The 63545-nt window shown below is 37.3% G+C and overlaps 3 protein-coding genes across 7 annotated transcripts; 1 reads left to right on the top strand and 2 right to left on the bottom strand.

Annotated features, from left to right (window-relative positions):
- Positions 1-5729: 5729 nt before the first annotated feature.
- LOC306856515 (uncharacterized protein) lies at positions 5730-18211 on the bottom strand. 4 transcript variants are annotated; one of them, XR_013783024.1, is made up of 10 exons: positions 18003-18211; positions 17846-17892; positions 17690-17752; positions 17532-17600; positions 16361-16523; positions 16102-16178; positions 9260-9300; positions 8168-8239; positions 6636-6845; positions 5730-6354 (listed from the first exon to the last, which is right to left on the bottom strand). XR_013783024.1 is itself a non-coding variant. In XM_079395855.1 (9 exons), the coding sequence occupies exons 5-9, from the start codon at positions 16452-16454 to the stop codon at positions 6737-6739; spliced, it is 393 nt and encodes a 130-aa protein (XP_079251981.1). In that variant the 5' UTR covers positions 16455-16523; positions 17532-17600; positions 17690-17752; positions 17846-17892; positions 18003-18201; the 3' UTR covers positions 5783-6736. The 4 variants fall into 4 exon arrangements, 2 of the variants coding, with proteins under 2 accessions (XP_079251982.1, XP_079251981.1); XR_013783025.1 differs by having other exon boundaries at positions 5782-6354; positions 17846-18189; XM_079395855.1 differs by having other exon boundaries at positions 5783-6845; positions 18003-18201.
- Positions 10018-11971, top strand: LOC306856514 (interleukin-10-like; the record flags this gene model as incomplete). The annotated part of the gene is made up of 5 exons (XM_079395854.1): positions 10018-10185; positions 10330-10386; positions 10627-10782; positions 11230-11292; positions 11416-11971. The coding sequence occupies 5 exons, from the start codon at positions 10018-10020 to the stop codon at positions 11509-11511; spliced, it is 540 nt and encodes a 179-aa protein (XP_079251980.1). The 3' UTR covers positions 11512-11971.
- An 8919-nt stretch (positions 18212-27130) lies between the features above and the next one.
- On the bottom strand, positions 27131-62857 carry LOC306857267 (MAP kinase-activated protein kinase 2). Of its 2 annotated transcripts, none has more exons than XM_079397119.1 (10): positions 62198-62857; positions 35091-35230; positions 30661-30725; positions 30448-30527; positions 30242-30368; positions 30079-30154; positions 29819-29943; positions 29597-29682; positions 29421-29501; positions 27131-29293 (listed from the first exon to the last, which is right to left on the bottom strand). In XM_079397119.1, the coding sequence occupies exons 1-10, from the start codon at positions 62414-62416 to the stop codon at positions 29144-29146; spliced, it is 1149 nt and encodes a 382-aa protein (XP_079253245.1). In that variant the 5' UTR covers positions 62417-62857; the 3' UTR covers positions 27131-29143. The 2 variants fall into 2 exon arrangements, with proteins under 2 accessions (XP_079253245.1, XP_079253246.1); XM_079397120.1 differs by having other exon boundaries at positions 29151-29289; positions 62198-62851.
- Between the last annotated feature and the right edge of the window lie 688 nt (positions 62858-63545).

Genomic DNA, 63545 nt, shown 5'->3' with positions numbered 1-63545 from the left:
AATTGTTACAGTCTTGTAGCCCATTCCAGCCTTGTGTAGGTCTACAATCTTGTCCCTGACATCCTTGGACAGCTCTTTGGTCTTGGCCACGGTGGAGAGTTTGGAATCTGATCGATTGCTTCTGTGGACAGGTGACTTTTATACAGGAAACAAACTGAGATTAAGAGCACCCCCTTTAAGAGAGTGCACCTAATCTCAGCTCCTTGCCTGTATAAAAGACACCTGGGAGCCATAAATCTTGCTGATTGATAGGGGTTCAAATACTTATTTTGGCTCATTAAAATGCAAATCAATTTATAACTTTTTAAATGCATTTTTCTGTTTTTTTTTTTTGTTGTTATTCTGTCTCTCACTGTTCAAATAAACCTACCATTAAAATTATAGACTGATCATTTCTTGTCTGTGGCCAAACGTACAAAATCAGCAGGGGATCAAATTATTTTTCCCCCACTGTATATGACATACAATTGTTTTTGTTGCTATAACACTGACATATCTGTGCTGTACTATAATTTTATAGATTTACCTTTCATTGAACAACATTAAAAATAAATAACCCATAGGCCAGAGTAAGATTGTCAGTCCTGTCTTCCTGTGTCTTGTGTTTCCCTTCCTCTCATGCCCATATTTGGTTTTCCTGTTCCCATTTAGTTTCCATGATTAGTTTCCAGCTGAGTGTGATTAATTATCTAGTTTTCTCCCTGTTTATAAGCCCTGTTTCCCTGTCTTCTCGTCCGCTGTTAAATGTCTTCCTTCGTTGGTGTCACGTATCCGGTTCGTGATCTTTTGTCCAACTGCCACAAATGGTCGCCTCTCCATCATATTGGCTCTCACACCACACAGACTGTCATATATTACCCAGGACTGCATTTCCCAGCATTCATTGCACACAAGTACACACAGCTGTCTCAATCACATGCTCACACCTGAGAACCATTTCACAATCGCACACTCTTTATAAACCATTGATGTCTTTTCACAGGTCGCTGTATATTGTTCTGCGTATAGCACTCCCCAAGTGTTAGCTGCCTTACTGGGCAATTCTGTGTAGAGCCCTGCGCGGAACTGTTTTCTTCATCCCGCCCGCGCCCGCCGAATTTCTGACCATTACCGCCCGCTCCCGCAACGTGTGTGTTACACTCCCACCCGCTCCCGCAATATGTATGTCCACTCCCGCCCGCACCCGCAAAACTCTGAGAATTTATTCCCGCACGATAATAGAGATGCATTGATTTTGTGTCTTCTCCCGTCCCGCAGGAAAAAAAAAAACGTATTGTATTGCTATTATTAAAGAGATTCATGTTTGTTTCTTTCCCTGACCTGCATGTATTCTGACGCACTGGTAGGGAAGATGAATATAGCCTGGGCTATCGGGGACATCTAAAACGCTTAGGCTACCGCGAGTTTCTTTAGACTTCAAGTACTTTGATTTTGTTGACAATGACATCATGTCACTAGGCTACCTCCCGATCCCGCAGTGTTTTTTTTTAGCCGCCCATTCCCGCCCGCAGCAAAGTTCACACCGCCCGCTCCCGCGAGATTTGCGTTGGGTCCCGCGGGACCCGGCGGGTCCCAATCCCAATGCAGCCCTCTAATTCTGTGTTTATGTGTAGCTCCGAGTCTTGTTCTGCATTTAGCACTCTCCAAGTGTTATCTGCCTTACCGAGCCATTCTGTGTTCTAAGTCTAAGTTTAGTTTATTAGTTTTCAGTCTCGTTTCCTGTTTCCCGCCCTTGTATCATGGATTTACCCTTGTCTCACCGTTTCGGAGTCTGTGTTTACCTCGTTTGGATTATTGCTCAGGTTATCGGACTACCCCTCTTCTCAAGCCCTCTGGATATTGTTCACCAATCGAGGACCCACGCATGCCCTAGGATTACTCGTGTCTTGACCATGCCATACCCGTTTGCTGGTGTTTTGACCCTGTCTGTTATTTGACTGTTTATTAATAAAAGCTTGCAAATGGATCCGCATGTCTCACGTCTCGTTCACAGCATTACAGAATACACGGCCACACAAGGATCCAGCAGCTGTTCAGAGGAACATTGGCCAGGTACGGACACAACAAGTATATTATTTGCTATTAAGCAAGACACACGATCGTTGGAAAGCCATATTTGAGAATTTTTAGCCATTGCTCACATTATTTTGATAGAGATTTTCTGTGATGGCATAAATCAACCACTTTGGTCTAAGCTTAGACGCGAGGGTCCGCGTTCATCACTCTGTCAGTTTATGGACTATGCTTTGTTGTGCGTTGGCTCTCCATTCACTATAGGTGTCGCGGAGGAGGAACGCGACACCGCATCTTTGACTGAAATGGTGGCTGCACCAGAGTGCGCTCACAAAATGGCGGCAACAGCGGAACCTGATCACAAAATGGTGGACACAACAACACCCTGTCATGTCATTGTTGCCAGTCATGAGCCAAGTCAAGTCACCATTGATCGTCGTGAGTCTCTTCACGTCTCAGCTGATCGGCACGAGTCTCTTCACGTCTCCGCTGACCTTCCAGAGTCTCTTCACGTCACCGCTGACCATCCAGAGTCTCATCACGTCTCAGTGGATCTTCCAGAGTCACTTCACGTCACCGGTGATCATCCAGAACCATGTCACAGCTGATCAACCAGAGTCTTGTCACGTCCTGTCTGCCACACCTAGATATTCAAGGTCAGTCCTTCAGTATCCTAGTCTAGTATCCAGTGTGAGGGATGCACCACTGGTGTCTGCACGTGCAGCTGGTATCCCCAAACCAGCTCACTTTAACCCTCCTGTTATCAATGCATCCCATGTCTTTCGTGTTGGCTCTGTCAATGCCATAGAGACTATTTATGAACTGTCATCAAGTTCAATTTCTGTCAATGAGCCTGATTGTGAACTGTCAGCCCGGGAAACTATTGATTAACTTTGTTATTTGACTGTTTATTAATAAAAACTTGCAAATGGATCCTCACGTCTCGTTCACCCCGTTACAGTTGGATACCCTGTCAATATTATCATTAAAGATCAGTTTGTTTAAGAACTCCATGTCTCTTCGTTCCACAGGATGTGACAAAGATACAGTTTTGTGCCAAATTAAAAGATGTGAAAGTGCAATAATTTATTTTACGCTGTAGGAGATCTTAACGTCATGGAGCTATATAATATAACATTCAAATATTTAAAATCTTTCCAGTGACGGTGAATTATTCCATTCGAAATAGCTGATAACGGTACTAAAAAAATGTGCACTGCATCGCTGACTCGGCTTGAATTTTCATGAATCACTTTCATAACAGCTTCAAAAAAAAAAAAAAAAAAAAAAAAAAAAAAAAAAAAAACCTTTAGTGAATTCACTGAAACCAGCTCAGCATAACAGGAAATTTCCTGTGTTTTAGATCTTGCTGATCAATTGACACACAAAATTACACCAAAAATAACAGCAAGCAAAGCACACTAAGCAAAGCACTACATTGAACAGCATGCTATTTACAGTATTAAGAATACTGCCAGGCAATTGCAGAGGTCAGGACCCCCCTCATTAGCTTATTAATTTGTAAAAAAAATTTTGATTAACTGACATTTTTCTACGAGTCCTTTATGCTAGCAATTATAACGTTAGCTTGTTTGGTAGCTGGTTTAATACCGCTGTGGGCGATATGACCAAAATGTTATATCACGATATGAGTCATTTTAATTCATGACAACAAAAAAACTAATACAAGGCTAAGAAATAGAAAAACTCAAGCTCACTGAAGATAAAAACAGTCAGCGATGAAATAAGAATAATAAACTAATTACAAGCAATATAGGACAAAAAGTCTTAACTGTGTAAATTACATATATATTTCTTATTAAAGTTACAAAAGTGATTTAGTCAACAGCAGTGAGCGATTTTCTCTCATTATTGTAGTGACAGACAGGAGGAATATTAGACTGCTTCTTTAAGACCGAACATCCGGATCCGATATATTGTTTTAAACATGCATTTTTACGACGATACTTGCAGAGACGTGCATTAAGAAACAAGCATTTGTATTTAACTGTTCAATTATCACTTTGCATTGTTGGCCTGAGAGAAGAACATACGATAACTTTTCAGTGCACCAAAACGCCAAGTACAAAAAAGTCCCCATATTAAGGTAATTTGGCCTTAAAGCAAAACATCTTTGTGCTCCCTTCAAAAATTGCTCTTGAGAAATCTTTTGTTTATTGTCCCCCTCAACTGTTAAATGAAACTGACGCCCATGCTGCCAAGGTTACCCAAAACACACAATCTAACAAAAATATGCAACATGGTTTAAAATTTCTAGTTTCAAAACATGTTTTGCATGGTCAAAACCAAATGTACAATGCAGTGGGTCACTCTTAACCAAATGGGAAAGAACCTGCACAGCACACTTAATACACTTCCTCTGAAACTTCCCAGGACTATGAGCAAAGTTGCATGCTAAGCACCTGAGGTGGCTCACGACTGCATTGCAGCACTGAATCGAATGACCTTTCAAACCCAGAATAGTACCTGTGCTCTACTATAATATTTGTCAAGACAAAATGACATGACATTATACTGGCATCCATAACTGTCCACATGATATGGCACCTGTCTCTTGAGACCACGTCCTCAAATCAAACCTATTATGGGTAGCTGTCACGAAAAAGATTTTGTTAAATTAAACTAGTGTTCATTAACACAAACTCAGCTGTTTAGTCATTACATATTAATTTATACATATTTAAATATTAAAATGTACAGGTTGCACAATTGTGTTGTTGAAGGCCAAATAATGGTGATTTCGCTACAAGGACTGTTTTAGCACCAGTTCCAGATTTTACACTAGACTTCAAACTGCACTCAACAGTGCCAAAACAAAAATATAATTGAAACAAGGCATTGAATCAATACTACCATGAACCACAGTAACTGCACAATATGCAAAAATGAGTTTATTTTTTAAATGTCTCTATTTTGATGGTTTCATGCTTTCAGTAACCAATAACTGACGTCACAAAACACATTGTGGTTGAACAAACCATATTTATCCACACTGGGAGTTTTAATTTAATGTAGTCTAGGTCACATATTATCACGATGACCAAGCAACAGATGAATTTGTGCCAAAATATCAGATTTTGAGTGGATTTTTTTTTTTTAAAGAAATTAAATACTTAAAAAAAAATCTGAAAGATTTCATTAAATTAATCTAAAGTAACAGAAAATACATTTATAATGTAAAAAAAAAATATTTAAAAAACATGTTCTATTGAATTTTTTTTTTTTTATTCAAAAACTTACTGATCCTAAACGTTTGAATATAATGTTTATGGCTAGATGCATTTTAACATGCTTTTTTTTATTATTATTTTTAAATCAGAACAAACATGCATCATTTCTTGATGTTGGCCCTTGAAAAAAAAAGTCATGTACATTGTGTTCCAGAGACAGGAAGGGAGGATCTTTTATGTAGCAAAACATCCATATATACGCTTCAGCAGACGCATGCTGTTTTGTTTTGGAAGGCAACCTGTCATGTGGGTACCGGTGCCCGCAAAGGCACGAGCCATAGCTTCTTCCTACGTGCCGGTCGACAAGCTGCCTTGTAGCAAGCGCTCTCAAATGCGTCACTACGAAACGCTCATGAGAACAGTGGCTTTGACACCTTAAACAGTTAAACTAAAGAAAAAAATTGTCAAACTGAAACTGCTGCAGAATGATGTGCTGATCGATTTCCTTTAAAGACAGACAGTCTTAGTGAAACAAGGGTCTGGCAGTGACCCTCATGAACAAAAAGCAATTTTATTTGCATCAAAAAGTTTTATTTGCAACAATTCAGATCTGTTTCAAAAATTGATTAAAACTTGGTCTAAAGTAGATATGTACATTATGTAGTAATAAAAATCCCCAGAAACAGAAATTATGAATGTTTTCATGGCGCAAGATGACTGATTAATAAGGCAGTATAATCAGTTCATCAACATAATCTTATGATCAATAAAATAATTTGGATAAAAATAAAAATTGACAGCTTTTGTAACTTCCCAATATTACAAGGTAATGACATAGTCAGACTTAATGTGGTTTGGCATGATTTTGGCCGAAACTGCCTATTGCTTCACAGAAACTATAACAGAAAATCTCTTAGCCATGAAATGTGTGACATCACATCAAACAGAAATGCTACATTTAACTTGTAAAACTTATGCAACTATATACAGAAGTATATAGTATATACATAACTAAATATATACAGAAGTGAAAGTAAAGGTTTAAAATATCATGGTACTTATATACATTAAAAACCATCAGATTTCAGAAAAACTAAGTATAATGATTCCTGTTAGTAGGCCTGTTGTTGAGATCAGACTATAAATCGATCTGTAAAACAATTCAGTAAATCAGAAATACTGTATATTGAGAATAACAGTTGTTAAAATTTAGCTCAGAACTCTAGATACTACATTAGAAAGATTTATAACTAAGAAGCTGATATTCATTAGACAGTTTCATATCTTAATGCAGCGCAGTTTCATATTTAATGTCTCAGAAAACAAATCTTTCAATATGTAAATACATTCAAATGTCATAAAGGAAAAGGAAGAAAAGACACCTGTATGAATAACATATGTTTTCAATGTGGGGCGTTTCAGTATATTTACCTCATAAATCCCTTTTTAGCTTTCCCCTCAAAGCTCCTAACCTCTGCCCCCAATGCATCATCAATTCAAACTTCGTCATGGAGCGATGGTAATCCGTATACTCACGGCATGTAAGTGCCGGTTTTCTCATGGGAAAGCAAGAATGAATGTGACCAGATCTCAGCCAGACATCCCAATGACTTCTTCAGCTCATTGATTCTCTTGAGTTTTCTATAAAAAGGAGAAAAAAGCCAGTGGGACTTCTACTTTGACACATAAATAACAAAAACATTATCAACTGTAATTGTTATCAGTCTACTACAAGAGGATTCATTAAGCTGTTAATATGCATATAGTAATTGTAATGGTTCACCCAAAAATGAAAACACTGTCATCATTTGCTCACTCTCCAAACCTGTATGAGAAAACAGTTGACAGTAGCCATTGACTTCCTTAGTATGGGGAAAAAAGAAGTCTATGGCTACCGTCAACAGTTTGGTTACACAAAGTTATCCAGGTTTGGAACAGCTTGAGGGTGAGTAAATAAGGACATTTTTGGGTGAACTATCTCTTTACAAAATTTTTAAGCAAAAATTTAAAAAATTCAAATACATTTCCTCAAAGTATTTTACATTCCACAGATGAAAGAGTTTTGGAACAACATGGGTAAATAACTAATGACAAAATTGTCATTTTGGAGCAAACTTTTCCCTCCCCAAAATGAACATTTTGACATTAATCACTTGCCTCTATGTCGAAATTAAATTTATGACGCGACGAGAATAATTTTTGTACTTTTAAGTATTCTCGTCGCTTCATAAAATTCAGATTGAACCACTGATGGCAGATGGACTATTTTGACAATGTTTTTAATACTTTTATGGAGTGCAATTTACTATGCAGTCAATGGGATAGTCACAAGCCTCCCGGTTTTCATCCAAAATATCTTAAATTGTGTTCCGAGGATAAACAAAGCTTTTACAGGTTTGGAACGACATGGGGGTAAGTGAACATTGACAAAATGTTCATTTTGGGGAGGAGCATCCCTTTAATAATGTGTCTTCCTATATGTATGTGAAGCATTGTAGCACCATTTTTCACACTCTGTTTTCTTTTTTTCCTTTATGCATTTGACCTGTATTTAGCCAGATTTGAAAAAGCGAATTTAGCTGAAACATAAACCAGTTAGACAATAAAAACAGGCCAGATGTACAGCTACTGATCATCTGAATAAGTCATAATATGCGTTCTCAGAGCTGTGGTATTCTAGAGTGGTACAGGAATGAATCACTATAGGCAAAAAGTATATTTGTAAATGGTCAGTTGACTTACAATACCCTTATTAGTTCAAATCTCACACACAATCAATAATGATAGGAGAAGGATGAGCAAATCTCTTTCAGTTTCAGGCTTTCCACAGGATGAATGTTTTGCTGCTCAAATGCGTTCAGGGAGCACACTGTAAATTCCTTTGTGTTTCTATCCAAAGGCCCTCCATTACGTGCTAACCGTCAGTAATCTGTGCCTGTCAGTTAGTCTCGTGTAGATCTTACCTCAGCCACTCTGGAGAGAAGAAAACCACCAGTTTTGCATCATGGGTTGGGCTTACCCCGCTAGTCTTCACACTAAAAGTAGCCAGAAATGCTTACATACATAGTGTAATAGTAAGTAATGGAAAAGGTTAGCTTAATCATGCTTACATTACTCAGTTAATGACAGCTAATGAAATTCCATAACACTCGCTTATTTCTTGTAATAACCTGCACCAAAATAAAATTCAGGGAATTCAAGGGATGTAAAAAAAAACAAGAAACGGTAAAATAAGAAACTGCTGAGACTGATAATTGGCCTTGAGATTTTATATAGTCTATCTGGGTTGAAATAAATATATATGTATCTCTATTTTGGTTGATTTTCAAGCCATTGTATAACACTTCTCAATGGCAATTCATTCACTAAATGTAGTTTCGTTGGTTGTGCAGCATGTGCTGTAGTTTCACCGACTGTGGGTGTTTGCAACATTTTCAACTTAATATGACCAGCCTGTGGTGAACTGTAGAATATGCAGAAGCAGAAAAAGTGTGTTGTCGTTTGCTGACATAAGTCTACGTGCTTTAAGCGACACTTAAATTCAAGGTCAAGCATTTGCTTAGTCAGCTTGATATAGATTGAATACATACAAAACATACTGCTCTCTTTTGTTTCATACAAACACAAAAAACTGTAGTAAGAATGACATCAGAGGACTTCAGTATTAATATTACTATAAGATTGTTGTTGCAATGTTTGTGTTGTTGCTTGGCTAATTGTTTAGCACATTTTAATGGACTATTTTTTCTTAGTGGAAGCTTTTAGATAATATGCAAGTAAATTAACAATTTCGACTCGAGTCTAACCATATTTATTTAGTTGCGTAGCTGTGTAACAGGAATAATACTGTACCCAAGAGGAGTGTTTATTTTCACAGAAAATGTAAAATTTAAATCGAGTTTCAGCAGCAAGTATGGCGTGCATTATTTTAGAATCAATGGGCCAGGGTAATTGTGAAAGGTCTCTGTGGTTTAGAATACCTAGGAGTTTATTGTCACCCAGAAACCACACCGGACCCCTTACAGTCATCTATGTATGTGTGAGTTTACGCTCACCTGTGAGAGTTGGCTTGATGCACATACAGGGCTTCCACCATCTGCGTAAAAAGAAATGTCAGAGATGAGACGTCTATTCAGTTCACTGCTTCTGTCTGAGAAACTTACAGAAGATTCCCGCAACTTCTAAAAAAAAAAAAAAAAAAAAAAAAAAAAAAAAATATTATATTATCACATATAAGGACAATGAAATTATTTATTTTTAATTACTGTTTAAGTTCATTATTTCTTAATTTTCCAAAATTAATTTACACAGATGAACCACAAATTAATCTATTATCTATTTTGGCAGGTGGAAAGGTAGATAGAACCATATGATAGATGGATAGATGGATAGATAGATAGATAGATAGATAGATAGATAGATAGATAGATAGATAGATAGATAGATAGATAGATAGATAGATAGATAGATAGATAGATAGATAGATAGATAGATAGATAGATAGATAGATAGATAGATTTTTAAACCAATTTTTATTGATGACATCAACTTGAACTAACCATCCTAGTTAAATTTTCCTATACAACTTCTTTATTCCAAAAACAGAAGAAAAAAAAATGGTAACAAGGTTACAAGGTGATGACACAGTGTAGGACAGATTGCCAGTAAGTCAACACCCAACAACCCCCCCCCCCCCCCCCCCCCCCCCCCCCCAACCCAGCTTAAATAAAGGCACCCCAAAGCTCTTCTTTACATCTCCTCTTTTGAGGGCTGAATATCAAGAAAAAAATCAAGAAAGAAAGAGGATTCAAGAATGGTTTTCACTGGAGTCATCTTTTCTGCTCTGGTTATGCTTCTGCTTTCTGACAGTGCTCAGTGCAGAAAAGCCAACTGCAAGTCTGACTGTTGCTCATTTGTGGAGGGCTTTCCTGTGAGACTGAAGGAGCTCCGTTCTGCATACAGAGAAATACAGAGGTTTTATGTAAGTATGATTTCCAGCTCAGATACACTGAGTTAAGTCTTAGCCTTGCAGATCCCAATCTGCAAGGTATTTCTACTTTTTTCATGCTATATTGAGGTTTGAGGTTCTCTCTAACAGGATTTTGTTTACATTTGTTCTCCTCAGGAGTCCAATGATGACTTGGAACCATTACTGAACGAAAATGTGCAACAGAACATTAATGTAAGTACCTAACGCATTAATTTACTCCCACAGTAGTATAGCAGCAATTATTCAATATTAAAATTAGCAACAGGAGGAACAATCATACTGAAACCGAAGGTTTTGTGCAAGACGTGTACAAACCAAACTAAAATCTCACCTAACGTTTTGCATCTGCACATTGCTACAGTGGTGGCAAAGTGTGATAACGTGGGTGTTTGAAACTGCTCATAAAGGATAAATCGCATATATGATCCACAGAGTCCTCATGGATGTCATGTCATGAACGAGATCCTGCGCTTCTACTTGGACACCATTCTGCCAACAGCTGTCCGGAAGGACCACTTGCACTCCAAAACACCAATTGACTCCATTGGAAATATATTTCAGGATCTCAAGCGGGATATACTCAAATGTGTAAGTCTGTCTTTTAATCATTAACATATAAGTTTAAGGGATGATACATTACTTTCAAAATCAAAGTAAACTATTCTGTGCTGGTGTAAAACACATTCCACAATCCCTCTAAAACCAGCTGACTTACCTGCCCAACCAGGCTGGGAGAGCAGCAAACCAGTTTAGGCTGGTGGGGGTTTTTTTAAGCAGGGAACTGATTAAAATTATGTTGCTAAAGTTAGGATGTGTAATGTTATGATGGTGACCGTTATTTTTTGAAAAACGTAGTTCAGGCATCTTTAGGATGTCGAAACATATGTAGAAAGCCTATGTGGCTTTTTATTGGCAAGCGCTATTGCAAATCGACCAAAATACCTAGTGCTTGTTGTGCAATGATATGATGAGGCAAAGAAGGTGTCTTTAACATTGCAAACTACATGAAATAACACACATCTCTCTATGTTACAGAGGAATTACTTTTCTTGCCAGAATCCTTTTGAGTTCGCCAGCATAAAGAGCTCATATGAAAAGGTAAGTCTTATACAGCAACTTAATGCTAATAAGAGTAACATGTTACACCATCAAAACGTTCTTCTCTTATTAAATTATGTCTAAAGGTTATTCTAAAGGTTGACAACATCTTTTTCTCTTTAGATGAAGGAAAAGGGTGTTTATAAAGCCATGGGAGAACTTGATATGCTCTTTAAATACATCGAGCAGTATTTGGCATCAAAGAGAGTCAAGCACTAATAGGATGTCACTGTGGATTAGATGGTGGTCATGACCTGAGACAAGTCTGAATAATCTGAAAAGGAACAATGGACAGATCAAGCACATACTGTAGGATATGGACTTCATCCTTTAAATTATCGCTTGCACATCACCATTCCATCACACTACTTGATGCACTGGAATGCCTTCCCTTTCCCCTTCAGATTCTGGATGTCACAATGGCAATGGTTTAGGTTAAACTAAAACCATAAGATGTTGTTTAAGTCACATTGACTTAAATGAGGGTTATTTTAAAAATTTGTTGCATTTTGCCAACTCACTGAAACAACTTGAAACTATTGTGTAAATACTGCTATTTATGTATTTTGGACTTTATTTATTTTTGTTTCTTCATGTATTTGACTGTATTGTTCTGTTATTTCTGATGCTTGTATTTAATTTGTTACAGAAATGTGTCATCAATAAATTATTTCAACTCAATAATGCAACAGACATTTCCTTTTTGGGTTAATGTGGTTATTTGTCTACTGGTACTGGTCTTCTGTTTACTTCCTACACTATATGTCAAACCTTGAGCGTAAATGTAGCCAAATCTACATTCTAAAATGACAAATCATTAAAACAGTGCTACTGTGGCTTATCATTTAACACTATCATTTACAGGGTGTGTCAAAGTGAGCTAGTAAGGGTTAAAACATGACTGTGCTAACCTCAAAACTGACCTAAATAGAGCAGTTACCAGCAGCTTAGCAGTCAGCCCTTTACTGTAATTGCAGCAATGCATGTCTCAGCCTAATGAGATTGACTATGTAACAGCTAACATAGGCCACGGAACTTTAACGCTGCAGCCGTGACGTGAGCTACTGAGTAAGCAAAACAGTATGGGAACAAGACGGTAGTTTCAGTTGTGACAAAACTAAGCAAGGCCTGGGGTGGTTAACTGGTTGGGGTAGCAGTTGAAATCGAAAACTTTTGCAAAACAATAGAGCACAGAGTCATACACTTGTGCATCTATCAACAGCAAACAATCATAGGATGTGCGTGAAATCTTGCAAGGTTTCTCTATGAAGGTACCTCCTAATGAAACTAGTCGCATACAGGCTTCCAATGCATCAAAACATCAGGTCTTCTGATGCAGAACAGATTTAGATAAATATGTGGTGACTGCAATGCGTATTTCTTATATACAGGATTGTAAACTTTTTATTTTTTATTTTTTACATTAACTAAATGCACAAACATTTAGCTGCCTTCAAAATTAGATGAAAGCTGTCCTGCTCTCCATGCACAACATTGCTACAAACTAGGAGATGATGGAATGGGCAATATGGGCAATATGGGCAAAATCTCATATCACGATATGTGTAATTTTATTTCACGGTAACAATATATATCACAATATAGTTATAGTTATAGTTCTTCATGATATCAACATTTTTGATACCATAGAATTCCATAATTCTTGTCACCAGTGTCAACATCATAAAAAAAAAAAAACTACTCAAGAACACTGAAGACAAATACAGTCAGCGATTAAAAACCAACAAGAAACTAATTACAAGCAATAGGACAAAAAAAAAAACTACTACAGTAGAACAAATAAATAAGAAATGCTACATTGTATAAATAAATGTATAAAAACACAGCATATTGTTCTCTGTGTAAATTAAATATATATTTCCTCTTATTAAAGTTACAAAAGCGATTTAGTCAAGAGCAGTGAGAGATTTTCTCTCTTTTGTTGTTTGATTAACATGAATGACTGCTGTCACTTTAAGAGCTGCCCAGATCCGATACACTGTTATACATTTGTTTTCTTTCTAAGTTGTTTGTTTTCACTTAAGTCTTAAGACCTAAATTATTGTGTTTATGATTATATTTGCAAAGACGGAAACACAAGTATGTGTATTTAACCGTTAAAGGCCTATAAAGCGGCAAAAATTCTCTGTTCAATACTGAAAACTCTGTTCAATACTCCCGTGCGCTATGAGCACCATCTTCACGTGCATTTGCCTCTATGACAGCACTCAGAAACAGTCTCTCAGACAGCACGCGCATATAGCGAAATGGGTCCTTTTTCGCTGCTGATTGCGTTTCAACGGCTTAAAATCGCTTGTTTTTAAACCGGAATGCTTAAAAAAAAAACATACAAATGATAAGTTTTCATGACCATGTAGCACAGAAACGTCAAGTGCACGCAGCACGTGTATAGAGACGACAGCCCAAAATCACTACCGGCTGACAAATTACTGGCTAATCGTGTCTACCAGTATATCGCCAACCCCTAAAGATAAATGCAGTTTTTCCAGGAGACACTGTGCAAAGGCGAATACAACACTGTATTGATTGTCTACATCTACCAGACACAAAAGTAACAATTAAGAATTAAAGACAAATATTCTGTTGAATATGAACTACCAAAGTCATTTCAGTTTTAGAAAAAGCTGATATGTCAGAAATTGCTCACTGACATTGAACAGCCAATACATACACAGTAAATCTTTAGGATTTAGGATGTTAGGATTAAAACTTTAGGATGTAAAATGTTAACTGGATACTGCCAATGCACTTAAAGGGTCACTTCTTGTACCACCTTGCACTACTGTCATGGTCGGAGGCAGACAGGCGTGTGTCCAGGATGTGCAGTTAAGCATATCTGAGTTTTTCTCCACTCTTTCTATCCTCAAAGTGATACTTCTGAATTGTTTCCCAGAAACTAATGAAACTGGGTGAATGTGTGATTTAGCTTTTCATTCTGCACAAGGCTATGTTGGCAATCTGTAATATAGGAAAACCGAAGCTGCTTCATTTCGGCAACAAGCAGCCACCAAACCACAGTGTGATCTTACCAAGTTGTTGAGGATGGTCATGCCACCTTTTTCTGCCACTGATTCACGAAGGAGTGTGAGTCACAAAAGACTTCTTGTAAGCCCTGGCGCTTCCATATATGCAGTACACCCATATCTTCTTTGTGACAGTAAAAACATTTCAGTTTTGAAACATTAAACATTTCAAATTTTTAGAACTGCTACTTTAGCAAAGAGTGTTAAGTGCTCTCAAATCGTAGTTCAAACTCAGTATATTCAGAAAAATTGAGCGGTTTGATACTTAACAGAAAAGGAGAAGCAAGGCGAAATTCTTAGAAAATGCCACTTTATTGATCTAGACAATTTAGTGCAAGTTTTAGGGGTCCATGATAAATAAACAAATACTCTTACTGTGACTCTTACTGTGCCATGTTTTCCCCCCAAATTCTATATTCCATTGAAAATTAAATAACTGCCTAATTCACATAATTTAAAACCAAATAGAAATCAAATCAACCCCTTTCACTACACTTGTAAAATGCTGACTACTTTTAAACGTGTCCATAAAGGTTAAATATAATGGCAATCACCAACATCTCAGATTTAATTAGAGACTTAATTCTGAAACAGTAACATGCTCTTGCTCAAGTTTCTGTTAGGTAGTCTGGCAGTCATTTCGTCTCAATTGGCCATATGCCTATAAAAATGTTTGACATAAAAACACTTTGAGTCCATTTACCAACAATGAAACTACATTTAAGACAAAAAATGGTTTCAAATGCACTTTGCCCAGGCTGATAATGATCAACACCATCACCCACATCTTACACCATTCTACTGAAAGTTGAAAGGTGAACTGTTGAGAAGATATAACTCAGCTGGTAGAGTACTAACTGATAGTTGTGGGTTTAATTTGTAAGGAATGCACGTAATGTCACGGTGCACACAGCAGGGAGGAACAAGGAACACGTCGTAACTCAAAACACAGTCTTTACTTTAGACATCAGGACAAGGCAAGGCAAACACAGACATCAAACACCGGGGAGTAACGAGTAGACCAGACGCCATAACACTGAACAGACAGGACTATAAATACACAGGTAAATTAACGAATACGACTGGACAAGGATAAACTACTAATGACATGAAACGAGGACAGGAAACAAACCAATTATGGACACAAGAGGCAGGAACACATGGCACACACGACAGAGGACTGACACGTAATGTAATGCATGTAATTACTTTGAATGCACTGTAAGTTCTTTCGGACAAAAAAAGACAAATCCGCAAATTAAGATTTTACTCTATAGTGAATGTGATTTGACATTATAAACTGGGGCTGGTTGCATATAAGGTTTAGACTAGTCTTAAAAGTTACTCATCTAATTTATTTCTTTAAGACTGGTCAAATTTTTAAAAATCTGGTTACATAAAAACTGAATCCAAAAAATAAAACTGATCACCCCTTGCCTAATTGCTAAATGATCAGACTAGCTCTTAAGACACTGTCTTAACATAGAGGCTAAGTTAATGCAACTGGCCGTTCCTTAAATTTAATTTATAGTCTTGTTATAGTATTGTTTTGCAAGGATAACCATGTCCAAAGCCTCCCTTTCCCAGTGCTACTTACCTGAGATTTAAAATTCCCAATTTTTAAAGGTGTTTTTTTTTTTTGTAATGTTTGCTGTGGTCCACTTATAATGTTATCAAGATTTTTACATCAAAAAACACAATTTACAAGTAATATGCTATTTTCTGTCCTGTTTTTATTTACTGTAGTCAACTGTTCATGGCTCACCTCAACTTCAAACAGCAATAACGGGTCCTCCTTGAACAGAGCAGGCAAGAGCAGAATAGCTGCTTCCAACTGTAGGCCTTTAAACAAAATAACCTCATTAGATTAACATAACATGGTGGATGCTTTTGCCCTTTTTTTTTATCCATTACTGGTTGTAATACAGATAAATTCAGGAAAGAAGACAGGTATGATCTCAGGCAGAGAGGTAGGGTGTCAGTAAGTGGTACAATGAAAATCTAAGCAGTAATGATTTAATTACCTTTTTTCAGTCTGCCATCTTCACAGTCATCAAACATGCACTTGAACTTCTCCTTCAGGGGACTCCGTGAAACTTGAAGGACTCGGGATGTCATTACAGAGAGCTGTGTGAGAATTTGTTGGTCCACATCAACATTGGCGTGGTCTCACAGATCCAGAGGGAGCTTGTGTTAAGAGGAAGGCAAAGAAGGAAAGACATGTATTAAAATATAGTCATAACACATACAATTAAATAAGGAGGCAGTTAACACACTGCTGTACTGAACATTTTGGCCAGTATGAAACACAAGAACTCTGCTATATTTGGACACAAAATTTGTCCGATAGCATTTTATTTATTCTTTGATTAGCGGTAAATCTCCATCACCTGCTTTCAGATGGAGCGGCATTTAATACACGGAGCCGTAGTTCACTGACAAGCCGCACAAAATCGCGTTCATAATCAAATGCGATTTATCAGCGATAATGAACGTGATTTTGGACAAAACATTCTTTAAAAAAGCACCCACAAAAACTTGTTCAAAGTAAGTCATATGTCATATCTTGTGAGGTGACAAAATCACTTTAAAAAATTTTTTTTAACTCACTCAATATATAAAGTTTGAGTATACTGAAAAGAGTTATTTTAAATGAATATTCTAAAATAGCACTCAAACCCAGTAAATCGACACATCAAAATAACTCAATGTACAAGCTTCATGATATGATATTTGTTCACGAGACATGACTTAAGGAAGGGGAAGTGGTGTGTGGCCAAGTATGGTGACCCATACTCGGAATTTGTGCTCTGCATTTAACCCATCCAAGTGCACACACAGCAGTGAACATACACCCGGAGCAGTGGGCAGCCAATGCTGCGGCGCCCGGGGAGCAGTTGGGGGTTCGGTGCCTTGCTCAAGGGTCTCACCTCAGTCGTGGTATTGAGGGTGGAGAGAGTGTTGGTTATTCACTCCCCTCACCTACAATCCCTGCCAGACCTGAGACTCGAACCCATGACCTTCGGGTTACAAGTCCAACTCTCTATCCATTAGGTCACAACTGCCCTCCTATATTTAATATTTACCATTTTAATACAACTTTAATATTACCATTTTAAATTTGGGGAGTTTACAATGGTTTGATTTGTCAATATGATGTTATAAAAAGCATTGTAAATGAGGTATAACACTTACTTTAGGTGTCTTGTTGTTAATTGTAACCTCTTTGCCTGCTCCACATCTTGAATCAAAGCAAATGTCTCTCTGAGAAAAGTTTAAGAGCTAATATCACAAAAATGTCGTTGTAAAACAATATGATGTCATAAATATTGTGAATGAGGTAAATCACTTACTTTTGGTGTTTTCCAAAAAGCAAAATCTTTGTCTTCTCAGTATCAGGAGTCAAAGAAAATTGTCTATGAGAAAAGTTTAGGAGCGCACAACACAAAATATGGTTATAAAATAATATAATGTCATAAAATACATATGTAAATGAGACTAAACCTTACTTTGTCTTCTCTGGGTTAAAACCTCCGCAAGTCAGAGGAAATGTCGTCTGAGGGAAAAGTTTAGGACCGTTTAAACGCGCACAGCATATAAATATCAATATAAATCAATATGTTATAAAACACATATTGTAAATGAGATAAAACACTTAACAGTTACTTTCAGTGTTTTCCTGTTAAAAAGCAACCTCCTAGTCAGCTCCGCACCGCGAGCTGCACACACAGCACATAAATATCGTTCTAAAACAATGTGATGTTATAAAATTAATACTGTGTGAATAACATAAACACTTAAACACGAAATCTCTGTATTTTCCTCGTTTGCTCCGCATCGAGATTCACGGGTCAAAGAAAATGGCGACGGCAACTAAAGTTTCAGCCCATTTAGGCGCGCAAAGTAGTAACTGTCCCGGATGTAACATCTTCTTCTTGTTTAATGACGAGTAACTCCTTAAGAGCATTATCGCCACCTATTGTACTAGAAGTCAAATTAAACTTACATAGGTGATGGGTCTGAAATTTGAGGGGGAAAAAAACTAAAACGTGTGGATAATTCAACACCAGAGCTTTAACTCTTTACTGATTTTACTTTTAGATTTTACAGAGACATTTTTTTTGTGTGTGTGTTCATTAAATTGTTCATTAAATAAAAAAAGATTGTGCGTGTGTGTGTGTGTGTATGTATGTGTGTGTATATATTATAAATTATAATCTGATGTACAATTAGTAAATTAAGTTTAATTTACTGCAATAACAAAATTTAGAGTATAATGAAGAAAAAAAAGTGAAGTGGCATGTGGCAACCCATACTCGGAATTTGTGCTCTCCATTTAACCCAAGTGCACACACACAGCAGTGAACACACACACTCACACACCGTGAACACACAACCAGAGCAGTGGGGAGCCATTTATGCTGTGGCGCCCGGGTAGCAGTTGGGGGTTTGGTGCCTTGCTCAAGGGCCTCACCTCAGTCGTGGTATTGAAGGTGGAGAGAGCGCTGGACATTCACTCCCCCCACCTACAATTACTGCTGGGCCTGAGACTCAAACTCACGACCTTCGGGTTGCAAGTCCGACCCTCTATCCATTAGGCCAGTTGTTCTCAATTCCAGTCCTGGGGACCCCCTGCTCTACACATTTAACACACCTGATTGAGATCATCAGCTTGTTAGTTCAGTTCATGGCTCTCTCCCCTAACAAGCTGATGATCTCAATCAGGTGTGTTAAATAAGGGAGACATGTAAAATGGGTCCCCAGGATTGGAATTGAGAACCACTGCATTAGGCCATGACTTTAGGCCCCCATTAGTGAAATGAGGTGTGGGCAAGTATGGTAACCCATACTTGGAATTTGTGTTCTGCAGGAAAAAACTTAATGGCAGGCTTAAAGGGCATATTGCAGGTTAGAGACTCCAGTGAGTCGATGTATAGAAAAATACTGTAGGAACTAGATTTTCTTTCAAATATACTTTAAAATACGCTATTATGGCTTCTGGAGTCGTTTTTGTGAGATAATTTTACTTCCGCATCTGAAACGCGCCAAAACCGGAAGTGACGCATCAAAAGGGAGAGCGGTCCATTTAAACCACAGGAAAACAATGGATCGCAATGACAGTTCGGATGCTGAGGAAATTTTAAATGTGTATTTACACTCGTATGACGGACCACAGATAAAATGATGAGCCTGCTATGCAGCCAAGAGAGCAGGACAGGCCAGAATTAGACAGAACAACGGTCAGAGAAGACAAATTGAGTTGATGTGAGGAGAACAGGGCAGTTGTTTGGTGAGAGATCAGTGTTAGCTTACAGATATCACCTTAGCTAATGTAATCAGGCAATAGCAATGCTAGTATTGATACTACCAGTAATAGAAACTAATAAGCGTTGATCAAGCGTGTCACACTCGTTAATATCCGACACTAACGTTACGTGATAGTGATTTCTTATCACCGCAGGAGAGAGAGATAAACACGTTTTTGATTCATAGGTGCTTGTGTGGGAAATGCGAGGAAAGCATAGACCTCTCCAGGCCAGCAGACATGTTTTAGGGCAGAAATCATTTATTACTCTAAGCTAAATACTTGTATACATGTATAAATACATTGTTAAAGATTTTAATATTAAAACAGTCTGAATAATTTTGATTCTCAATTACAAGTTAACTCTATTTAGGTCATGACTACCTATAAGTAACACTTTTTGATGCCATTGGTATAACACAATCAATAATGATACACACAAGTTGTCCGCTGGGCCTATGGTGCATGTGTTGTGTCAGCCATTAGAAGATAGTTTACAGAGGAAGGAGGACTTTATAAAGGTTTTGAATGGCTCCATTTTGTTGACAATCAATAAAAAATAAAATCACAATCAAGCAGGTCTTCATTTATGGTTAATTCAATTCAGTTTTATTTATACAGCACTAAATCATAAATATTATTTCATAGCACTGTTAATACCCAACTCAAAACACAACATTTCAACTGTTAATATATATATATATATTTAACAATCTTTCAGTCTGGGTATCACACTAATGTGTTGTTAAAGTGTGTTAAATGGTGAAGGCTGTGCTAGATATACACCAACAGCCTCATCATGTTGATCCTCTGACTGGAGGGATCTGGAGAGAGGAGCAGGTGTAGTGGACATGACTGGAGGGATCTGGAGAGAGGAGCAGGTGTAGTGGACATGACTGGAGGGATCTGGAGAGAGGAGCAGGTGTAGTGGACATGACAGTGCTGTGTTCTTGTGGAGCCTGTGGTGACCTGCAGTATTCCTCTCTCAGACGGCATATGCTGGGAGAAGCAAACACAAGTTTAGATCACATTCACTGCTGACCATGCTTTTCCACTTGGCCTCCATCACATCTGTTAAGTTACACACCAAGTTTGAAGCAGATGCATTAGTGAAGTCCAGTCTCTTCAGCTGCACAAACGCACCGAGGCCCGGAAGATACCGTCCTATTTCTTATTGGGAAACCTGTGGACTCGATGTCCTGACAGGCTGGAGTTGGTGCAACCTCCACAAACACAATAATTTACCATGACAATGATAAATTGAAATAAAAATAACTACCGAAAATACATTGACTCGCGCGCGCTCAGAGCAGCTCCCTTATGTGACGTAATATGACGCGATGTTGAAAAAAAGCGGTTTTTGAGAACTCTGTCAAGGAAAGCCTCACTTTTTATCTACATTTGTGCCCTCGTGTCTTGTAAAACATTTTCAAATCCTGCATTAACGGTTCATGTGGTATTTTCATACAAGGTTATATATTCATTTGAATTTTTTTTAACCTGCAATATGCACTTTAATGGCTTCTTTATGTACGGCAGTGGTGCTATATAGCACCTTAACCACCCCAAAGAACCGCTGAAGAACCACTGAAGAACCATACAGGGGCTTAACAAGTTCTTTATACGGTAATGGTGCTATATAGCACCTTAACCACCCCAAAGAACCGCTGAAGAACCACTGAAGAACCATACAGGGGCTTAACAAGTTCTTTATACGGTAATGGTGCTATATAGCACCTTAACCACCCCAAAGAACCGCTGAAGAACCACTGAAGAACCATACAGGGGCTTAACAAGTTCTTTATACGGTAATGGTGCTATATAGCACCTTAACCACCCCAAAGAACCGCTGAAGAACCACTGAAGAACCATACAGGGGCTTAACAAGTTCTTTATACGGTAACGGTGCTATATAGCACCTTAACCACCCCAAAGAACCGCTGAAGAACCACTGAAGAACCATACAGGGGCTTAACAAGTTCTTTATACGGTAACGGTGCTATATAGCACCTTAACCACCCCAAAGAACCGCTGAAGAACCACTGAAGAACCATACAGGGCCTTAACAAGTTCTTTATACGGTAACGGTGCTATATAGCACCTTAACCACCCCAAAGAACCGCTGAAGAACCTTTTTTTTTTGGAGTGTATGTTTGTCAGGTTTTGGAATATCTGAGAAATTATGGAGTTATGTTTATGTATTATGTATATTATGTTCTGTACTCATTTGGATGTTGCATTGCATCTCTCTGTGTGGTGTGAACTGGCCCAATATTTTTAATGTATTTTTGTGTTCTGCAGAAAAAAAAAAGTTAATCATATGGGTTTGGAATGACATGAAGGTGAGAAGAATTACATAAAATTAGTTGGGTTTTTTGGGGGGAAACTATACCTTTACCAATGTTTTTTTTTTAACAGTCAATCATTTTTACCGTCAATTTCCGGCCTCTGTTTAGGGGGTGAACAGGGGGCGACGGGGGAGTGTAAACCTGGAAGGGTGATTTCCCTTTAGTTGTGATATACTAAGAACATGAAGATGAATAATTTCTTATACAATGGCATGACTCAGCTAGCTAGAATCCAAATGGGCTTTTAACGTTTATCCACAATTACGGTAACACAGGGGCGTAGCGTCTGGGTATGCAGGTACATATGGGCCCGGGCAGATTGGGGACCCACCGAGCCAAGGGGGTACTTTTAATTGAAACAAGGCAACGAAAGGCCCGGCCCTTGTCCGACAGGTTATCAGAATTCTCCGCCTGAGTTTGACTCGAGCCCGTGTCTTTTTCTCTCTCTCTCTCTCTCTCTCTCTCTCTCTCTCTCTCTCTCTCTCTCTCTCTCTCTCTCTCTCTCTCTCTCTTCCCCTTTACACAGCTGCTATTGCAGCTATTAAAAAAGTTAATTTTTTTAATGGTAAAGTGGTTATATTTCGTTTCTTTATTATAATTAATAATAATAATTCATTACATTTATATAGTGCTTTTCTGCTTTTCTAAGCACTCAAAGCGCTCTACATTGTGAGGGGTGGTGTCTCCTCGTCTACCACCATTATTTAACCATTATTAAGTTAATTTAGAAACACAATTGGAACATTTTATGTTTGTTAAATTCATGTTTTTATTTTTTTTAAATGCCAAGCGGCCAGCTCCAGACAGTGAGTTGAGCATATTTTGATTAGTTTATCCTTCTCAAATAAACACGATTTGAGACATAAAAAACTTCATGCGTTTCACAATATAAATTTAAAAATTTAAGATAAATTTGTGAAACATATCAAATGGTTTTTACTAAAAGTGGAAGCTGAAGCATGCTTTGAAAGACATGGAGGTGCTAGCGAGATCACTTGCATTTTTTTTCTTAATAAGAGTGGAAAATTAAAATACACCATAATTTTTCCTAATAAAGGTAAGAGTATACGTCATTCAAAGCTGCAAATAGTTTTATTTGTGTGCACTCATAATATCAACAAAACATTTTGCTATTCTAAAATAAAGAAAACAAACAGGGTGGTCTTGATCTTGAGCTTGAACACTTCACAAAAACTGAACCGAAACTCAGCAAATACTTGCTTCACTGACATGATAAATATATTTATAGAATGCTATAAATTACTACTTTACAACTAAATAATTCAAATAAAAAATTAAAAGCTCTTTCATTAGCCTATGTAATCCGTAAAGATGCATTTCTCTCTAAATTTGCGTTAGATATGGGGAGTCAGGGTCATCAACTTCATACAATTTTTTTATTTTTTGTTTTGTTTTGTTTTTTGGGCCAAGATTGTGTTTACATGCAGTACAAATACCCTACAGCGGCATTTTAGTTTCATGCTGAAAAATAACTAAAGATTAACGTCATACTATTTTAAGAATAAAGTCAAAATTGCGATAATAAATCATGTTATATTGCGTGAAGTTTAATGTGAAAATTACACTCGGCAAAATAATGATAATAATAATAAGTCTATGGCACTCTTAACATGAAAAACAGCAATAAAACTTAGGCTTATAAAGGTTTTTGAAACTCGAATTGATCGATTTCATGAGACGTTGGTTTGTATTAAGTTGTTTTTTTTTCAATATGAATTCAAATATTTATGTTTATTTTGTGCTGCAAATATTAAAGAGGGAAATTGATTCACATGCCGCTTGAACTGAGGCGAATATAGTAACCTCGCTACATATAAAAGAGCGTAAAACACGTTTATTGTTTGTAACTGGTCTTAAAATGTACAGAAGGATGAGACTTTGTTATAATAAAAAAGCACAAAGCTTATTGCGATTATTGAGTGGCTTGTGTGCAATGAATGAACTATTTCCAAGCATTTATACCGTAATTAAAACAGCTTGTGAATAGTCACGTAACGTTGTTTACATCAGAAAAATCAACAAGTTAACCAAGTTGGAGCCCATGTCATTTGGAGGGGGCCGTACAAATTGTTTGCATATGGGCCAGGGGCTGACTTGCTAGGCCACTGCTGTCACAGAATCATAGTGGGAGACATTCATGCCATGATCATGAACATTCAATATTACAGTGGTACTCAAGGCACATAAGTTGTGTTGCAAAATTTAGAAAGATGACACTTTGAAGACTCATCAAAAACCTGTCAAATAAATTAGTCAGCTACAACTTGGCCCAAATGCTAAGCTAAAAGCTACCTTTTTAGGGCTGTACGTTAACTTGAAATGTTGTAATGTTTGTAGCACAGGACACACAATTGTAGCACAATAATAAAGCGTTACCACCTCTGAAAACAACCACAAGTAGTGAAGCTCAACACTTAAACATGACATTAATGTTCAAATATTTTCATATAAAAACAAACAAAATAAGAAATATGTATTTAAGAATAAATATAATTATAATATCAGTGTACTTTACAGAAAACTGCAGGGTGACCTGTTAACATATAACATATCATTAGAAATGTCTACGGTTTAAGTTATTATAATACAAAATGAGTTACAGTAATTCTTTTACATTTTTGTCAGTAAATCTTATGCATCCACTGAGGGGAAAAAACAAAAAAAACTCCTGTACACTTCTCTACACTGGTTAAACATTTATGGATATGGATGTTTACTTCCAATTTCTTTATAGAAAAGCGTTACTTTTCCTATTTTTACCCAAAATAGGTTGTTGTGAGCATTAGTGAGTACCTACAGGTAATGTAATTTTGTAGCTGGAGGGCGCTCTTGAGCAAAAACTCCACAAATGAGACTCACAGAAGTAATAGAACTTAGGACGTTCCAGGAAATCCCTTATACTGTATGGACAAGGCATTCGGCTATCGTTGTAGCTAAATAAGATGCAGATAAAGACATTTTACCCGATGAAAATCAATATAATATGCATCCAACTGCGACAATATATGGTTTATCTGTGTTCCTCAAGCCATCTTGGGTATTTTTTATAATAAAGTATATTTATAATGCAATGTTAATCAGCTTAGCCTTTTATCACAGTATAGAATACTATAAAATAGAATGAATTAAACCACGTCGGATCACAAAAGGAAGTTATTTCAAACACTGATGTTATTAAGTTAATTTAACTGTCAAGTAAAAACAGGACTGCGAGATCTTCTTCAAGCAACATACAACATACAAATAACATAAAGTCCTCCCAAAATGTATTTTGGAGTGCAGCTACTCATATTAATGAACGGAGTGGTTCATTATTCATATTAATCTCAGGTACTGCAATGGGGACCCAGTGTCCTGGCTCCTAAAACATCAGATAGGCAGGAAGTACTGAACAGTTATGTACAACTGGCTTTTCTGTGCTAGTGATAACTAGTGATATCCTGTGGCTGCAGATGTGCTTAAAGGGGTCCTATTATGCTCTTTTACAAAGTTTTGATTTTGTTTTGTGGGTGTACTAGAACAAGCTCTCATGCTTGGTGGTTTGAAAATCGCATTATTTTTCACATAATTTAGATCAGGGCTGTCCAAACTCAGTCCTGGAGGGCCGGTGTCCTGCAGAGTTTAGCTCCAACTTGCCTCAACACACCTGCATGGAAGCTTCTAGTATCTATTTATACCATAGTCCCACAGAGTTACACTATTTGTGGCAGCATATGCAAATTGATTCGATGTCAGCGGGAGTACACAAAGCAGTGCTCCGCTCAAACACTGCTTTATCAGACATTACATGCAAGATGAAATGAAAATGACATCCAAAATTTTCTGAAGACAGTCGGTTTCCTTCAAAAATACAGTGATATAAAAACACCCGCACCGGATTTTGATTTTGAAACGTGCAGTGCTCAACCAAGCCAAGCCTTCTCCCCTCCCCCCAACCATTTGAATAGGCGGGATTTATTTTTGTGATATCACAAATACAGGAAAACAACTTTGTAGTCCAAATGGGCCGTACGTTGTAGTTCTTGAAAAGGGATTTTTCAAAAAACTAAATATCTTCCTTTGGAGTGGACTTTGAGATTTGTAACTTTGTAGATCTTTTTATGCCCAAACATACACACTACGCACTGACTAAAATTCAAAAAGTGAAAAAGCATAACAGAACCCCTTTAAGTCATTCAATGCAGGGGACTCTACAATTCCTTCTAATTTTTGACAGCATTAACCCACCAAAATTGTAGTTCGTGCAACAGTGGTCACTGTTCTCTAATTGAGATCACTGTGTTTTCCACAAAATAAAGGTTTTTGTTGAAATGCCTTGGTTATATTGTCAAACATGTCAGTGTAACTGTGGGACCCACAGCTAATATTCCTTTAAATTTTGAGCAATGAAGATTAGCAATATTTCAGAAAAAAATATATTTATAGACTGTTCTCTAATTTTGATCTCCACTGTACATATCTAGAACATATGGGCTCATGGATTAATTCAAAATAACTGATTCAAAAGTATTTTATTCCTGCATCGGACATAGTTTGTTCTGATTATAAAAAGCCACAGTAAAAGAAAATATTGTTCACGTCTTTATTGCTGAAATATTAACGGTGTAGAAATGTAAGATAGTAAACAGATTTGCAACAAGTACCTTGTCTGCGAGAAACCTAGTCTAACTAATAGAATCTAGTTATAGTTTATTTTAGTGACCGTTTATCCAATTCTTCTGAATCTGGGTTGTGAAATCGAAGAGTGATGCTTTCAATATGCTGGTCTTGCTGTAGACTCTACTTAGTCACATCTAGCAATAAAAGCCATCACTCAGTACCGTGCATGCTAGGTGCTTCCCCAACAGAAAAAGTAACCATAAAACTACATTTATTAGGAAACTCACAAGCCCACTGCCCATATCCTTTCTGAGCAAAGAACGGTTTCTAATTCTTCATAAACAAAACTGAGTCTATCTATTGCCTCTTCAATATCACTCAGCTTTTCTCTTGCACTCTGGTGATTCTTTGTAATCTTTTCCCATGAACTACAGAGCTCATTACATCCAACTCATCTCATTGTCGCTATTAGCATAATGGACGAGAAAGGTTAACAGGATGAGAAAAGGTGAAATTAGTTAAAGGATTATTAGATCTCATAAGACAAGACTGCATTTTATTATGGTTTGAGAAGAGGAGAACTGAATTACATCATATACATGTATCACCAATTTCATAAAGTGAAAGAGAGGTATTTGACAAATTAGTATGAGAACATTACCACATTCCACAAACATTTCTGTAAATACAGGCCTGAAATTGTTCATACTAGAAATGGTGGTCTCAACATAATTCTACAAGTTTAAATGAGACACAGACAAGTGGGTTTTAGGCGTTTTAATCCAAAATTGAAGCAGACCAAGAAATAAGTACAGCAGTTAAATACTAAAAACGGGACACGTATCTGCCTTTCCCCATTAGTATATAATTCTGTGGGAATTCTAATCTGTTTTTCAACTTGGTTGATATTGTAACCTTTGCTTTGAGAAATGAATGTATGAGGAAGGGAAAAGATCTTACAAAGTGGTAATATCAAGGAAACTGCAGAAACTGTTATTTGCAAGAGGGGAACTGAAATCGTTTAGCAGATATCTGCTGCTTGGGAGTATACTGATATTGCATGTTCAACCTTGTGAGCATTAAATCATATCCTTAAAAAGAGGATCAATATGAAGTAAAAAAAAAAAAGACTATATAGAAAAAATATAAGCTTCAACCTTTCAGCATACGTCAATCAGTGCAGCTAAAAATCTGCCTGTTGGATTCGCAGGATTCCCTGTATCCCTTAAATATTTGCAGAACACAAAGCCTTAATTCAAAGGGGCATTTCTTTGTTCCTTTATCAAACACCTGTTACTTATAAGCTTCTCTCGACAGGTGCATTCAAACACTAACTGCATGGTAGTCTTGGAAAAGAAAAGAAAACAAAAAATAAAAAAAAAAATGCACTGGCATAACGAAGAGTACCGTCGATGGCTAACGCATGTAGAACCGTCACAAAGATCCCATTTCATAATTCATTCAATTCATTATACACTTCAGAAAAATACAAACGGGTTTTGCGGTTAAAGGTGGTGGGTTAAAAAGCAGCAGGATACGTCTACTATTTTTTAGCAAGTATTTGTAAAATGAAATGCCAGAGCATGGGTTCTTTACAAATCTCTGAGGGAAAAACTAGATGGAAACATATGCATAGAACCGATTCAAGGCAAATCACTGTGCACCAAAAACGATGTGAAATAAGCGTATCATTCAGCAAGCAGAAGGCTGAAATAATGCGTTGGACTGGCTTACCATGGTAAGCCTCATCAAAACCAATGTGAAAGTAGGGCAATAAGTTTTTCTCTCAATCTGAAGACCAACATAAGGCTAATTGGATCTAAAGCTCAAAAATGATCTAGTATTTTACTTTAAGGGACCCTGAACAATACTGACAGACATTTTCACAGTAAAGAACAGAGTGTGTCTACATTCAAAGAGTCATTTCAAAAATACATTTTCATCTGGACACCAGCACTGTCTTTTACTGTAAAAGAGCATACAAGTGCCGAAATAAATGACAAATATAATGAAGAACAAACAGGAAAGCTAGCACTATGCATAGGCTTCTCAGAACATGAGCAGAAGAAAGGAAACTGATCATTCTATTACAGGGCAACTTATTTTACGGGCTGTTCCATAACTTAGAATGGAACAACCTTAAAACAAAAAGTGTTAAGTGTGTATAACTCACAAACTCATGCACCAATGGCTTTTGATTAAAAGAAAAAAGAAAATGCAAAAGGTAACTAACTCAGCATTCTGATTACCCACTAAACACCCTGTGAAAAACAATACTTGTGAACACTTTAAGGAGCAAATTAGTGGACGTCAGCTGCTTCACAACTCCAAAATGTATATAAATGTATATAATTGTACAGACCCTTTGTTTTGGTAGCAAAGTGGTGTATTAGTTACAGATACTGAGTGATTAAAAAGAAGTATAAAAAAAAATCTCTTGCTTTAACTTTTTTTTTGTTGACTTATTGCTTCCTTAAACTTTTCAACTGATGTACAGGTAAAATCTGTGTGCATGTGCGACAGTGAATGTGTCCTTAGCAAGCAGGCGTCTCGTTTTCAGCAGCCGTATTGTTGGCTTTCTTTCTCCTCTTCATCAGCAGTGGATTGGACGAGTCTTCAATCCTCTTGATTTTGATTTGCTCATAGTCGACTCTCATTGTTGCCAAGGCACTAGTCATTTCTTCCTGTGGAACAGAGACATAATAGCATTAAACAGAATGAAGATATGGATCTGAGGTGCAGTGGCTGCAAAAAAACATGCAGGAGATGTTCTGAGAAGACTTTTTTTGTTGTGGGAGGCAGAGGCCTCACCTTGACATCCTCCCATGTGTCTTTCTCTTCTTTCAGAACACGGCTGGTGTGTAGGGGTGTCTGTGGCACCTCCATTGATTGCTATAGCCACATAAATAACAATATAACATAGTAAGCCAAATATAATGTACAAAGATCAACACAGAATCCATAAAATAACACTAATATTCACTCACATTGATCCAGGGGTTGTTCATAAACTCTGTGATGGTCATCCTTTGTGTTGGCTCAGTTTTCAGTAATGTTCTGATGAGCTGCTTGGCTACAAAAATAGGAAGAATGAGTCATTTAATTCTATTATCATTCTTAGAAACACACAAAACAAATGATTTGAAGATAACAGCATTCTAAGAACGGTTTCTCAAGTTGGTTTCACAAAACAGGAACTTGACAGATACCTTCCTCTGAAACTTCCGACCATTCAGGATTTGGAAACTCGTACTGCCCCATGCGGATTCGCTTTTTCATACCAGGGGATATAGCCAATCCGTGGTTGGAATAGAAAGGTGGGTAACCACAGAGCCTGGAAGTTGAATGAAGTGAGAGTTGAGCTATATCAGACACACTTTACAAGTTCAAGAGTGGCAAACCCCATTTAAATAGAGGTCTAGACAGAGAAAAATGGCGTATGCACAACATACGAGACAGATTCACTTACAGAATATACATGATGACACCCAAAGACCACATGTCACAGGACTTGTCATATTTTTCTGGACCAAGAACCTCTGGGGCTATAACATGAAAAAGGTGAAAATTCTTAAAAATGGGATCAAATGGCCTTTCTGACATCTAATTTTTGATCATTCTGATATTCTTACCAACATAATAAGGAGTATAGCAAGGGGTGGCCAGAGAGTTGTGTGAGGTTGTCTCTTTAGCAAACCCAAAGTCTGTCAGTTTGAGAAGGGCGTTGGGCCTTTTAGAGGTATATAAGAGGTTCTCTGGCTGCAAAGTGGATTTTCAAGCATATTCAGTTAAGAAAACCATGAAGGCAAAAATCATTTTGTCGTCATAAGAATATTACCTTGACGTCTCGGTGTGCGATGTTTATTGCATGTAAATACTGAATGGCCTCTCCTATACTCTTCATGATATCAGAAGCCTCTGAAAAGCCCACAGAACAAGAAAACAATTAAAATAATAAATTAAGGTATTGTGGCTAATGGGTCTATTTATTATTTTGGCATTCTTAAACATGTTTATATATACTTTATAAGAGTGTACACAATGCCGTTACCTCTCTCAGTAAATGCCTGGTCCCCTCTGTCCTGAATCCGACTGAACAGCTCACCACCATCCATGCTTCAAAACAAACACAAAGCAAAAATCAGCTGACATATCACAAAATATCTGAAGTAACGGCATATTAGTGGAGAAAAAAAAAAAAATAATACTAAAAAAATAAAAGATATTAAGCTATTATGTAATAATTTTAAGTGAAAAGTGTAAGATGCATTTACTACAAGGCCATTTACTACTACTACTACCACCACTATTATTATTATTATTATTATTATATGAACCAACACATTTGGCTGAATGTACAACAGTGGATTTGAAATAGAAATGGCGTCAGGTAGCTATAGCAGTGTTTCCTCTAACAGCATTGATAGTTCAAACGCATACATGCTGAAACTCACAATAAATGACTTTGCTCAAATGCATACAAAAAAAAAAACACATCAAGGGGGGATCTTTTCACCTTTGTCCCCAAGTCATCATTGTGGTTATCATTTCCGATTACAGCAAACCACTGCTAGGTGTGCAAGTCGTGTGAGCTCCATTTCTTGAAAACTTGCCAGTTGCGAGAAACTGGGTCAGTGGGCTTAGAAAGACTGTCTGTCTCTCATTAGAAAAGAGGAAGATAAGGGGGGAGAGACAGAAAGGGGTAAAATAGGGATCTGCGCAAGACTGCATGGTTATGATTTTGATATTTGGACTCAATTATCATATAACTGATAAATGGATTGAAAAGCACTTGGTCTACTTGGTGTGTTTCTAGCACATCCGCTATTGTAGTGATAAAGCATGATAATTTGTGAAAGAGGGTGCAAACTGCTGATAACCGTGTACATCTATGTAAATGCGAAGAATCATGCTGTTCTCACATCTCACAGCATGCAAGACAAGTTTCATTTCTACAGCTCATGTAGACGTGCAGCCAGTTTCAGATGAAATAAAAGGACTGACAGAAACAGCATGAGTCTGACTGAGAAAGCCTATGAGATAGAGGCTATTAACAACCACATCACGTTTTACTGCTTTCAGTTTCACTAAACCTCAGACGCTTCTTGTCCCATCCAGTCGACATATAGCTGAATGTGCCCAAAAAAAAAAAAAAAGTGTTAAGCTTAGGCGCTGAAATTTCAAAAGCATGTGATTTATGGTAGCAAACACCAAAGCCACATTGAAGGGTTGGGTTGCAGCATTATTTCTGTGTGTAATTTTTCTTAGAAAAGCCATATTTGAAGCTGAACTTCAGTCTTGGCATTTTCCATTTCCATCACCTGCTGCACACTCAGTTCTGATGACCTGTAGATTCTGTTTCCTGCGTGATGAGTAGCTGGATGTGTCTGGCCTGATTTCTTGTAATCTATTCATGATATTCTGCAATCCATGATATAGATTCATCCATATGTAACTGCTGATTATCATAATGCAAATATTAAAATAAGCTGGCTGAAGGTCTAAGATGTTAATGATACCCCAATGAGCCAATGATACCAAGGATCACTCATGTCTGTAAGCTCCTCACACACTCATTTCCGTCCTACAAACAGAGAATCAACAGTTTCTAAAGAAACACTACACTTCCCTATGAGTCTCTTACATCAAAATGATGCATGAAATCTTGCGTCATCCATGAAACAATGTTGTGCTTAATAGGAAACAATGGACTGTAAAGCAGAATCAAAGCAACGTATTGATTTATTTTTGCACCTATCAAACAAAGAGCATCTGTGACGTGCAAAGAGTCAAAATGACTCAAATTTATTGTGCAGAAACATGGAAATGAACAAGAAGGAGAGGTCAAGTAGAAACAGAGAGTTGCCTCATCTCTGTTCTTTAGTATATTTAGATTAAGACACATTGCAAACTCAATTTCTGGAGAACACAAAGGTGCAACCAAACTCCACACTATGCATCTAGTTGACCTTCCACAAAATGAGTTCCGTTAAAAAGATCGGTAACCTTTTATAACACGAAACTGACTATCAGTGTGATGACAACTGACAGTGTCAAATTTTTTGTTAAATTGGCAGTGAATTTACATGTAAGGGGCATCCGGCGGACTTTTGACCACTTCAGGGCTTTTGTTAAAAATTACAGATCAAATTTCTGCTTTTTTGTGTTCCTGACCACAGATAGTTGGATCAACAGAGCGGCGTCATCAAAATCAAGTGCATTATCGATGTTAAAGTTTTAGGCAAAAGGGAACACCAGCCCTTTTTCCACAGTTTTCTCATGTAGCACCAATCAGTTTTATTAAAATCCATCTTGACAGCGGTGAATTATCACTTTAAAGGGATAGCTCACTCAGAAAAGTTAAACTCTGTCATTAATTACTCGCCCTCATGTTGTTCCAAACCTGAGACCTTCATTCATATTCGAAAACAAATTAAGATATTTTTGAGGAAAACCGAGGGATAGACCGCAACGTAACTGAAATGTTCCCAGGACATTATTCAAACAGTCCATGTGACATCAAAGGTTCAACCGTAATTTTACGAAGCTATGAGAATACTTTGTGCACAAAGAAAACAAAAATAAAGACTGCAGGGTCAGAAACCTCTCAGATTTCATCAAAAATATCTTAATTTGTGTTTCGAAGATGAACGGACATCTTACAGGATTGGTTCGACATGAGAGCGAGTAATTAATGACAATTTTAGGTGAACTATCCCTTTAAGAGACACAATTTCTCAGAAAGGGATGTAAAATTCTGACAATCACACAGCATGTCATCAACATTCTACAAATCTTTCAAGAAGTTGTCATTAAACATCCTGGTCTATCCCTATGTGCATAATCTCTGATGATTAAAAATTAAAAACAAAAAAATAAATAAAAATGTTAAATTCTAAACTCTACGAATTCTCACCATATAAACCTTGATTCACGTAAGCTCACATCTGCTGGTAAACAACAGTGGTGACAAATGCAGTTTCTGACTTCCTACAAAACAAGCGGTAAAGAAAATGTGTGAGTCAGCACATATATGAGAGCAAGAGAATTATCAAATCAGAAATGGAAAAAGATAGGTGTGATTTCTGATCCTCACATCATCATATCTGATACAATAATGGCGTGTGACTTTAAGATCAAACACTTGAATGGAGATGTCACAAACACATCACTTTGATGTTTTCAGTGAAAGCATGCATTTCAAATAGTCAAATCATGTTGAAACTAGACAAAACGGTGTCACGAATTGACTTAGGAAGCAATACTAAATAATACTCAGTGCACGGTCTGGGTATTATATATTGAATATTCACAATTAGCGGTGGGCGATACGACCACAATCTTATACAGTCTTACGAGTAATTCTTATACGGTCGTATGAGTATATCAGTAATTTTATTTTAACGATAAGGAAATATATCATGGCAATTATTTTTTTGCTGAAAATTACATTTTGATGTAAGAATTTTTATGGCAATCACATTATCACTGTATAAATAGTATATACAAAAAAAAAAATCTAGAATAATATAGAATTAAGCATGATGTTTTAATAACGTCTCTAGTTTAAAAAAATAAAAATAAAACTTAGAGTTGTCAAGTTTCTTTGAATGTTTCAGCTAACTGAACTCTCTGACAGATCTATAAATAAATAGATCTATAAATGTTGACGTACCATATGTGAAAAAAACTAAAACACTTTGCACTTTCACAGCATTGCCATTCTCGCTTCCCTGAACTCTCTTCAATAATCATATCAGTAGTTTGCAATTTAAGTAGTCAATTGCAGACTTAACCAAAACATTATTATTTTGTGTCATTATACGAGAACTTGCATCCATGCAACTTGCATTTTGATTATAGCAGGGACCGTCCCAATGAAGCAACCGGGGGTTCAGCTGCCTTGCCGAGGAGTGCACAATGGTGGTAAGCAGAGAAGGATGGTACCAGCTAGCATATATGTTGCATGTGTGGGAAACAACGGCGTCTGGTTATACAACAACATCTAGTCTATATGAAGGAGAGGTCACCACATTAGAAGGTACATCATCAGACAGGGGACTTCTGAATTTACTCAGACATGAAAGGGGCACATAGGTGTATGAGTGTTTACCGTAAGAAACCTCTAAACACCTGCTGGTAAACTATTTACACAGATGAGGAACTGAAACCTCAGCAAAACATTATAAATGAGTTAAGGGGCTGTGTAGAAAGAGTAACTAAATGAATCAAAGTTTTCATGACAGTGCAATTCAGGACACAATCAGACACAATTCTAGGTGCACAGCAAATGTCAAGTCATTATATTGCTCATGAAATGTCTACTCAAACTCTAATTGGCCAAATGTTACTAATGAAACTTGATATCCTGTTCCCTTAATGACTCTTAAAGCGAAGTTCCTTTAACTTGCTTAATAAATTTACAGCCCAGATGGTTAAGGATAAGGGCCACAACAGCGAAAATTGCAAGTTGGGACTCACCATTCCATTACAATAAGAAGGCACTTCCTATTTTGGTAGAGATTTTCATAGACGTCAATAATCCTGACGATATGGGTACACGAGGATGCCCGCCAGTGCATCTCCACCTCTCGTCTAGCTTTGGGACAGTCATGAAGCATCTTAAAAGAGAGGATGAAAAGGAGACCAAGTTATTTCGTTGCGACAGCGATTATTTTCTCATCATTCACAACAGAAGTTTGTGACAAATGTTTATTATTAATAAGAAAGCACAAAACAATATAGATAAGTAACAATTTATAATTCTTGCCATTTTTCTCATTTATATTTGTGCTTTATTTATATTCATTATAATTTATATTATTGAATTGAACTGAATGTCTTTATTATCATTGTACAAGTACAGCAAAACTGAAATATGCAAAAAGAATAAATATGAGAAAGAAAGAAAAAAAAAAAGACAAGAGAGTAATGTATACTTGTCTATTGCTACTAACATCACAATGCAGAACAACCAGATTCCTGGAGTTTTGCCTCCCCCTACAGCTAATCACCCCGTATTACATCAAGACCTAGGCATTATGTTTTTGTAAATGGTCATACATCTTTTTACATACTAACAACAGCTTTTATTTTATGCATTATATTGTACAGTTTAGTCCAAAATATCTTACAGCATTATATTTTAAGTTGCATTGTCATTTTTGGGTGAACTATCCCTTTAAACGCCACACATGCCATTTTATCAAAAAAGAATACATATAATCTACTGCAGTCAACTAAGCCATGGGTTTGCCCAAATGTAGAACATAACTATAGATAAATGTCCTTTTTTTTTTTTAATGATGGCCTCTTACAATATACTACTGTAAATGTTATGTCTAAAGCAAACATCCAGTTTCACTCCCAACTTGCATTTCAGAGGCCTGGAAATTTGTGCGGTGTTTTACGACTGTTAAGAACAATCACATCACTGAAAACTGACTCCCAATTCTAGAAATGACTGAAATGTCACTGAAAACAGAATGTAGGCCTATAATCCAGCCGCAAAGCTAACTGAATATAACCTTCTTTTAAAAATCACTGAAGTGTAAAGAACAGAGACTTAAAACCTTTTTTCTGCTTTTAGAATAATAGGGAGAGATTTAGAGCCTAAATATTCCATGAGAGCAGAAACAGGATACTTTTTATCATAAAAACAACGGAATGACACTTTTTTGCATTCAGACAAAAGCACCTGATTTAAGGAAAAGATCACTGGGATACAAGACATTGACAAAAAAAAAAGCTTAAAATTGTTAAACATAAGACAGATTTGGAACCTCTTACAGGTGGGGTATGCATTTTTTTTTTAAATGTCGGGACCAGTACCAAAACAAACTTGAAGCCAATCAGCAATAAGGGGGCGTGTCTACTCATAATGCTGAGGAGAGAGTGCTCAGTGCACATGACGGACATTAGCTGAGCCGAGCGACGACAAAGAGATGGCAGATAAAAAAAACAAGAGAGGAAAATGTCTGTAGAACAAAAGAAGGCTTACACCTTGTCTACACCGCACCAGCTAAAATTCTGTCTACACTGAAAGCGACTAAGCGGCTGTTGAACTCATTAATACTGTTGACAACTTTTCCTAAGTGCAATTCTGAGTGTGCTACACACAGGTGAGTGGGCTATACAAACCACCTGTAGTAACGCACTCATCCCACTATATGCACACTACACACTTTCTATAAACACTCCCTGCTACAAAGACTCAATAAAAAATGTTTACTTGAGCATTGCACTACAAAATAATGTTTACTTGAGCATTGCACTACAAATTTTTTTGCACTATGCTCTGCTTCCCACAAAATCTCTTTAATCTGCACAACAATTTAATGTACGAAATATATATACAATTTTTATTTTTATTTCTATCTTTTTGCACAATTTCATGTACAGTATATATGTAAAGTTCTTGTACAGTCTCAGTTTGTGTATGTCTAAGCAACTAGGTATAGTAGTTATAGTATATGTATAGTCAGATGCTCTTTTTATTTTTTTTTCTCTTATACTTGCATTGTTGTATGTTTATCTTATGTTTAACTAGTATGTAGCACCGTGGTCCTGCGAGACATGACATTTTGTTCCACTATATGTCCACACATGTAGCAGAATGACAATAAAGCTCAACTTGAACTTAAATCATTTGAAATTTGTGTCTATATGTCATAAATCGAACTCGGCAGCAGTTTATTGTCGGGGATTTGTGTCGTAGCGCAGCATCCAGTATAGACAGCATCACTGATTATAATGAGTATAGTATTTTGTCGTGCCGTGCTGCGCCACTTGCATCCATGTAAATATCGGATCAGCTTTCCAGCGCTGGAGTGAACTCAAGGAGCGGGAAGGCCTGTGATCGGACACGAGGTTGCTTGGTTTCTTCTCGATAGGCGAGTAACGTTGGTTTTGCTTTGTTTCACAGAACTAATTGTTGTTTGGATTGAGTACGTATGTGTGGGGTGAAGCTATCAAAATAGGGGCGAGACCCTTTTGGGGTAGGGGCGTGTTTTTTTGGCGATTTCAAATATCAACATTGGCTATCATAAATCACTTACCCCACCTTTATGTTTATTCCCTCATGAGAACACATAAGCAGTTGGCCACTATTAAGGCATGTTGTACTGCAGCACACAGTTATGTTATGTAGTAGTGGAAAGAATCCCTTCGGGGGGCGGGGGCTTCAGATGGCAGACGTTCTCTCCCGTCCAGATAGCTGGCGAGGTTTCATGATTCCTGCCTTTGCACACCACCCACATCACGCCTGTGAATCCTCATATCCTCACACCAGCCTACAGGGGGCTAAACAGCTTATTTGGCAGAGCTAAACCTTAATTTGCTTGCCAACCATGCATACAGGTGTGATTCAGACCTACTTGTCTGACGTGAGAGGACTGGTTATCACAAATGTAAATAAAAACTGAAATAAATTAAATGTAGCATGTAAAACTCATCTGTGAAAATAAAGACACATCACCCACACACTGCACAACAGACAGCAGCAGTCACAAAGCCTTCTCTCACCAAAGCCCTCTAGTTCTCAAGCATAGACAGATAGCTGTAATGTTTCATGTTTCACTAATGCTCAACAGAACAAGAGTTTTGTTGTTCATCTTCGGAGAATATTTAGTAGCCTAGAGTGCGATGGACCTGAATGCCTCCACTTCTACTTGACTTACCATTTCATTTCAAATACCGCAATAGGGTTTGTTAAACGTTTTGACATTTGATGGCATTTTAAAAATCACAGATGGGATAACCTCTCGTTTAAAAAAAAAGACTACTCACATATACCAAGGTCTAGTTCCACTCAGTGACTGATCTGATTTGAAGCAGTGTGACTAGCTACAAAATAGGGCTGCAACAAAGATTAATCAATTATCAAAATAATCATAATGATTATTAGAACGATAAATCGACTAATCGTCGATTATTTCACTGATTAATCAGTAGACTTTGATTAATCCGCTTTTGCAATTAGTTAAAATATTAAGGTATACATATTCTAACAAATAAAGGTCACTTCAGCGTTAGAAAAGCATATTATGTAATTACAATTATACAATTAATTGGTAACACTTTACAATAAGGTTCATTAGTTAACATTAGTTAATATGAACTAAGAATGAACAATACTTCTACATTATTTATTAATCTTAGATCATGTTAATTTCAGCATTTACTAATGCTTTTATAAAAATCACAAGTTGTGTTTTTTAACATTGGTAAATGCACTGTGAAATAACATGAACAAACAATGAACAAACTACTTTTATTAACCAATATTAACAAAGAATAATACATAAATCTAATAAATGTATTGTTCGTGTCAATTAATACATGAACTAATGTTAACAAATGATGCCCTATTGTAAAGTGTTACCAATTCATTATACAAATAGATATATTTGGCACACAAAAGGAGATGACATACTCTCACCATTTAATTAGCTACCTGAAAAAGTGCACATTCTGCCTAACATTTCCTTTTGTAAGTCATATAGATAAGAAACAAAATAAAGGTAAGCGATAAGACGCTTTGGATAAACTATTTTATTCACAACAATGTCCTAAAATGCCTTATAGGGTTATGACAACCAAAACAGTCCTGAGCTAGATCAAGCTTTGATCTCTATAAACCAAACTGACACTTTAATGAAATTATTTTTTTCCCACTAATAAAAATATTTTATCATTAGCTAGCTCCACACTGGAGAGTTGCTTTATAACAGAAAATCAAGTTGTAATTCTAACTGAAAGTGACACCGACTCTGGTTTTTCATGTTTAATACCGTAAAGCTGCTTGAATCAAGGCTATTGCATAAAGTACTATATAAAAACTTTTGTATAAACTTTTGACTGGTAATGTACATAAATAGTTAAGTAAATAATGATACGTAACTAGCAATGGATCATTTTCCTGATGTAATGCAATTTCCTGTGAAAGTGACAAGTTTATAAATTTGATATAATTTTGTATAACTACTGATATATTTGATTTAACTTGTAAGGAGGAGGGGTGATCGAGGGGAAAGACACTATGTGACCCTGGACCATAAAGCCAGTCTTAAGTGTCAATTTTTCAAAATTGAGATTTATACATAAATAAGCTTTCTGTTGATATATGGTTTGTTATGATAGGACAATATTTGGCCGAGAATACTGAGAAAATCGCCTTTAAAGTTGTCCAAATTAAGTTCTTAGCAACGCATATTACTAATCAAAAATCAAGTTGAGATGTATTTACGGTAAGAAATTCACAAAATATCTTCATGGAACATGATTTTTACTTAATATCCTAATGATTTTTGGCATAAAAGAAAAATCGATAATTTTGTCCCATACAATGTATTTTGGGCTATTGCAACAAATATGCCCTAGCGAGTTAATACTGGTTTTGTGGTCCAGGGTCACATATGGCTCTCCTGTCTGACAGAGATCAGTAAAGATCCATTTCCTGGACCAACCAGAAATCGCTATATGTGGCTGTTTTTCAGTAACCTTGTAACATTCCCCAGACATAATCCATGCCAACATTATGCAAGAACAAGATGAAAAGAAGCTGTGACAGTTGTGAAAACACTCAGGGTATTGTATCTAGGTCTAAAATAAAGCTCAGTCTGGTAAGGTGAGACATCTCATTGTTCAGGCGACACGTAATTATATGCCAAGCTGATGAATGGAAAGTGTTGCCAAGCCAACACAGACCAATTATTGCTGTCACTGGACTAATGCCTGCTTTTTGTGAAGACCAAAAAGAAAAGTTTGAAACATCCTACTGAGACAAAACACAAGGTTTGATCTCTCTCAAACGTCATGCATTTCAGAGTGGGAAGCAATTTCTAAAGCAGACATAAAGCTCAAAAACGGTCTGACAATTAGTTTTTTGGGATAATTAAGCACCAGTGTGAAAATTCTTCACCAAAACCAAGTGCCGTTACAGTTTATTTAATTGCCACTAGCTTACAAAGTGACAGAAGCATTGCTAAATTTTAAAATGAAAGAAAAGCACTCGCTTTGCTATCAAAAATGTAAGTCAAAATAAAATGAAACAAAGACTTTTATCTGCCGCTTGAATGTTAAATAATTTGTTACACCAGAACTTTGGTTTGCACTGTCATTCTGAGAAAGGTTAAAAGAGTGTTCATGCTGTGACTGTGTAAATAAGGGAACTGAATAAAACTGCATCAATAAAGGTTCACTTGGTGCATGTAGCTTGCGTCACAGGAACAGAGATTTGGGCAACCACCTGTCCAGCCTGAATGCAACTGTAACATCTATATTACACTGTTGTGACTAAGATATTAAATGCCATTAACAAATCTGGCATGGATAACTGTGAGTGACAGGGAGGAAGGGACATATGGCAGGTGGCAAGAGCTTTGTTTTGCATGTGAAGGGGATAGACAAGAAAGGGTGGCGTCATGTGTGGTGTCGTGTAAGAGGGGGAGGGTGTTGGTTTTCTCCAATTAAACGTGGTGGGGCTGAGTGTGCTCTGATTTCACTGCCAAGCCCCAAAGCACCCTTGATATCATGCTATTGTCCTGACAATAAACAACAACCTGCTAAGACTTCAAAATATACAAACACAAACAAAATGACACCCACGGTGGCATAGGGGCACAATGTTTGGGAAAAACATGCATAGAATCATCATCATAACAGCAATTAAAGGTTCTAATCAAAACTGATTTCGCTTACAAAGCTATTCAAGTTCAGTTTTATGAATCACGCAAACACCTGCAATAAACTGTATGCTTACCAAATATGTTTACAAGCAGCTTTAATAGAGAAAAAGCTGTTTTTTGTATAGTCATACTATAGTCTCTCTATAGTAAAATGTAATTGAAGAATTGACAGAAAGTGCTTAAATTGCATTGATTAATTTTGCTTTAGACCAACTGAAATAATTTTTTTTAAAGTGCATGTAGAGGGATAGTGCACTCAAAAATAAAAGTTCTGTATTAAATTTACAATAAAGTGTTACAGGAACATTAACAGCATTAAAGGAAGGTAACACTACTGTGCCAATGCACGCATTCAGTTGCAATATGTTGGTCAAGTTTTCACATCTGCTTACAATTAAGTAGCATATATACTCTTTATGCCATAAAGAGCCAAGTTCAATTAAAATGAGCAAAAATGTTGAGTTCGCCTTGAAAAGTTTTTAAAAAATTGTTTTTCTTAAACTCCGCTCTTTAGTCCCGCTTTTTAAACACCAGCGCATCTGCAGAAAAATCGTGTCCATCTGTTATCAGAGTTTTGCCTTCACCCGCTCAGTGGGAGAATAGCAGATGTGGCCCATACCTTCCTGAGGCCCAGTACAAAAGATCCCCTCCACATACACACAAAAGGTGGTGGAGGGCCAGCATCTTCCACCTGCTTCTGTTTATGAACTAAGCAGACAAACTCCTGTAAGCTACTTACTATCTAACTTTAGTATTAAAGACTCTTTGTGCCCGGATGAGTATGTGTTTGGGATACATGCTTGTGTGTGATGACAGACTATTGCTCATTGTGATGACTGGCCATCCACATGTCAGAGTAATCATGTTTGTGTCAAAATGTCTGGATCTGATTAAAGACATCTGCCTCTGACTTAACTCAAAAGGAGCTTTGTCTATGACAAATAAAAGGCTTATTATTTGTTCAGAACTGATTTCCTGTTATCACAGATTCCATTCTTATCCCATTCCAGACCCTGGACAAGAGAGTGTAATGCTTACTGTCACTACAGCTCTTAAATGTGTTACACCTTCCTTTTCTTCCTGTGATGTACATATGGTTTAGGGCCAGACACTTGAGCTTGTACTCTCAAGAAGAGCTGTGCAAAGTGAAAGTGTCTAGAGCTCATTCCCTTGCTGCCAAAGCAACATGTCATCCAGAAACCCACAACAGCACTTACAGGCACTCCAGGTAATGGACGACAATTGAACTTGCTAGAAAAGGAACTTACTTATTCATTCACTAGATTACTGCCAGAGGGAAAACTGTATCAGAATGCACTGATCCCCTAAAAATGGGTATACCAAACTTTTCTTAACCGCTGTAGGTCAAGGGCCAGATTGAGCTAAACTCCATTTTATGCAGGCAAATATCTTTATTTAACAAAGCATGCTCTTCTGGTGCTTATAAAATCCAGAATTAAGTTTTTATAGTTCTAATAACCAAAAAAAGGAACACGCTTTCATTCATTATATTAGCATATATTATTTTTTGCCAATCAGAATGGATCCAATCTGTTTTTTTCCTGTTTATCACATTTCAGGTTTACACCACCCCTTTCAGTTCAGTTTTATTTGGATCAAGCTTAATTGGATCACTTGAGATGTTTACAGGAAGGCTTTTCAGTCTGACTGAGCCATCATTTGGATTATAAAAATATTATTTGGGTGACTGTAAATGTAGCTATTGACTAAAGGCCTTTAGACAAGATTTAAAATGCATAAAAAAGGTGCCCAATGATACAGTCAGAAGGCATTTCAATCTACAAATCGCCATCATTTATCATGAATTTACTGTATTAACGCTAACTGAACCATAGTGTTGTGGCAGAAATGTGGGATGTGTGTCAAATTTTATTGTATTATTAATGTAGACATGTATTAAATGTATTAATGGAGTTCTGGAATATAGCTGCAGTATTTTTTTGTGATTAACCAATAATGTTTGTGCATACTAAACATATGTAGACAACTACTATTTTTCATACAAATACCTAGAAACCATATACAGTGGGGAAAAAAATTATTTGTTCCCCTGCTGATTTTGTACGTTTGCCCACTGACAAAGAAATGATCAGTCTATAATTTTAATGGTAGGTTTATTTGAACAGTGAGAGACAGAATAACAAAAAAAATCCAGAAAAACACATTTCGAAAAAATTATAAATTGATTTGCATTTTAATGAGTCAAAATAAGTATTTGATCCCCTATCAATCAGCAAGATTTATGGCTCCCAGGTGTCTTTTATACAGGCAAGGAGCTGAGATTAGGTGCACTCTCTTAAAGGGGGTGCTCTTAATCTCAGCTTGTTTCCTGTATAAAAGTCACCTGTCCACAGAAGCAATCGATCAGATTCCAAACGCTCCACCGTGGCCAAGACCAAAGAGCTGTCCAAGGATGTCAGGGACAAGATTGTAGACCTACACAAGGCTGGTCTTGTAGCCCATTCCATCGCCAAGCAGCTTGGTGAGAAAGTGACAACAGTTAGTGCGATTATTTGCAAATGGAAGAAACACAAAATATCTGTCAATCTCGCTCGGACTGGGGCTCCATGCAAGATCTCATCTCGTGGAGTTTCAATGATCATGAGAACGGTGAGGAATCAGACCAGAACTACACAGGAGGAGGATCTTGTCAATGATCTAAAGGCAGCTGGGACCATAGTCAAGAAGAAAACAATTCGTAACACACTACACAAGGTCCCCCTGCTCAAGCGCGCGCATGTACAGGCCCATCTGAAATTTGCCAATGATTCAGAAGAGAACTGGGTGAAAGTGTTCTGGTCAGATGAAACCAAAATCGAGCTCTTTGGCATCAACTTAGCTCGCCGTGTTTGGAGGAGGAGGAATGCTGCCGCCAAACATGGAGGTGGAAACATTATGCTTTGGGGTATTTTTCTGCTAAGGGAACAGGACAACTGCACCGCATCAAAGGGACAACGGACAGGAAGATGTACCGTCGCAAAAATGAAATTGAGCCACTGATGTCACATGGACTGTTTTACCGATGTATTTACTATGGGGTGGAGGTGGCACAGTGGATAAGACACATGCCTTTGGTGTGAGAGACACGGGTTCGGACACCAATGTGTCCCTGAGCAAGACACTTAACCCCTAGTTGCTCCAGAGGCGTGCGACCTCTGACATATATAGCAATTGTAAGTCGCTTTGGATAAAAGCGTCAGCTAAATGAATAAATGTAAATGTAAATGACAACGTTTCTGGACCTGGGAACATTTCAGTTGCATTGCTGTCTATGGAGGGTCTCAAGCTAATACTACTGTTAAATGTGCATTTCTATAAGACAAATAAGTAATAATATTAATATTGCAGCCTGCACTGCAAACTTTGCTCAAAGTCAGGCAACACAAATCGGTTTCATAATTTGAAACAATATTACTCAAAACATGCAGAAACTAAGAAAGGAATTTTTCTATTATTTTAGTTAAGGAATAATGACTGGAAAGAATTAAAAAATGTGAAGTCATGTTCTGACCATAAAGAGTAGTTTAAAACCACAATTAACGGTCTGGTTTCTACAACTTTCACTTAAGACCAAAAATCTGCCTTTAGACTTCAAAGAAATAAATTTGACATGTTATACTTATCTATCGACTGATATGAAAAACATATATATATGACATATATGATATGTTGCTAGGAAACGCTTATTTTGTTTACTAGGATGAGAGTTGCTGAAATCGCGTTTGGTCTCGTACTGTATCGTGTATCTTGTCAGTGTGTGCACTTGCTTGGCCATTTGTAGTTGATAAACAGGAAAGTGGGTCCAGCTGAATTGAAATGATCATTTGTTAGATTGGTATAATGAAGGTTATTATACCGCGGCAGCGGTCGCGGCAGTCGTCGTGTGAAGCCCTCTTAGTGTGAAGACCAAAGAGTGTAAAGACCATCGACTCTACCGTGCGACTCCACCGGGCAGGGACACCGGCAAGGGATAGTAGTAGCTTTTTATTTAATTTTTTCATTGATATGTTTATTATTGAAATGTTGTTGTTATATGCATGTGTTAATTTTATTTAATTTCTTTATTTTCTTAAATATGTGGGTAGATAGTATTTATAGAGTTGTAACTTTTTAGTTTTAGTTACTTTTTCTTATTTGTAAGTCGCTTTGGACAAAAGCGTCTGCTAAATGACTAAAGTAAAAGTAAGTAAGTAAAAAGTATGAAAAATTGTGTGAATTTTTTTGGCCATATTGCCCAACCCTACTCTTTAATAGGTCATACAAGGTTGTCACACTAGAGAGCTTCCATTCATACATATGGAAACACTGAAAAACAGAAGAACAAGCACATGAGGGGAAGTTTCACTGTGCATTTAGTTCGCTGAACTCTGACCTGTGAAGCTTGACCAATAGAGAATTCAAACATCATGCACTGACCTTTTGGAAAAGAATGGAAATCAATAAGGTGAAATGAAATTAAATGTGCACTGATTACAGTGTTACAAGGTTGAGTAATTTTGCATGCTTAATGCAAGACAAGGGCCCGTATTCCTAAAGATTCTAAAAATCCTTTTAGAGAGCTCCTAATTCATCTTAAAAAAATTTAACTAGGAGTCTTAGCTTAAAAGTGATTCAGGACCAATCTGAGAGTAACTCTGAGCGAGGAAAAGACAAAAATTTTTATCTTAGTGAGGCGGCGGGGCTGACCCCGTTGCTAGCTATGACGCAGTCTTTTGAAGACTTTGATTGGTTGGTTGTCCAAGACAGAAATAAAAGAGTGCTTTTAAGAGTGGGGTTTATTATAAGCCTTCACTTTGAAATTACAGGCGTAATTTTTCCTGTTTTACCGTACTCTCTCTCTCACACACACACACACACACACATTATATATGTATATATATTCTTTATTTTTTTTTATTTACCATGCTGTCATACTTAAGACCCAAATCATCACTGCTGTATAGTTGCATTTTTCCAGTTGCCAAATATGATAATGTAGTGATTTATAACTATATCTCATTCTGAAGCATCGACCGCTGTTTTTCGATGGAAAGCTTATAAGGAATGTTATAAGAAATCCTGCTGGCCCGAGACTCGAACTCGCAACCTTTGGACTACGAGTCCGACTCTCTAACCATTAGGCCACAACTTCCCAAAAAAGCAGAACATACCAGATACATTGTAATAAGGAGTCACAAACGCGTCCACTGCTGAAATCCCGGTTTAGTTAGAAAGGCAAGGGTCCACAGTAGGGGTGTAAGAAAATATCGATACACGCGAGTAATGCGGGAGGTAGAGTCGCTATGCAGCTGCAGCTTTCTCTTGTAATTCGGGGGCGTTTTGTGCAGTTGGGGCGGTGCTCGCGTCGCGGTCTCGGCGATTCTACACAGAACATAAATACAAACTGAAAAACCTGTGAAATCCAAGTTGAAAAGTTCTGAGAATGTTTAACATCTGTATTTATTTGATTGTTTTACAATTGTTTTGTTTTCTTTAGGAATCCTGCAAGCACTTTATTTTTCATTGATATTAAAAAGATGCAATTTTTTGTTCAGATCAAATTGTTATGACATTGCATGTCACAATTGTAAACTTAAACTGTGAACCTTTAAAGTAGAGTCTATAAATATATATTTTTATCTTTTTATAAAATACATTTTATACATACATTTAACTAAAGAATCATGCAAGCACTTGAATAATTCCCCCTTTACTCGTACTGCACAAAAAGTGGTTCAATAATGTTGAATGTTATAGGGACTGTTTATTGCAAATGCAGATCCCAGTGTGTTCTGGTTAAACTATTTTTATTAATTTTTTTGCTAAGGTTTGCATATGGTGGTGTGTTCTTAATGACAGCTTTCCTAAAAAATATATATCCTATTCCTAAAATAAGAAATATCCCAATATATCGGCTTACATATATCGCATCGCAACCTCTGTATCATGATACGTATCGTACCGCCAGATTCTTGCCAATACCCAGCCCTAGTCCACAGAACAACATCCCATAGAGCACTTTTAGTCCAACGAAACAATAACGTTGTAATATGGATGGATATTCCTTTGTTTACGTTTCATTTCTTCTGGAGAGTTATTGTTTGTGTCCGTTATGGAATAAATTACGATCAAAAACAGTGTCTTGGTGGTAAAAAAAAACAACAACACTGTGTTGTAGCACAGTGTTACAAACAGAATGAGCCCATCCACTGAAAAAAAAAAAAATGTCACAGATACGCGGAATATTGTTTATTTGAATTTGGCGCTCTCTCATGACAGTGCGTGACGCACGCTGTGACGCACCTGTCATCTGATGGGGGCGGTACTTAGCGATCGCCTTTTTGCACAAATAACTTTTTTTCTTCAACATTTCTCATATGTGCGTTGTCGTGAATGTGGCTGTATCTGCATGATTATCATCTCAGGGTTTCTGCAGGGTTTAGTCAGTCAAATTTAAGACTTTAAGACCTTTTTATGACCATTATGATTTAAATTTATGACCTACACGAATTACGAAAAATAACTTCAGACAATAACTCAAACACAGGAACAACACTTAACAATTGTAAATTGTAACATTGTAAAGTAACAATAATTTTATGGCATTAATTTCCAAAGTCAGTCAGTCAGTGTCTGTCTACATTTTTCTCAGTTCGTCCCCTTTAATGGTGACTCCTCCTCAACTTTTCAAGACGAGGTCTTTTTTAATATATTCTGACTTTGCATGCAACTAAGGATTTTATGCCTAAACTAGACAGCTTCTACTTCGCGCGGATTTCTGTGAAAGTCCTAATGACAAGTCTGTTTGCTGCACTGCCACATGGACCTTGTAGTTCTGGAACGCTCAGACAGAACTACAACAGGCGAAACAAATGTATGCCGCCTGCGCATTTTCTTGGGGGGGGGGGGGGGGGGGGTGGCAGGCGATGGTAGAACCAATGAATGAACAAGCATATCAATTTAAGATGTGGCTAAATGTAATTTATGACCTTTTATGCAAAATCCGGACGTTTTTATGACTTTTTATGGCCTAAAATTCTTATTAAATTTAAGACGTTTTATGACTTTTTATGACTCCGCGGAAACCCTGTCATCTGTATGGACGCACATCAGCGTGTGATTACCGACTGTATGACCATGTGTGGCAATATCAGTTTATGTCTGGCAATCAGAGTATATACACTTGAGAATGTAATGCATACAAAGCTATTTTTTTCTTTTTTCCTTTTTTATTACTAAAATAATTATTTTTTAGTGCTCAAATAAATCACTTATATGGTGTCTAAAATTCTGTCTATTTTATAACTGAAAAACTATGCAGGAGTATTTATGATGACTAAAATAGTTGGTATAATTCTGCAAAACATTTGGTGATTGTTTTCCTCAAACGGTGTGGTGGGGGGACTAGAAATATTCTCAGAAAAATGATTGCAGGAATCTCTCGAGGTTGCAGGAACCCATTACTTTTCTGGATTGCTCCAGGATTTATTTAATGTATTTGTATATATAAAAAAAAAAAAAACATTCAGTGAGGAAAAAACATTTAAGGCACGTCAGTGTCTATAACTTTATCTTTTTGAGTATTATCAACTCTGGATGATGGATAGTAAAGCCTAGAGTGTCTTCTTTCCAAAGATACCTAAATTGTGTGTGTAGCACACTATTGTCAGGAACTGTTACCATTTTAATTTAGGTAGGTCATTTTCACCTGTGAGGCCCAAAATGGGGGGGGTGCTGGCTAACAGGTTAAGACCTCTTTTAAGGGTTAATATGCTTTTTGAATTACTTTTACTAGGATCTTTAATATTAAGAGGAAACACCCACATTATAAAAACAGTTATAAAAACGGAATTTACAGCTTAGCACGGAATGTCACAGAATTTGTCAAAGTCTGGATGAATTAATCAAAAGTAGGCCATTACACTTAAATCAAGTCGCGATATGGACTAGTATCTGTAAATATTAAGCCGCAAAAGTAGTTCTGCGTGTCTCTGTATGAATGAATGGAGCAGACGTGCGTTTTTATTTTTACTACATACACTGAAGCGCGCCTGACGCTCGCTGTGATTTCAGCATCTGCCATCTCAATGAGGACATGAATACATAAACATCTCCAGTCACTTCACAAGCATTTTAAAGTTTAATTCGAGTAAAGCCAGTGTCGTATCATATAGCTACACACACACACAGAAATGTAAACGTATTCAAGACAACCCGTCAAAAAAACATTTCATAAATTAAAAGAAATTAAATTTGGGTGAAACTTGTATACTGTTTTTCATACTTTACTACTTGCGAAAAAAACTTGAAACACAATTTTAAATAAATATAAAGAATGGCATTGATTTTTGTACATTTTATTTTTGTATGATTTTATTAATAAAAATAGTATGTTTTTTAATTAGCATGTTTTTGTGTTTTGCTTTGGTACCGAGAACCGTGGATTTTCACTGGTATCGGTACCGAATACTGAAATTTTGGTACCGTGACAACACCAAATACGAGGAAAATGCTTTTTTTTTTTTAAATATTCAAAAGTCAAGGAAATTCAAATTCAAAATGACTGAAGGTATAACACCAGTAGACTATTATTAACTATAAATGTTCTGTAAAAACAACAGCAGCTTTCAGTCTGCCACCATAAAATATCAGACATACAGTAGTAGTTCTTTACAAGATTTTTTATTCGATTACGCTGCTTTCCCATTGTTTTTTCTGTGTAAGCATGGATGTGTTTTTTGCGCTCGCGTCTCTTGCAGCATCTCATGCATGAAACAGTAGTCTAAAAACACTGCACTCAAGTTAAAAGAAGATCACTCCCATCTTCTTGCATGTTTTACCTACTGCCCATGTCGCATCTTTATCAACACAAAAGCGCATTCTGATTGAATGGCGCTTAGCACAATTTTTATGGTCCTTAACAGAGCACATCACACGTGAGCGGTTAATCACGTGCGCCGACATGCAGTTGGATCGTTCTTTTCTCTTTACTGTTATCACAGGTATATTGTCAAAGCGTCTAACTCTAATGAAGAAAATGATCTAGACCAGGGGTGCGTCAAGTGATCACAAGCGAGACTATGGGTGCTCCAAAACGGGAACAAAATGTCAAAAACACAAAGTGGATTCCATTGCAAAACAAAAAATCCACATCCAGGCACTCACATAACAAGCGAAGTACAAAAACTTTTATTAGACCGCTACATTTTCTAAAAAAAACACCAGGTGTTTTTTAATATGTAGCTTCGTCTAATAAACGTTTTTGTACTTCTCTTGCTATGCGAGTGCCTGGATGTGGATTTTTTGTTTTGCAATGGAATCCACTTTTTGTTTTTGTCTAATTCTAACGTTTATTAATATTTCTATTCAAAATCACGATTCTTCAATTTCTAAAAAATTTAATCGTGGCAAAACATTAAATTTGAATTAATCGATAAAATCGCCCAGCCCTAAGATCAATATAAACTTATTTTTATATTAATATATGAAGTAACAAATCGATTTTTGTTAAATATAACTGGGTGATAAAAAATAACATCTGCATGAATAAATGTTTTACAATAAAATCAAAAACATGCAAACAAACTTTAAACATGTTTTACAGCATGAAATGGCTCATATCCTAAACACTGAGCTATGAAGGGAAAAAGGAACAATTTCAGGAACAGCTAATAAGGAAGACCCCTGTAGCTGACAATCAAGTTTAAATGAAGTGCTATTATTCATGAAAAAAGAGAGCAAATGTGGCCACGAAGTGTCACTCTTCACAATACAAGATTCCTCCACTGGGTGTCCTTGCATGTAAAAGAATGCATATGACAGTTGGAAGTTTCACTTCTACAAGTCCGCCAAACATCCTGTCCCCACTTCCTCCAGTTGACTGTGCAGCTGTGTGTAGCGATGTTACAGCTCACTACACTGACCCATTTGATTCTCACACCTCTTTTAAGTGCGATCTGAAAACTGCTACCAAATTTGACACTTTGCTGATGTAATTTCCCTGCGTTATCAGATGACATTTTGATGTAAATCACCATCACTAATCTAATGATAGAGTCATGATTCTCTGTTTGGCCGAGTCATCTCTTTTCCCTTAGGGGTTTTCCACCTGCCAAATTGAGAGATGGGAAACTCCTTAGTGGATGTGGTCAATTAACTTCAATGGAAATGGAGGAAGGGCCACACAGGAGACTGCTCATGTCAAAGTCTAATAAGCTGATTTCATATTCATTAGACTGGACTCCCAGAGTAAAAACCCTTTATCTTTAAAACAAAAAGTGTCTGCGGGACATGTGAGATGCCACTTTTAACATTTCAAAATGTCACTTCTAAAACTACTATAATATGGGGAAAAAAAGTAGTAGCATACACACAGAGGTTGCGCATTAGTACTTGATTCCTTTACCACAAAGTAGGGGTGGGCGATATGGAAAAAATATCATATGATTTTTTTAGAAATATCACGAGTTTTGTACTACGAGTTGGATGCACTTTTAGAAGAAGTAATTAAGGATAAAAGACTTGAGTTGCTTTTAAAATATTCACAAGTCCTTTTCCTCGAGTAAAGTCTGGAGTCATTTCAGGTCAAGTCAAGTCTGAAGGCTATAAATATTTATTTTGGTCTTATATTAAGTATCCCTGATATACATAATGTTATGCATAAACACCATTTTAAAGGAATATTAAAATGTTCACTGTATAAGGAATTATTTTTGTGATTATTTATATAACAATATTACATGTGTCATATAAAGCTTGAAGCATCAGAATCGGCCGATCACCATGACAAGAAATCGGTACTCCGTATCGGCTGCAAAAATCCTGATTGGAGCATCCCTAGTATTAGCGCAAACGATAACTTAGTTGAGTAAGGGAGGAAGTCGTGGCCTAATGGTTAGAGAGTCGGACTCGTAATCGAAAGGTTGCGAGTTCGAGCCCCCGGCCGGCAGGGATTGTAGGTGGGGGGAGGGAACGTCCAGCGCTCTCTCCACCCTCAATACCACGACTGAGGTGCCCTTGAGCAAGGCACCGAACCCCCAATTGCTCCCCGGGCGCCGCAGCATGGCTGCCCACTGCTCCGGGTGTGTGTTCACGGTGTGTGTGTGTGTGTGTGGATTTGTTCACTACTCACTGCTGTGTGTGTGCACTTGGATGGGTTAAAGGCAGAGCACCAATTTCGAGTATGGGTCACCATACTTGACAATACGTCACGACTTTACTTTACTTTACTTTTTTAATCAGGCGCTGTTAGACCGGCTTTTTAGTGCGTGCGCTTCAGGTGTACGGGCTCAGAAAAAGCACACGTCAGTCCAACGTGTGAATTAAACGTTTTACCGGCAAGGCTTTAAAACACGCAAATAATATACTTTTGTGATTTGCGAATAAGTGCAGTGTCTCAGAGTTACTCCACCGCTAAGTTAACACATATGTATGTGGCGTTGTACAGTATCTTGATACGCCGGCGCCAGACCTGCAGCTGATATAATGTGCGCTGTAGAATGATACTACGATATTTCTTCAAAAGCAGATCTTGGGAGACATTTTTATAGTCCACGATCAAAAATAGTCATATCGCACACCCCTACCACAAAGCCACGGTCAAAATGTTAAAATATAACAAGTCATTTTGCCATACAGAGAAAAAAACATTTTAATAAATAAGATGGATACATCAAAACAAACAATACAATGTACAATTAAAACAAGTACATTTCAAAATTAAGCTATTTGCCTATTTAGCCACAGTTGTGGCTCTGGGGTCGGTGTACTACTAGAAAAATAACTTTTAACAGTCAACAATGTCAGATACAGAGAGGAAGAGCAGCCATATGCCAGCAGGGCAACACTAAAACAACTTTCATGTAACAAAGTCAATGACTTTCAAACACAGAGACCAAATGCAAAAATACCAGGTGGCTTTTCCACTACTTACTTTAGGCTAAAGAACACCATAGCAACCATCACTTAATATAAATATCATTACAGCCACAATACAGACATGTGAAAACATCAATGCACATTTCCCACCAGTCCTGTGTAAACTACAGCACACAAAGTTTATTTATTTATTATTCATTTTAATATTGTGAGATGGCGGAGCGCAAGAAAACAACACTGTTTGAAGTAGCTGCTCAATTAAACGATCTTGCTCGTCTCAGTCTGCTCAATCTTGGCATTGTCAGTGCCTAAAATGATGTTATAATAGACTATTTCACATCCAGAGATGAAGGATTGGATGATGCAGTTACTAAAGGGGAGTCCGATGACAGTCTGTATATGCACAGGTGCGCAAACAGTTGCGCTGCGCTCGCTTTTCTGAGGTACACTATTCGTGCCATCTAAACAAACAAGGGGTGATCAAAAGTTCAGAGACTATGCCCATGATAAACAATGGAAAACTTTCCTCTTCAGGGTAACGTTAGTCTGTTTGTGTAAACCCGTTTTTCTCAAAATTCCATTCCTGAAAATCATAGACATCAGCCAACTTCAGATAGCCATAACTTTCATTACGGTCAAGCTATGGACAAAATAAAAACAGTTTTGGAAAGGGCTTGAACCCAGCATCGATATCAAAACCTTAAAAAGGTCAAATTTCACCATATGTTGGGTTTTCCTAGATCGCATCACAATTATTTATCAATAGCTGAATATCACAATAAATATGCTGTAATATACAAACATTACATGCACATACGCACAAAAATAAAAATCATGTACAAGGAAAAAGGAATGAAAAATAAAAAGTTGGCCTACTTCCTTTTAGCCCTCATCCTCAGATATCGGTTATGACTGGATAATTCACTCCTTCAATTATCTTAGTTAAGATCAGCTAATAAATCTAGTAAAACATTATGAATCCGAGCTGCACCTTGAAGTCCATACTCTGTCTGATATCTTGTTTCTTGTAAATTTGTTTATCATATCAATTAAAGCAACAAAAGCATGTTTATTTCCACTTCCAACAAGCCAGAAAGACTGCCTGTTGCTAACCACAAATTATGAATGAACAGAAAAGTCTTTGATGGCACATATATAGGGGTTAACAGAAGAGCTGCAATAAAGATTGATCTTTTACTAAAAGCATCTCAGCATTCAAAGAACTCGTTTATAATAAACAATAATGGACACTGTTGTTGTTTTTTTAATATTAGATAAATGCCCAATACTTGCGGTTTGTAGATCATATAAAGTGAAACCAATTTTAAACAGCATTCAGGGAGGGTGAATCACATGACTTCCTTGTTTAAGAGGGTGTAAGGACACTCCATTGAGCCTTGCATCACAAGCTTTTTTTTTTCCCTCAAAGAACTGTCATTGCCTTTCTAGCATAGATTACGTATAACATTCCAGAATCAGATTAAAGGCTGGAATACACAACACGACTTTTAAAAACTGAACAGATCTTAAAATACAGGGCATCATACACTTACTGATTTTATAACAGTCACAGAGGAAAAACTGGCCATCATAAACTAAATGACTGAGGATCAGACACTTTCAGACTTTAAAGTCGTCATACAACAAACTCCCGCAAAAATTTGCGCCTTGTTGGTAGGAGATGCATGACAAATGAAAACAATATGTTCTAAAACAGACTCAAAATATCAAACATGTTTGATATCCTCTGACTGGACTGAATCAAAAGGAGTCTGTGACCACCTTACACTATGCAATGTTCTATGACATCTGTCAATTCAAATATGCAGACTGGCTCGGATTTTCAGCAGCTAGTGTTGACTTAACCAAACTGTAAATCTCAGGGCAAAAATTGTGTAGTGTATTCCAGCATTTAACCACATTCTTCTGATCATTCCAAAGTGTTTTAAAAGGCTTGTGTAAACAAGTTTACATGTCTCTTGACATGTACATTCCCTTTTGTGACAGGTTGATGAAGGGCAAGCTGAAGCAACCACCGCTGAAGCAGTTTAAAACTGACCTCATTGTGGTTATAGCACAGGAAACAAGTGACAAACTAAAAATTGTAAACCACTGAAAGTTCAACATTTTAATAGTGACACTGTGGGAAATCATGAAACTGAGAGAGAAAAAAGAAAAAAAAAAGAAAATTAGGCTTATTTCAAACGACAAATGTTACATAATTGCAAGCAATGACAACTTCAAGATCACTAGCCTTTCTTTATGAAGATTTTAAAATAAACAGTTCCCTCGATTGATTTTAGAAGTAAGATTCAGGGCATGATGATACAACAGAGAAGACTTCTCGTCCTATTGCTCAGGGGGCACTGCATAAAATAAAACATAGAAAATGATAGCAATGATAAACACATTAATTGCCTTATCACAAGACCGTGTTAGAAATAAACTTGAATCATAACAGTAGGAAGTCAGAAGCAACACAGGCTGACACAGGGCTTGACAATAAGGAGTGCCCGATGGCCCGGGGCCAGCGTGACGGACGCTCGGGACAGTAGACGGATTAGTCACTTGCGCGATCGGGCCACTGCAGCTTAGTCACGAAAGTTTATCACTTGCATGTGTTTTTAACCCTTTTTAATTTAAAAATTAAAGCGATTAAAAAGCATTCGGGCAAGAAAGACAACTCCATTCACTACTCGCGCGCTGTGTTCTGTGTGAACAGCGCACGCACAGACAGCAGCGTCTCTGACACACGCAAGCTGCCTGAATGGGTAAATACATGCAAATGTAGCCCACGTCAAAACACCCGTCTTGCAAAGTAACTTTGTAGATTTAACAATGATTAATCTATATTTATACTACGGGGCCGTTGAATGCTTGAATCTGATTGGCTGACGAACGTTCTGAGGTGTGCAATTATTTTCAGGGAAACGCACGGCGAACGTAGTTCCAGGCAGCTTTCTTGACCGCATTACAGTTCCATATCACTTCGCATCGTTGTCAGCGCTGCCCTGACGATTTTATCAGTTAGCCTAGTGTAGCAACTTAAAGGCTACACATGACATTTCTCACTAGCGAGGTAATAACAGCGCTGCATCTTAAAGCAGACTTACAGTTTAGAGACGGTGCTTCAGAACACTGTTGAGGGACACACAGAGGTAGCCTAATTCATACAAGCTCTCTCTCTCAATTCAATTCAATTCAGAAAGCTTTATTGGCATGTACCTCTCTCTCTCTCTCTCTCTCTCTCTCTCTCTGTTTCTCTTTCTCTGTGTCTCTGTCTCTCTCTTTCTAATAACTTCATTATTAACTGCATTAGTCTGCTATCAACGGCTCAAGCCTCCATTGCCAGCTTTAAAATGACGTTTTGGAACTAGCAAAAGAGTCGTTGGATGAGATGCGGAAGAAATAATCCTACTCACAATAGCGATTTAAGTAGAAAAACCGGACGAATCCCTTGAAATATATAATCTGATCGATGTCTTGAGGTGTGGCAACCGTAGTATAAGCGGAATAATTGACTCCGGACCGTTGAATTATTAGAAAAATAATGCACACCCGAGGTGTAACGGCCACTCCGCTTCGCGTCGTGGCCGCATCACCACCTCGGGTGTGCATTATTTTTCTAATAATTCAACGGCCCGTCGTCAATTATTCCTTAATTTATACAGTGGAGTACAGTTGCACGGATCGACCGGACATTTTTTGTGTTTTATTTCAGACTATCTTCTGTTCCGTGCTTGCACACAAACTGCAAATATTACATTGTTATTATTATTATTTCAGAAAAGTTTACATGGTTTTCTTTTCATCTTTCCTCCATAAAACGCATTTAGTGTTAATTCACACAGCACTGCTGTGTTTAACACTGGTAACCAAGGAAACACTGCATTATTGCTGTTAAGCGCCACCTGCTATCAGAGAGTGAAATTGCATCTCACTCAGCCCAACTGCTGTTTCCGTTTCGTGCAATGAATTATGCAGAATAATTTTAAAAGTCAGACCATTCTGTTTTTGCTTCAGATTTAGAAATTATAGAGTCTAATATAAATCAAAGATTGCACATTGTTGTTTTGATCGATTCATGACTAAAATGCAGTGGTTGCCTCTAGTCTCAAATGGCTTTGAAACATAAAAGGTGCAGAGTAAAGAATATGCAAATGTTATTTTATGTGACGTTTCGATTCCTGTACTAAAAACATAAAGACCTAAGGCATCATTTCATTTCTATCTTTGAGCTATAGGCCTATATTTAATTGTGCTTTTACTTGTAATTTGTTCATGTGTTCTTATTTACTGGAGGTTCACTTGTCTTTAATAATGTTTGAACTTTCTATTTATTTATAGCTAGTGGTTTTTGCTGTGGTATCAAAATTGAAATTTAGAATTGTAAAGTTTAATTGGTATCTATTTAATTGGTATCTAAAATATTGGTGTCATATTAGCTTATTTATTGGAATACAAAATAACAAAAACAATGATAACAGCAACTATTTTATTTTTTGTGGCAGGGCCAGTGACAATGTTGGCAGGGCAAGTAAAAATTTTAACCACTGGCCCGACTAGGCCAGTAGAAAAAAAAAAATCCTTAAGATTGAGCCCAGGTGACACATGACATGATACATGAAGTATATAAGAATAACATTTGACATTTTGTCTGAGACTGTAATCTATTCGACAGACTAAGACTAGGTCTAGCTTCTAGGAACACATTCAACCCAAATCAGGCTGATTCAGGGTTACTTCATGTGAATGTTTGTCATTTGCCTTTGCTCCAAAAACACAACCAATTTGGGAGGTAGGTGTGTGCGATATGACTATCTCTATGTACTGTACAATGCCATATCCATTCAGTGTTAACTCAGCAGTAGAGTTACTCTCACGGGACACTGCACTTATTCGCAATCACAAAAGTACATTATTTGCGCGTGTTTTAAAGCCTTGCCAGTTAAACTTTTCATTCACGCGCTGGTCTGACGTGCACGTTTTCTGACGTGCACTTTTTCTTTTTCTGTTAAATTTAAAGTAAATTTAACACTGTTTGTTTTATTTGTATATTGGGAATTTGTAATGTGTATCTTTGTTATTATTTTTTAATAAAGATAAAGTAATGACAAAGATTTTCATCTTCGCCCACTTTGGCCTAAATATCCACCATTCTTTTTATATTTTGTTACCTCAAAAGGATTTGTCTTTATAATAGGGAAATTAGTTTGGCTGTACTGCTCAGACAAAAATAGTAAAACCAACATGACAAAGAATCGTAAAAAAAAAAAAAAAAAAATCATGATGATTAGTTATATCCTATTGGGAGGATATAACTTAGCACTAGGGCTGGGCGATATATTGCATGCGATTGTCATGCGCATCTCCTCAGTAAAGCCGGTTCCATGATTAGCGCTAAATCTCCATCACCTGCTTGCAAATGGAGCGGAATTTAATACAAGGAGCGGTAGTTCACTGACAGGCTACACAATATCGCGTTCATTATCAAAGGAGATTCATCTGCAATAATGAACGCAACATTGCGTAGCTTGTCGGTGATCTACGGCTCTGTGTATTAAATGTTGCTCCATTTGAAAGCAGGTGATGGAGATTTAACGGTAATATTGCCCACCCCTACACAGCACCTGTTGTCTTCATTGTATTGGTGTACTTTACAGCTCTCATTTACTTAAACCAAAAGGTTGACGTGATATTTGTAATGTTTCTGTGCTTAAAAACTGCATTGCTTTTGCAGGGCTGAGCCAGATCTGTCACCAGAGAGCACAGAGATCAAGCATGATGACAAAAAGCCAGCCAGGGTGCTGACATCATCAGTGGCCCTGGAAGATCAACAGGGCTTTCCTTCTACATCTCAACTCTAATTAATAATTTGATTTACTTTAACACTTCAATGAAAGTCACTTTCTGAGCTATCAGTAAAGTTACTGATTAAAATGCAGCAAGTCAAAATCTTTTCTATTGTAATGCAGTGATATAATATCATACTCTGATATTTTGCCATAAGTAAGACATTTAGGTAAGATACTCAGATGTACCTTAGAGTATTACAGATCCCATGGACAGGAAAAATAAAAGCCACAAACAAGCATCTAAGAACAGACACCATGTGGCAAAAATTTTTTATAAATCACAAAGAAAGCCAAATCTGCAAAACAAAGTAGGGCTGTGCAATTACATCGAATTCGATTATCATGCGCACATGGAGCTGTAGTTCAATGATAAGCCACGCAAAATCGCGTTCATAATCAAATGCGATTGATCAGCGATAATGAACGCGATTTTGTTTGGCTTGTCAGTGAACTACGGCTCCGTGTATTAAATGCCGCTCCATCTGAAAGCAGGTGATGGAGATTTACCGCTAATCAAAGAACCGGCTTTACTGACGAGATGCGCAAGACAATAGCATGCGATTAATCGTGCAGCCCTACTGAGAAGCTACGCAAACAGCTGTCATTATCGCAAACGATTTCTTTGATTTCATAAACGTGCAATAATATCGTCTGCATTTTTTTGGCGTAACCTGTCAGTGGACTATGGCTCCGTGTAGTAAATGCTGCTCCATCTGAAAGCATATGATGGAGATTTACTGCCGATTACAGAACCGGCTTTACTGACAATACACGCATTCGATTAATCGTGCAGCCCTATTAGAGGGGCTTCTTTTTTGTGGTTTCTTGCAAATGTGTTCCCGACAGACATTTGATAGAATTTTGCATTTAAGTCAGAAGGGCAGATGACTTTGATCGCAGACTTTACAGATCCTGCACGTTCATGAATTAAACATCACAGTCTAACAAACATGAGCCCTCAAAGCTAATTATTCCTTGGCTTGAAACAAGATTGTTTTTTCTTCCTCATGCATCCAGTTACAAAAAACGATGATACTGGTGGATCAAGCTGAAATTCCAGATATATGAAATCAGGAAATGTGCTCATTTCTAGGTAAAAATAAGCCAATTTCCCCAAACATGTACACAAGGAAATGCAATGTTGTTAACAAAATTATGTTCCTTTGTGCTCCTCAGGTCAAATTAATATTACTAACAGGCAGGTCAGCTATGACTCGTTTTCCCCGAGACATACGGATCAAAGGCATCCTGACGCACAAACACTAAATCACAGTGGTGGTTGAATGTCTATGTCCCTAACACAGATCATTAACGGACTCTCCAAACCACTATCAGCCATTATTTATCTCATGCTTTATAGACCCTCACTCTTTTCCTGTCTCCCACAAGCATGCAATGCTCTTCTGCAGCTAAAAACAGCCAAGCTGTGTGGCAGTGATGAATGCGGGGCTGAGCCAGATCTGTCACCGGAGAGCACAGAGATCAAGCACGATGACAGAAAGCCAGCCAGGGGTGCTGACATCATCAGAGGCCCTGGAAGATCAACAGGGCTTTCCTTCAACAGATAAGCATCCTATCCCACCAAGCTGAAGAAAAAAGCAAATGCTGGATCTTACAGTAGTCCCCTTCAATAAGGAGGAGAAATAATGTTCAACTTCACCATAATAATGAATGGCTCTAAAAAGACCTCAACCAAACAAATGTTAAGAGGGAGTAAATGAACACCTCTGCATTTCTACTCTGCTGCTATAGCAGCACAGACTGTGAGTGGGAAGAGGACAACCGCAGAAGTGGATTGTTTTGACCTTTGAGACATACATTTTGCCCCAAGTCTTGTTGGCTGGCTTTTAACTTTAACTGACAACACTTCACATAAGACAACTACTAACATGGAAACCATTTGATAATTTATTTCATTATGATGTACAGTTATGGACAAATAAATTACATAGTTAATATATTATATAATAGTTTTATTTATATATATATCCAATAGGTTTATATTTCGTTATTTTCCAAAGAAAAAAATAAGACACTAAACTTCAGAAAAACAAAGAAAAATAGGTCATAATTCACCTAAATGCAGGTGCAACCTGTATAAACCAAGGGTCCAAGTTAAGTAAAATGTGCTGCTTTTTTTTTTTTTTTGATTATGGAACATTCATGTTAAATCTGTAGTTTTTTCTGTCTGTAAAATTAAGCGTTTAAATCATCTGAAGACAATGTCATAAGCTAGACAGAATTCTATCATCATTTACTCACTCTCCACTGTTTGGTTACCAACATTCTGCAAAATATCTAATGCTCAACAGCTGAAAGAAATTCATACAGGTTTGGAACAACTTGAGGGCAGGAGAACTAAGCCCAAACCATATAGCCTAAATGACACCTGATAACTTCAGGTCATTTTAGGATGTAACCCGTTTGTTCTCTAAAAAGCATGTGACTTTTTTTAGTGGAAACTTCCCAATTGAAAATATGTTGGTAACTTTCTAAACAACTAAATCCGAGTCAACCAAATACAGGCCAATGCTGGTGTCAACCTGCTACAAGCAAAAGAAAATCACATGGCAGCTTCAACACGATTCACTACGGAGTCAACGGTCACACCCATCCCACAATCACCTGACCAAAACAAGAATCACCTTCCTGTTTCGCGTAACTGTGAGTGAATTAGCGTCAGTCTAAATGAATCTAAACACTCCTCCTGATGGAAGTGGAATGTCTTATGTCATTATCTGCCTTCTCATCCGAGCCATGCTGCCCTATACAGTCGTTAATATCAAAGGCCAGCTGGAACAGGAACCTGCCACCTGGTTCTTAATAAAACAGATGGCTGTCCAATTTCCATTGTGCTCCTAGAATGAATGATTAACTCACTCGCAAATCACTGTGTACCCTGGAAGAACACCTGCAGAAGGCCTACCTGGTTACTATTAAATCCATTAAACATACTCTACAGGGGAAAACACTCCAAATGAAGAATAAAACACTGATTTGAGACTATATGAATATGAGAGTGGGTAGTCGGTCCTTTTAAAACCCAGAAAACAACGCTGAGGTGTGTTATTACTATTAACGTTACATATAATCACAAAGACATGTCCTCGATTGAATCATGTTCATAATGTGACTTACAAGAGCAGATTTATAAGTGTCTCAATTTTACCTTTAAAGCATACTTCTCCCCACTCCTCTTGTGAAAGATCTCCAGAACCCTGCCATTGATGCCCAGCCCCAGGACCTGGCTAGTGACCTTGTAGTCGTCAGTTATGGCATTTTTCTTGATCTGAAGTGAGACTTTCCCCCTTGTTAATTGGGCTGCATTCTGTTGTTGCTGTTGCTGCTGGTTTGGAAACTTCGGCGGACTGTTGGCGTTAGTCAACATCTCCCACCTCTTTTCTTCTCTAACTTCAACAACTAGCTACTTCGCCCGAACTTCAGTCTTTCTTTGGCAACACCCAAGGCGAAGATTTGCCTCAGAGAGCTCGACTCCAGGCACATAAACTACGTTTAAAAGCGATAAAACAGACCCGCTGATGCGCCGTTATTTCGGTTTCTTGGTGACTAGCTAAGCTAGCTAATATCTATGTCGAGGGTCGACCCACCAATTCAGGGCTCAGAGAGTTAAAAAGGCGACTTACATAAAACCACTTCAAGTTTAGACGACTTCGAAGTGTCACGGGCTTTTCGAAAGCGCCGCCAAGCGAGTTAAAAACACAAATGTTGAATTAAAAAGAAGAGAATAGCATGCGCTCCAACCCTACTCCTCTGTGAGACGAGCACTGGCCCTTCGCGACTTTCGGCCAGCGTCTACTGCTCTGACGTCATAGCGGGGTTCGGAATGCTTGCGCTCTTAAAGGAGCCGCCACCTAATAAAAATGCCTCGCCACCGAAAGTGCAGTTGCAATAATGTATGTTTTAAATATAAAATGATGTATATACGCTAAACTGTTGACTTTAATTATAAAAGCTTGCTAACCAGATAAAGATTTTCCTGCCAGACAGTTAGAGTAGCATAAACCAGTAAAGCGCAAAGAAACAGCTTAGGTTGTTTAAAGCAAAAAAAAAAAAAAAACTCATTCAAACGTCGTCATTTTTTCGTTTTGTTTCATCTCGGCAAATATCAACAGGTGTCGCTGTTGTGTAAAACTTCAGAAAAAGTTCAGTGGGGTAAATATGTAAAGCCGCAAGAGGGCGCAGTCTGCACGCGTTTCGAAGAATTGCACAATCTTTTGTGAAAATAAGCCTATTATTTAAAAACACAGTTTAATTATTTAATAGAAAAAAATCGAAAACATATCTACTAATACTAATAATAGCACTCATCTTTTCAATTCATATGGAAGATAGGCCCTATATGTAAACCAGTTCTGCACGTTTTGTACGTTCATGATAAGAAAAGACGCAAGAGGGCGCTTTAGATTAATTCACTCTTTGAAAACAACAGATTTGAGAATATTTCAACACTCTTGTTTTTGTGTTATGAAATAGCCAAAGGCACAAAACAGATTTAT

This window comes from Barbus barbus (genome assembly GCF_936440315.1).
Source record: "Barbus barbus genome assembly, chromosome: 37".
Lineage (NCBI taxonomy): Eukaryota > Metazoa > Chordata > Actinopteri > Cypriniformes > Cyprinidae > Barbus > Barbus barbus.
This window is presented reverse-complemented; position numbering and strand designations above follow the sequence as displayed.

Coding starts and splice junctions, on each gene's coding strand:
- LOC306856515 (XM_079395855.1), bottom strand. CDS start 16,454: ATGACATCCCGAGTCCTTCAAGTTTCACGGAGTCCCCTGAAGGAGAAG. Junction 8,240..9,259: donor CATCAAGCCAACTCTCACAG/GTGAGCGTAAAC, acceptor GGCTACTTTTAG/TGTGAAGACTAGCGGGGTAA. Junction 6,846..8,167: donor TTCTCTCCAGAGTGGCTGAG/GTAAGATCTACA, acceptor TCCTTTTTATAG/AAAACTCAAGAGAATCAATG.
- LOC306857267 (XM_079397119.1), bottom strand. CDS start 62,416: ATGTTGACTAACGCCAACAGTCCGCCGAAGTTTCCAAACCAGCAGCAA. Junction 30,155..30,241: donor CTATACTCCTTATTATGTTG/GTAAGAATATCA, acceptor TTCATGTTATAG/CCCCAGAGGTTCTTGGTCCA. Junction 29,944..30,078: donor GGTGTCATCATGTATATTCT/GTAAGTGAATCT, acceptor TTCAACTTCCAG/GCTCTGTGGTTACCCACCTT.